Genomic DNA, 72089 nt, shown 5'->3' on the forward strand with positions numbered 1-72089 from the left:
CATCTCCGCCTCAGTAATTCATCCATCCACTCATAATATTCCTTGCCTTGATAGACAGTAGGGGCAAACAAATAAATATTGCTTGTAATCCAAAAAATCTTAAAAAATCCTAAAAATCAAATAAAGTCCTAAAAAAATACTAAAAATTAAATAAAGTCTTGAAAAAAAAATCGTAAAATAAAATAAAGTTTTGAAAAAATCCTAAAAAGTCAAATAAATTCCTTAAAAAAGACCAAAAACATTCACAAAATTTCCTTGAAAAACTTCAAAAACATTCACAAAATGTCCTTCAAAAATCCAAAAACATTCATAAAATTTATTGAAGAAATCGCAAAAAATAAATCAAATAATCCCTAAAACATAAAAATTTAAAAATAATTAAAAACCCAAAACCAAAATCATTTCATTTCATCAATAAATTATGTTGCAAAAACAAACATCAAAGAAAACACACACGAAATATGCAAAACATTGGGCTTAAAATATTGATATTAATATTGATCTCTGCATCAATAATAGAATGGAAAGTCTCAAACAGGTGCTTAGCTGGGTGCAAAAGGAAATTGATGGCATTAAAACCAAGCAAGCTTAGGTTGCGGGGAAAATTGAGACATTACAAGCTTTAGGCTCCGAAAAGTTCAATTCCCTTCTGGAATGTCTTAGTGAGCTCACCAAGGTGATTGGTAACATTGAGGAGATTATCAATGCTAACCACAAAAGCTTTCTTGACGTGGAAAATAGAGCAGGAGAAACTTAAAAGAGACTTGATGGTATTGAGAAAACACTCAAGAAAATAGGGGAACAAAGCCACAAGATTCTGAAGGCAGCCTCGGCCAACATGAAAACTCTTATTTGCAAACTGGAGAACTACCATGGGAATAAGGTCACGGTGGGTATTATTGATGTTAAGGATGACACCCCAGAGGATAGGGACACAGGGCTAGGGAGAAGAATAAGAGAAAGAACTAAAAGGATGCAAAGCCACAGTAAGGAGACATTTTGATCTTTAGTTTGTGGGAAATTTTCAGGATATTTTGGGGCAGGTATGTCTTAGGTGTTTGTGTTGGCACATCCACTTTGTGATTGTTGCACATACTTAAACCTTTAACATACAAATATTTTAGGATGGATTGAAACATTCATTGTTTCTAATGTGACCATTTTCTACAAAGGGATCACATTATTGCTCTGGATTTACATGTCATGGTGTGTCACATTCATTCGCTATATTAAATAAATCTATCTAAAGATAAAGTGCACTTGTGAAAGCAAGGTTTCCTAATTGCTAATTGTTCTCCATCTAATTTCTACCTCTTACTAACACTTATTCAATTAGTCCTCTTGGTCTTGTGCTCTGGAACACCAATTGTACATACAAGACTTGTATCTTGCTATTTTGACCTCCAATTTCAATTCTGTTCATGACAAATTGGTCCGTTGTTCCAATTTTTCGTCCATTTTTTTTAGGAGGCACCCTTGTAACCCATTTTGGCTAGGGTATATTTTAATGCAACTTTTCTTGATTTGTTTTCTTTGAAACAACACTCAAAATTGCATTGTCTCAAAGAGGGGCGAAATGTGGACACTTAAAAATGGTCAACACCTATGACTCCCCTTAATTTTAACATGTCTCCTTAACACATGTTTAATCTTTATCATTTTTTGATACTATGTCATTCTTCGTTTAGTTAATTATGTCCTCTAATTTGATCATCTCCTGTCAATTTGACTTAAATATCTCTTCTTGTCTACCTAATTAAATAATTCTATCAATTATTCAATCTCTATCCCTTTGGCATTAATTTGACCTAATCAATCTCTAGGGTTAATCAATCATTTAATTATTGACCCCCTTTTATTATAACATGTCCTTCTTAGTATAAATAAATTCATTATTTATTTATCCTCTAATTCATTTGTCATAATTAAATAAATATTAAATTGGCTAATTACTAATATGAAGTGAATTAATAAATGAATATTTATTTTCTAATCCATTTTCATTTGCACTTCTAACTGCACGGTCTCACTCTTCCACTTTCCTCATTTCGCTCCACTTAAATCTACAAACCTTCCATTTCTCTTTCCACTTGCAAATGCCACCATTCCCATTTGGTTTCAATTAACTCATCCTCTCATCTAATCTTGTTTATTGATTGATCTTTGATCTCGTCTATTCAATCAACCTTCAAAATCTATAAATTGAGGTTTTATTTCTCATTTCCATAACCATGATCTTTCAATTATCCTCATTATCACGCTATCGAATCACACTTGCTTTTGTCATATTTGTCCACTCACCTATTTTGAGAGCCACATCCAATTAGAAAATAAAGAAAAACAATGGAATGGAATGAAGGAGATGCATAGCGTTGGTTTGCATAGTGTTTGATATTTCATTTTATGCATTCTATTTTCATAGTTTCACTGATGTGATTAGGTTATTTGCATGATATTTAGCTTTCGTGGTTGGCTTTCAATATCATGTTTGTTCTAACCCATTTTCCTAGTTGACAAGTAATATAATCATAGATGTTATTTAGTATAATTTTATTTACAATAAACATAAATTCTTACTATAACACACCACATGAACTAAATTAATTTTGTGTTGAAGTAAAAAAAATTAAATAAGGGTTTGATCACTTTGGTAGGATTCTATATAATTTTCTCCTTTCTCTTTGTCTTAGACACAAGTTGCTTGTCTGTTATCTCCTGCATTCAATGCTTTTTTATTTGGTCTTGTATATGGAACCATCCTAGTGATTTTCATTATTTCTTTCATTTACACCTTTTTAGTATATCTTGTTACTTTTCTTCTTATTTTATGTTTATTTTGTAGGACTCAATATTGTAGACACCTAAAAATGGTCAACGCTTGCGGGATCATACTTTAACATTTGCGCATTGCCTCATTTTAGGTTTTTGCGTCGCATTAACATTTCTCCTATGTCACGCACTTGGTTTTTATCATTTGCGAGCATCGAGTCATTCTTCTACATTCTTCCTTTATCTCGCTCTCGAATTTGGTCTTGTCGACAACACTATCTAGTCATGATTTTAATCGATTCTATCTTATTGCATCAATGTGCATGCTCATTTGTCATTATTTTGGACATCGTCAATCCTAATTAGGGTTTTGTCCTCCTGTCAATCTTGCGATCGATTTGTCATCGATCGTTGTCCTCTTATCAATCTTGTCGATTTATTATCAATCCTTCAATCTTGTCGTTTAACGATCGATTTGTCATCGGTCGTTGTCATGTTCGATCTTGTCATTTTGCGATTGATTTGTCATCAATCATGGTCATTTTCAATCCTGTCGTCTTGCAATTTATTTTGTCATCTTGCGATAAATTTATCATCGATCGTTGTCTGTCTCAATTATGTCAATTTGGATCAATTAGTCATTGTTCCTCGTCAATTGGCACATTTTCTCAATCAAATCATTTATCACATTGGTCATTTATCAATCCAAAATCAAATCGAATCGAGTCAATTATCTTTCAAGACCTAATTCATCTTCTAGGGTTTCGTGATTTCATCATTTAACCTTGTGTGTCATTTCTTCCTTTAGGATTAATAAATTATTTATTTATCCTAAGTCTTCTCATTACAATTAAATGTTCATTCAATTGGCTAATTATTCCTCTTTGTGAATTAATTAATAAATGACAAATTATTAATTAATTTACCTAATTTCTAATTTCATTATTTCTTAATTCCTAATTTCATTATTTCCTAATTCCTAATTTCCACCTATTTTCTAATCTCCTAATTTTAATTTTCCTCTTTGTGAATTAATTAATAAATGACAAATTATTAATTAATTTACCTAATTTCTAATTTCATTATTTCTTAATTCCTAATTTCATTATTTCCTAATTCCTAATTTCCACCTATTTTCTAATTTCCTAATTTTAATTTCCACCTAATTAACTTGTCTCTAGTTCTCCCTATTTTTGTGCTTCATGCGTCATACTCTTGACATAGCAAGATGTCATAAGGTTTTAGTTCTCTAACCTTTGCATTGGCAATATGTCATAATTCATGACATAGAAGGTGTCATAACCTTCTTCTTTTGACTCAATTGTGCCATTTTTGAAATCAATTGCTTCCAATATCCATTTCATGCTAATTTGTCTTTTCTCCAATTTTTCTATAAATTGGATGATCTTCATCAATCAAGGCTAATTGGTAATCACTTTTGCAATCACATAATCATAGAATCAGATAATGAGAAATAATCACTTCTTCTAGTACTCTTGTGCCAATATCAATCTTGCTTTCACATTAGGTTTGTGCACTTGAAGGTGAGATCCACAAACAAAGGCTATTTGGAGAAGAAAGAAGGACAATGGAGCCACATGAAGAAGCATTCAAATCTACCATTGGTTTGCATATGTCTTTAATTTTGAATGTTTTGATTTCATGTCTCTATTGAGTGTGCTTAGGATAGATTCATTGCATTCTAGCTTTTTGTGATTAGGCTAAATTAGTTTTTATATGTTTTGATGATTTCCAGATTTCCTAACGTACAAATATCATTGCATAAAATAATCTTGAATTTTCTACATAAAAGGACCAATCCACATATTGACAATTTCCTCTACAATCATAAAAATCTCCAAATTCCTTTATTTATGATTATAATTATGACGTCTAATTGAAGTTTCTAGTTCAATCAATTAATATTAAATATTAAAACATTGACTTAAAATTTTCTTTTTAATCATTTGTATGTCTTTTTATAAGTTAAACACATGATTGTATATTATTTTTCTAAGATTTTAAATTAATTAGAGAGTGTTTGGAATAAAATTTGTGAACAATAAATTTTTAATCACATTCCATGATCCATGATCAAAATATATTTAGTGTTATTTATGGATAATTTTTGTTTTCTCATTTATTATTATAGATTTACATGTGAGTGTGTGATATTTGATGATCGTGACAATTATATTGATTATTATTTTTTATTTTTGTTTTAATGGACTATATCATTCAGAATATCATTTTTTCTACTCAATACAAGAGCATGAGCCTTAGATTGAAACATCTAAAATAGTCGAGAGCCAGAGATTTAGAGGCATCATTTCCATCAATTTTTTTGTGTGTTATTTTGGCCTGATCCCTTGTGGTGTTGACATTTTAGTTACCAAGCCTTGATTTCTAATGAACTTATTTAGATCCATTTAACTTCATAAATAGATCACGACTCTATTAACGAATATTGAATATTAACGAAATATATTGGTCTCATTCCTTCTGGTGTTGAATCCTTGCATTTAACATGTCCTCATCTCTATTGAACTTGTTGAAATCTATTTAACTTCATCAATAAAACAATAACATATAATCCACTATTAAATATTAATGAAATATAAAGTAATGATTATGTTAGCAAACCAAGTGTTTGAAAGGGTCATACATGAGGCTAAATACAATAGCCATAAAAAGTCAATTTCGGTAAGCTATTAAAACGTGGAATCATTTGATATGCATAAAAAAACCATTTATTGTGGTAGCCATACATGACAACAATCAACTAATTCAAAAATATGCAACTACATACAAACAAATACATCTTGCTTGTAATCCAAAAAGTCCTAAAAATCAAATAAAGTCTTGAAAAAAGATTGAAAACATTTGCAAAATGTCCTTGAAAAAATTCAAAAACATTCACAAAATGTCCTTAAAAATTCCAAAAATACTCATAAATTGTCTTGAAGATTTCATTAAAAAAAATCAAATAATCCCAAAAACATTAAAATCTAGAAATAATCAAATGCCAAAAACAAAAATCATTTCATTTCATCAATAAATTATCTCTTGCAAAGGCAGACGTTAGAGGAAACACAAACAAGAAACACACAAAACACTGTGCTTAAAAAAACATGTAACTACATAGAAACTATCCAACCACGTCGACAATCAAATAGATCAAACTTGTCATGTAAATCAATCAACATTATCAGTCCTCTATCAACTATCATTTGTCTTATACAGGGTGCAGTATACTCAAAACCAGATTGTGTCCATCCTAAACAGGGTACATCATTTTTGAAATCAGACATCATGATTGCCCTATCAAACACAAACTAACAACTTTGACAAAAAGATCAAAATTTCTATTGACTTGCTTGGTCTAGTAAGTCTTATCTTTGATAATTTTTCTATTCTACTCAAGTATATCCACAAGTGATGAGAGTGGTTAGGATGGTTCATGGTCTTTTGTTGTCTTTTATTTGTGGGACGCTTCACGACATTTTGGGGCAAGTATGTCTTTGGTATCTATGTTGGCACATCTACTTTGTGATTGTTCCTCATACCTCAACCTTTAACATACAACTGTTTCACAATGGATTGAAACATTCATTATCTACAATTTGATCATTTTCTGCAAAGGGATCACATTATCACTCTAGATTTATATGTCATGGTGTGACACATTCATTCACTATATTAAATAAAGCTCTCTAAATATAAAGTGCACTTATGAAAACAAGGTTTCCTAATTACTAACTATTCTCCATCTAATTTTTGCCTCTTACTAACACTTCTTCAGTTAATCCTCTTGGTCTTGTGCTCTGGAACATAAACTGTACATCCAGGACCCGTATCTTGTTATTTTGACCTCCAATTTCACTTTTGTTCATGACAAATTGGCTCGTTGTTCCAAATTTTTGCCCAATTTTTTAAGGAGGCACCCTTGTAACCCATTTTGGCTAGGACAGCTTTTAATGCAACTTTTCTTGACTTTTTTCTTTGAAACAATGCTCAGAATTGCATTGTCTCAAACAGGAGCAAAGTGTAGATACTTAAAAATGGTCAACACCTATGACTCCCCTTTTTAACATGTCCCCTTAGCGCATGTTTGGTCTTAATCATTTTTTGATACTATGTCATTCTTCATTTACTTAATTATTTCCTCTAATTTGATCATATCTTGTTAATTTCACTTAAATCGCTCTTCTTCTCTACCCAATTAAATAATTCTGTCAATTACTCAATCTATATCCCTTTGGCATTAATTTGACCTAATCTATCTCTAGGGTTAATTAATCATTTAATTATTGACCCCCCTTTATTCTGACATGTTCTTTTTAGGATAAATATATTCACTATTTATTTATCCTCCAATTATTTTATCACAATTAAATAAATATTTAATTGGCTAATTACTAATATGGAGTGATTTAATAAATGAATATTTGTTAATTCTAATCTATTTTCATTTGCACTTCTAACTCCACCTCAATCTTCCACTTTCCTTATTTCTCTCCACTTATCTCTACTAACCTTCCATTTCTCTTTCCTCTTGTAAATGCCACCTTTCCCATTCGGTTTCACTTAACTCATCCTCTCACCCGATCTTGTTCGCCGATTGATCTTTGATCCTGTCTATCCAATCAATCTTCAAAATCTATAAATTGAGCTTTCATTTCTCATTGTTATAACCATGATCATTCGATTATCCTCATGATCACAATGTCGAATCACCCTTGCTTTTGTCACATTTGTGCACTCACCTATTTTGAGAGCCACATCCAATTAGATGAAAAAGAAAAACAATAGAATGGAATGAAGGAGATGCATATCATTGATTTGCATAGCATTTGATATTTTATTTTATGCATTTTATTTTCATAGTTTCATTGATGAGATTAGGTTATTGGCATCATAGCTTTCATGGTTAGCTTTTGATATCATGTTTGTTCGAACCCATTTTCCTAGTCGAAAAGTAATCTAATCATAGATTTTATTTATTATATTTTTTCTTACAGTACACATAAATTCTTACTAGAACACACTACATGAACTATTCATTGTTTGTTGAAGTAAAAAAAATTAAATAAGGGTTTGATCACTTTGGTAGGATTCTATGTAATTTTCTCCTTTCTCTTTTTCCTAGACACAAGTTGCTTGTATGTTACCTCCTCCATTCGATAATTTTTTATTTGGTCTTGTATATGGAACCCTCCCAGTGATTTTAATTATATCTTTCATTTACACTTTTTTAGTATATCTTATTACTTTTCTTCTTATTGTATGTTTATTTTGTAGGACTCAATATCATTGCACAAAATAATCTTGAATTTGCTACATAAAAAGACCAATCCACATATTGACAATTTCCTGTACAATCATAAAAAATGTCCAAATTCCTTTCTTTACGATTATAATTATGACGTCTAATTGAAGTTTCTACTTCAATCAATAAATATTAAAATATTAAAACATTTACTTATAATTTTATTTTTAATCATTCATATGTATTTTTATAAGTTAAACACATCACTACATATTATTTTTCTAAGATTTTAAATTAATTAGAGAGTTTTTGGAGGAAAATTTGTGCAAGACCTTTTTAATCACACACCATGATCCATGATCAAAATAGATTTAGTGTTATTTATGATAATTTTTGTTTTCTCATTTATTATTATAGATTTAATGTGAGTGTGTGATATTTGATGATTGTGACAATTATATTGATTATTATTTTTTATTTTTGTTTTGATGGACTATATCATTCAGAATATCATATTTGCTACTCAATACAAGAGCATGAACCTTAAGTTGAAATCTCTTAAATAGTCGAAGGCTAGAGATTTATAGGCATCCTTTCCATCAATTTTTTTGTAAGTGTTATTTTCACCTCATTTCCCGTGGTGTTGACATTGCAGTTACCAAGCCTTGATCTCTAACGAACTTATTCAAATCCATTTAACTTCATAAATAGATCATGAATCTATTAACGACTATTAAATATTAATAAAATATCTTAGTCTCATCCCTTATGATGTTGGAGCCTTGCATTTAACAAGTCCTCATCTCTATTGAACTTGTTGAAATCTATTTAACTTCATCAATAAACTAAGAACATATAACCGACTATTAAATATTTATGTAATGTAGAGTAATGATTATGTTAGCAAACCAAGTGTTTGAAAGGGTCGTATGAGGCTAAATACGATAGCCATAAAAAGTCGAATTCGGTAAGCTGTTAATGTGGAATCATTTGATATGCATAAAAAAACCATTTATTGTGTAGCCATGCACGACAGAAATCAACCAAATTCAACAATACTCAAAACCAAAACACAAGAAAGCTCCTACAAACATGCAATTTTCGTTGTTTCTGTGCAAGAATTCTCATCAAAATTAAAATTTATTAATTAGATAATTCCAATAAACAGTTGAAAGCTCCTCAAAATTAAACAAAGACTAGAGAATACCCTTTAACGCGTAGGATTTCACAGTCCGTTGAATTTGTAAGAAGACAGAGAAAGTTCTTATGTAGAGTTTGCTTACGCTACGTAGGGAGAGCGGTTGAACAATGCAACTCACCATACATTCTTAATTCTGAATCTTCATTTTCAATCTGAAATCCTCACCGTTCATCTTACTACAATTTCATATCTACCCAAACCAACTTGCAGGCCACCCAACCCTACTTATATCAATTATAGTCCTTGCAATCTCCTCAACTTTCTCTCCTGTTTTCTAATCGTTCCTTTAAGGAATCTGAATTCTCGTTGGAGGATATTTCACTTCAAAGGAGTTGCACAGATTTCGAGAGATTTTATCTGACTTACAAAGCTCAGGAATTCTCAATTCGGTGAGCAGAGGCCGGAATGGCACTGACATACCTGAGGCTCTACTTATGCTTGAGCTTTATGTTTGCCACTGGACTTGCAGAATTAGTCAGCCACTCTTTTATTGTAAGCGTTTCATTGCAATTTCTTTCCTTTTTCTTTAGAATACTTGTGATGTATGTGATGTTTCATTCAATGCAAAAGAACTAATGAAATCTTGATATTTGATCTGCACTGCAGGTTAAGTCTCTAACTGTGACAAAACTCTGCGGGACGCGTGATATTATCACAGTGAACGACCAATTTCCAGGCCCAACTCTTTATGTTCACGAAGGGGACACTGTAGAAGTCAAAGTTTTTAATTACGCTCAGTATAATTTGACCATTCACTGGTGTGTCATGTCTCTATTTCTCTTTCATGTGAAGAAGCGTTAAGAGTTGTTAGTCCAGTTAATTATATATTAGTTTGAGATTTGTTGTGCAGGCATGGAATTCGGCAAATGCGCACAGCGTGGGCTGATGGGCCGGAGTTTATAACCCAATGCCCCATTCGACCTGGAGGAAGTTACACCTACAGATTCACCATTACTGACCAAGAAGGGACCCTCTGGTGGCATGCTCACAGCTCATGGCTCAGGGCCACTGTTTATGGAGCCCTAATCATTTATCCAAAGGAGGGCATAAAGTATCCCTTTCTTGAACCGTGCCATGAAGCACCGCCCATCATTCTAGGTATGCTGTGACAGAATTTCTCAGACTATAATTCTACATCTAGTCTTTGCACTTATTCGGAGAATGAATCATGAAATATAATTCTATATTTTTATCTAAAAAAATACACAAACAAATTCAGAAACAACTAATAATATACTAAATAGATTAGAAATCTGATAAAATTTATCTATCCAGTTTTGAACTGGGAGAAATTGATAATTTGTGTGTGTATTATCAGGGGAATGGTGGAACAGAAATCCCATCGATGTTGTGAATGATGCAACGCGGACAGGAGCTGCACCAAATGTATCGGACGCTTTTACCATCAACGGGCAACCGGGAGATCTATATCAGTGCTCAAGCTTAGGTATACTCTAACGTTGTTTTTAACGAATTTTTATAGTTCACCAACATATTGTGTCGTTTTCTTGCGACGTTCAACTACTGATAATATTAATGGTAGATCAAGATGTAATTTTAATGTGTGTCAAAAATAAAAGCAGACCAAAGTTGGTAATGTCGTAAGGTTAAATCCTTTTGTATAACCTACACTGAAACGCAAATAACTAAATATATAAATAATAAATTGTCTTTTTGACAACTTTTTTAAGTTTGAATTCAACATAATTGAACAAAGTGGGTTGGAAAATAGAAATTTGTTAAATGAAGTGGTATATATGGGAAATGTCTGTTTTTAGATGTATCGATGCATAAATTAATTTTATGTATTGGTTATTCTAAAGATTGACTAGATAATGAAAATAACATACCTTTGATTGGTTTATAATTGTTATATAATAAATGAAAATTTTTAATTCAAGTTTATTTCATTTAGCTTCTAATTGGATGTAAGATTTATTTTTTTATTGTAGTTTCCTTTTTTAATAAACCCACACTTTTTATTCTTGTCATTAAGTTTACTTTAACAAATTAAAAAGAGACAAGAAATAGGAATGTTTCACAAGTAATAAATTCACCTAACATTAGGAAGATTGTGCTTACCCTTTCAAGAGGCTTTGGATTATGTGACAAGTTCTATGATTTATTTTATTTTATTTTATTTGATAAGAGCTGATAGTTTGTTTTGACTGAAAAGAGTAGTAGATCTAATAATTGAACATATATCAATAGTTGAGATAGTATATATTGACTTAATGTCTAACTATATTAATAGTATAATGTTAGTAGCTTTGATTTTAAAATTGCTAGTGTTGAGCATGAATATTCAAATTAAAGAAAAAATATTCTTAAGATCTAAAAAGAAACAAATCATGTGATACCACATCAGTAAACCAAAAAATGATGATTTAGTTCACAATCATTATAATTTAATGCACAGTTATTGGTTTCTCTTATTTTTTGTCTTATTAAAACTCCAACAATAAACATATTGACGTGGCATCATATTTCATGATGTGGATTCGAAACCTTTACTATCTGAGAAGCTTTAGAACTCAACTGCTAGATCCTCTCTCCTAATCCAAATCTCATTAATTACTTGTGACAATTTAAATTTTCAAATTCCAAATAAATTTATAAGTAAAATTTTTATTTAGAACTAAAATTGATCTCTACTGTCAACCTATTGTCTTTGTTTGGCTATTCATCAGTTCTTTCCTTTTATTCCTATAAAAACTACAATTACTTTTAATTGCATTAGACCATCTCTTAAACAAAAAATATCATTTCCTTTTGCTGTGATCCGGCTCATCAAAGCATGGGAACTCATGATTTGTTATGGCATGCATGCAGAGACTTATACTCTTTCAGTGAAGCAAGGAAATTCATATCTACTCCGCATAATCAACGCTGGACTGAATACAGAACTCTTCGTGTCAATAGCAAATCATGTAATGTTAGTGGTGGCAGTGGATGCTTCTTACACAAAACCCTTTGAAACATGCGTCATAATGATTGGTCCAGGCCAAACTACTGACGTTATCCTGCTTGCAAACCAGCCCGTAGGAAAATACTACATCGCTGCCCAAGCATATGCAAGTGCACAGGGAGTTCCCTTCGATAACACCACAACAACAGCCATTATTGAGTACGAAACACTAGATCCCTTAATCTTCTTCAAATCTCCTGCAATGCCTAATCTCCCAGCTTTTAATGATACAGCAACTGCAACCAAATTTTCAGTTGCGTTAAGAAGCTTGGCCTCTCTAGACCACCCTATCAATGTTCCTCAAAATATTGATGAAAACCTCTTTTACACGGTAGGCGTGGGATTGCTCAACTGCCCACCTTCTCAAACTTGTGGAGGCCCCAATAATACCAGATTTGCAGCAAGTTTTAACAACATTTCATTTGTTCCCCCACAGACAGTATCCCTGTTACAAGCTCACTATTATGGCCTCTTTGGAGTTTTCTCAAGAGACTTCCCAGATAACCCACCTGTACAGTTTGATTATACTGCACAGAATGTGAGTAGGAGCCTTTGGTCCCCAGTGAAAGACACTAAAGTTAAAGTTTTTAAATATAACACTGCAGTGCAGATAATTCTCCAGGGTACAAATATCTTTGCAGGGGAGAATCATCCTATTCATCTCCATGGATATGATTTTTACATTGTGGGACAAGGTTTTGGGAACTATAACCCTGTATTAGACCCTCTCCACTTCAATCTGATTGATCCTCCAATGAGAAATACTGTTTCTGTGCCAGTGAATGGTTGGGCTGCGATAAGATTTGTGGCTGATAATCCAGGTAAGAAAATCTACATAGTTGTTTTCATGTGGGTCTTTTTTCTTGTTTGGCCAAACATTAGTTTTTTCTTTAATAAAATGTCTAATGAGAATTCTTGATTGTTTGATGAAGGGATGTGGTTGTTTCACTGTCATCTAGACGTCCATATAACATGGGGACTGGCCATGGCTTTTCTGGTAGAAAATGGGCCCCATTATTTATCAAGTTTGGAGGCTCCTCCTGTTGACCTTCCATTATGTTAACTAAAGCAAATAACATGGAAAGTATACAACGTTCTTGCTGAAGGTTGCTCACAAACTTTCTTCTTTCCATACAACTCGTTAGATTTGCTTTGAATAAGATCTTTTTATCTTTGATATATTGGGGGATTTAGCTTTAATTCACATATTGAGAATTACTATTTGGAGACACATATACTTTACCTTTTTCTATAAAAATATTCGCAGTTTGTATTTAGTTTGAGACATTTTATCTAATTTCTTACCTCGTGAGGAGACCAGTGTAATGCTCCTGATACTAATATGTAACCGGAGTTGTTTCCTAATGCGGACTTAATATGAAATATCATTCCTATGTGTGTTATTTGGGAGTAGTTTCCACAGAATTACCAATTTTATATTGTATCATAGCTTTGTTTATTTCTTTTTTTCTATTATATTATATCAATGTGTTAATTTTATACATGATAGAAAGTCAAAATTAAAGAATTCATTGTAAATCTATGTTTAATATTACTGATTTTATATTAGATACATTTATAAAAATAAAAAAATATATTTCATAATGATCTTATATTTCTTATATAGAATATATTTTAATGAACTAACAAGAACTCAAAAAAATTTGGATAGATATATTTGAAAACTTTTAAAATGTATGACTAAATAACATGATTATATTTATAAACAAAAAAATAAATACAAAAATAAAAGTAATACAAGAACCATATTAAATACATAGAATAATACATGGATATGCCAAATAATTTTACACAAGCACCACCAAATAAGTAACCATGGGTTTAAAAAGAAGCACCTAATGTGCAACCAAGTGATAATGTGGAAAAACACAAGTAATGAGGTACAAAATGCAAAGAAAATGACAAATGTTATAATAATTGTTTAGATGCATCATTATAGACTATATATCTATATACCTATATTTTTATTTTTTCACTATCTTTTTGTTTATTCATTTACATTGGTCTTTTTAACTTTTGCGTTCACTTATATATTATGTTTTATATTTTTGTTTTATATTTTTGTTGCTCGAATTGGAGTACATTTCTTATATCACTACAAATTTTCTTCTATGTTTTCTTTCTTATTATCATGTTCTTGTATTAATTTTGTCTTGTATGGACTCATATTTATCATCTTAATTATTCTTATTTTTATGGTTACTATTACAATATACATCCTAATGTTTGTATATAATATTATTTAACCTATGATTATTTTCTTTATGATTTAATATTTTCTTTACACTATAACTTTTGATTATATGCATATAATATTTATTTATCATGCTTTGTTTCCATACCTAGCACCCTGCTTATAAGTCTTATGTTTGATCACCCTATCTTATGATTTTATGTTTATTTGCATCAAGGAATTTATTAGGATTGAATCTTCACCAATTGGTGAATAGTTCATTTCCTATTGATTCTAATTTGGTGGATATATTGCAATCGGTGGTGGTCAAAACCACTAGCATTTTATGAATTATTAGTCAAGTGCATGTTAATTTGCCACCAATTTATTTATAAGGCATTTGTAGTCAATATTATTACCATGGTATTTTGTGCACTTGTAATAGGGAATCTCCTAGAATTTTATAGGAATATTTTAATTTATTGATATAATCATTTAGACCATTAAAAGTTCACTGCATGAGTACCAATTTTACCACTATGAATAAAAATACTGTGATAATTATAGGGCCATAATAGCATTTAGAATTATAACATATATTTCGATGATGGTCTAACTCACCTAACATTTACATGGACTATTTTATGGCTATGCATAATTCACCAAATTTTTACTCCATTTTAACTATAATTGGACCTTGAGACTCACTAAATATAAATTTATATAAATATCATTAAAATTTTAATTTTTTTTTTACATATATATCGTTCTCAATTCTACTCTTGATTAAAATTATAGACAAGTTACATCTATAAGCATTAACAAGATAGTAAAAGTTGAAAGACAAGTGACAATTTTTTTTATTTTATACTATAAGATTCCTCGTGGTTATTTGTCTCTATTTCAATTTTATTTCATTTTATTTAAGTAAAAATGAGTAGGGACACATCTAAGCTCTAAATATCTATATTCAATTATTCTTATTATTTATTTTTCCTATTTACTATTTAGTTTCATTGTTACATTAGGGTTCTTATGTTTGGTGTCTAGATTTGCCTCCTAGCATACATGAGAGAGCATTTATTGTCTAGATTATATTTTGTTGTAGTTATCTTAGGTGCTTATTTTTATCCCATAGAATTTCAAAGAATTGAATTATTATCCCTTGAATGTATCTAGGGTATGGGGTTAATATTGGATAATGTGAAAGCTTTTGGAGTGGTCTAGCTCCTTTGTATGCATGTACATTGTGGTGGTTGTGGAGTTGGTCTATTTGGTTGCCTACAATATTTTTTCAAGTCTTTTGATAGGTTTAATTATATTTTCTATATTCATCTTGACTATGTTTGTGTGTTATATAATTTTTTAATTTTATGCCTATTTGTAATAATCCACTATTAATGTTTAACCATTTTAGTTTTTTGAACTTATGGATATTTGAGATGATAAGTGTGTTTTATTTTTCATGCTTGTCTTTAACAATGATGGTTTTATAGATATTGCATGCTGGCCAAAATTTGACTTTTTGTAGATTTGTGAAATTTAATTTTGCTAAATTAGGAATCTTGTGATAATGTTTTTGGATGCAAGGTAGTTGACTATTTTCATGCATGCTTATTGCATAATTGAAAAATGATTTGGTTATCAATTTATTGACATGGAAATGTTTGTGTTTTTTTCAATAAAAGTGGAGAACCACTAATTTTATTAATATTTATAATTTTTATACAACCTAGTTCAAAGAACACCGGTAGGAAAGAACCAGGCAAAGAAAACCTCCAATCTAGCTCAGAAATCCTAATGGGAAAATAGTACAGCCAATTACAATCGAAGATGTGAAGAGAATAACCCAACCAACCCCAAAATATCCCCTAAAAAACCATAAGGGCCAATAGAGCCATTTACATCAGAAAATCCCGGCCCCCTAGAATATGTGAAGCCAATACAAAAACTATAAGAAGGTGAGTCTGAAGCATCATTAGTGCAAAAACCAAGTACTGGAACTTTCCTTAGGAGGAGACAAAGGCTGGGAAGTCCCCTCATTCTGATCCTCTGGAACCATGACCTAAAGAGGCACAACTACACTTGGAAGAGACATTACCACCTTCAACAAGTCAAGAAGGAAGTGAATACCTGAAAACACATTAACAACTACAACCAAGATATCTGGAGAAATGCGATCTAATAAATCTACAAGAGAAAACATCGTGTCATCATAAAGATTAGAAATCAAACCACCTCTTATAACTGAAAGTAGCTCACAGTGCCAACCACTAGATAATAATTCAAAACGAGGTATAAAACCACCATAAGGAAAAGCAATAAGATCAAAATGATAAAGAAACAAAGCATTATCCATATCAGAAGCAAAATAAGGAGAGGGATGAACGTATGCCTCCAATAACGCCCGAACCAGAGAAGTAACCAAGAGCATATCCATACACACAATAATAAAACGAGAAGCAACTTCAGCAAGAAAAATATTGGCATTCTTCACCAACCATCATCTACCCACCACTTTGCGAAAAGCAAAAGATGATTCCAAAGAATGAACTTTAAACAGTCAACCAAGTTTCTCATCATAAAAAATGTGAGGATCCTGAAAATCACACTCCTTAACAGGCAATAAAACTCTATAGCCAACAACCTCCATCACCAAAAAACAACAAAGGAAAATAATGTATTCAACAAAAGGAGAAAGCTTATAAAGAAAAAATAAGCGATCATTAATTAAGAATCCCATCCTTCGAACGAAAAAAAATATCAGATCAAAGATTAGCATGAGCTAATTCACATCAAACCGTACCAACAAGCTTTCACAGGCCACCACCTTTTAGAAAAACAATAAAAATTTCCTCATTAAACCACAAGCATAACTTGCACATAATATCCCATAATGAATGCAAGATATTCACATGAACCAAATCCACAAGGTCGTGTTAATAAGGATACCCAAATCGCCACCTCAAATTGCATGAAATAAAGCAACAAAATTAATCATACGTGCAAGACGCCACTGCAAGTGCAGAGGATAGTCATTTAAAGATCAATTAAAAGAGAAACTGTGTAAACAATAAGTATCAATTGATCAGTACAACATAAAGAAAAATGCAATCAAGAGTAGTACGACGACCAGAGACAACCCGAGCCACCACAATATTTTTAAATTAATAAGCAAAAATGCAGAAACTAAATGGTAATGTAACATGGCCAAGAAGGTCCCATACACCCTCACACAATGCTACATAAGCAATCAAGATCAATACGACAACCCAAAAGCTAGGCACCAGCCAATACCGTGGTTAAGATTACAAGCAAGCATGCAAAATTAATGTGGTGATATAAACAAGACCAAGAAGGCCCCATACACCATCGCACTAAGCTGCATACACACTAGCAATCCCAGAAAAGATGCGAGGTTGAGGCAAAGAAAAAGAGTTTACAACAAGAACATAAAAAATCAAAGCTTTAAAGGATGAGGAGGCAGGAAACTCTCTTCAATATCAGCCAAAGATTGAATATTTTCATGTAAGGCCTTATTTGCCAAGAAATCCACAACATTATTAACTTCTCTATAACAATGAGAAATAGAGAAAGAATTTAAAAAATCAAGCTGCAATAGAACCTTGTCCAACCAATATTTTAAATGCCAAGAGTTAGAAGAGTGATTTGTGATCGCGTAAAAGACAACTAATGAGTCACCTTCTATCACCACATCTAAAATATGTAATGAAAGAAGCAAATCAAGCCCAACAGATAGAGCATGTAACTCTGCCACATTATTTGTCCCATCAAGAATACACTGACATTGTGCTTTGATGACTCTAGACTTATCATCAGAAACCACCACCCCAATGGAAGACTTCCCTGGATTGTCACAAGAAGCCCCATCAAAGATTAATTTATATTTGGGTTTTAGAAGAGGTGTTTTTGATTAAGATAAAATAGGTTTTACAGGGACCCAAAACACAAATCCAAAAATAGAAAAAGAAAAACAGTAATGAAACAGTCCAGAGCCAACAACTAAATAGAGACAGAAACAAGGGAAACGAGCTCAAATTTTTTCACAATAATGTTCTTGTTGATATCTTCTAGCTCCTCCATGATTCTTCTGGTGGTAATTTTCTCTTGATTCCTGCTCCTGGTCCTAGTGGATGGGCCAGTAGACACCCGCAACTTTGATCCCTATGGATTAGTATCCAGGTTTTTCCTTTTAGATTTAGCAGCAGATAGTTGAATAGTGTTGAGTGGATGGGCTTTATAGATTGCAATTTTTGCATTCAACTTTTTAAGGCCTTCAACACTATTATTCATTTCTTCTTTACTGATATCAACCAAAACCCTAAGACTTCCCTTTAACTCTTCCATTCGTTTCTCCAAATTGGCGATTCTAGATTCATGCTCTGTTTTCATGACCCTAACATCTTCATTCAATTTCTAGGCTAATTTAAGGAGATTATTAGTTTCATCAAGAATCAATTTCTTGGTAAAGGTGTTAATAATATCATTTATGCCTTGTTTGATGAAGAGAATTCAAGTGATCACCCAATGAAAGCACTTCTCCTGACTAGAGGTAGAGTTAGACAGTAGCATGTCAATATCCGCCTTATCACTTTTACTATTACCAGGGTCCACCTGGTCTAGGTTAAGGAGGATATCCAATTTAATCTCATTATTCGCTTTCTCTTTTATACTCATAGAATTCCCCACCTTTTTATTTGTAGAGCTATTATGACCCATCCCTTAGGGTTTGGAAAGGGGGGTTTTGTTGTTTTTGGCTTTATTTTTTATGGGGGGTTTACTCTTTCCACTGTTGTTAGTGCCAAGTGTGTTATTTTGGGGGATCCCTCTTCATTAGAGGGCCAATAATTTGGGTCATATTTTGGCACTTAAAGATCATGACAATCCATAGCCATCTCACCCAATCCCTTCTCATAATCAATTTCAGTATCTGACACAACATGCACATCAAGACCAGCCAAGAGATTAAGATTGCTTTAAATTTTTTGGACTGGTGAAGGCTTAACTTCATATATTTTAGCATACTCCATAATGAGAAGGATAAGCCCCTAATGTAAAATAGGGTTTTCACTATTTTTAGCATGACTAGAAATACCATGCTTCAAAGAAGAAAGCAAATAAAATGGAAGAGAAATTTTCCTATCATGTCTAAAGTGGTTCAAAATAGTAAAAAGATAAGAGAAAATATTGTCAAAATGGTCATCCAAGGTAATGTACCTTATAATCACCTCCACCACATCATCCCAAAGGCTCATCAGGTCTTTTCTGTTGTAACCCCTATCAGCCTTTTTCGTAACACTATCTCTTTCTCGGTGCTTATCAAAGAAAATAGAAAGGGCTTCCTCTGTCACCTTGTGCTCTCTATAAAACTTCTTCCCCTCCATCTACAACCTAGTGATTTACACTATAAAATCCTCATTAATTCTGAATTTTGCATCATAGGAACTGAGAACACCTTTGTTTTAACCCTTAACAAACCCCTCAATCACCTTGGGGTCTTGACCATGTAGTTTTTTAAGGAATGGGAGAAGTTCACCATCTGAAAGCTCAATCCACATCTCCTTATTTTTCTCTCACTTCTTGCATGAGGGTGATTCAACTCTATTTTTATCTTTCCCCATGTTCAAATTGCCCTTTCCAATTATAAGATTCACCATCTCATACCCACACCCAAAATAGAAGACACAAAACCAGGAGCTCAAGAATAATCTAAAAGCCCTAATGTTATGTCGATTCCAATTATTGGAAAGAGTTTTTTTAGAAGAGATGTTGGATTGTGATGCTCAATGTAGATGTTGATGAATTATTTGGTATTTTAGATGTAAGGATTTTTATTTTCCAAAATAGGGATGGTAAATGATGAAGTTTGAATTTTAAGTTATGTTTGTGTTTGGAATCAACACTTATATGTCCCTTGCATGATGTGATTAATGACCATTTTAAAGGAGGTTGACACTTTTTATATATAGGAGGCCTTTTTTCTCTCATGATTTCTCAATTTGATTAACTATTAATTAAATTTAAATTAGTATTTTTATTTGATCAAATTTTCTCTTAACCACTCGTACATATAGCTAGTAACCCATGCCATTTCTAAAATTCAACCTAAAATTATCCTCCCATACAAGAATCACTTAACAACATAAGAATTACTTTACACAAGCATCACTCTAGAATCACTTAACAACATAAGAATTACTTTACACAAACATCAATAACCTTTGTTTTGTCAAGGTGATGCTTTCCCCCTTCCAAATGAGGCTTTACAAGTAAATAGGAAGCTCACATAAACATAATTGGTCTCTCCTAGAATTGAAGTGCCTCACCATATATTTATATTTATTTCAAATAGGAATCTAAATGCTCTATTGGTGACACACTAGCCAACATGAGAAATGTGCTAGCCCAAGAAAATAACTCATCATTCCAAGATGTTCTCAACTTTGTACCTATTAATTACCCATATGCTATCCTATTAGTCAAGTTCTTGGTGTGCATATTGGTGCTCTTTCATTGGATTTTTACATTAATTAGTATAGTTCTAGGTTACTAGCTAACTAATTAAAAAAATTATGTTGATTAGTTTCTACGAATTTATTCCAATAGGTAGTTTTGATAAGAAAAAATAAGGCTTAAAAAAGTTACTACACTAGTATCATGTAATACCATCCAATTTAATCTTGTTGAATTTAAATTTAAACAATTTTTTCTTCTGGATTTGCATTCACATATGGTATCAAATCAATGTGCATAGTGGTGAACATGTCAAGGTAATGGTAGAAGTTAATTCTTGCAAGAAATGAATTAGTCTAGCAATGTTCATGCTTTATGATCTAAAATAGAGTTGGATAATGTGTGTACTAGCTCATTTGTCTTAAATTCTTAGATTTCTTTTCCTATTCCTATTCTACATTGTTCCCATGTGCCTACGTTCTTTGTTGAATGACACATATTTTCATGTCTAAATTAGAGAAACTTGAGAAATGCAAATAAAGAGCCTTCCCAATACAATTAGAACTAATGGACGTGTAGTGATAAAGGTGAAAACCAAATTTAAACATCAAACAAATTATAATAGATGACAATCTTTGTGGTGGTTATGGGAGATAGGTACCTGGAATAGATTTGTATTCTACAATCAAAATAAGCATTTTTAGAGTGAGTCGAAGTCTAAAGAGGTAATTTTATCCTTCCAAGGTGTGGAAGAAAATTAAGGGGAAATACTAGTAGAGGAATTATGCACTGACTGAAGCTACATGAATATTATTATTCTACCTTTTATTTATGTCAACATGCTGCAAAGAAGATACATTTCAAAGATTTTTAATTAACCATGGTAGAATATGGAGTGATTATTTAAGATTATTGTGGTTTAAAAAAAAGAATGAGTAGAATAGCTTGGATTAATAAGTCAATAGTTTGACTTACACTAAATCTATCTATATTTTACATTTAGATAAACAAGAAGTTTCAAGGTTCTATTGAATGTTGACGTCCATCTATTCAATTTCATAGTGACAACATTTGAGGTAGATTAGAACACAAATGCACTTTGAATATTGTATTTTAGGAGAAAAAGTGGAAGGTCCAATTTATTAAAAATGAAATTACATAAGGGCAATGTGCTAAAATTTTGTTTTTGATTAGGGGAAAATAGGTTTTGAAGGGCCCCTGAAGCCCTTTATAGCATTAGATCAAAAGATAGCCATTAGAGAACACCGAAAAAGATAGAGGCAAAAAACATAGAAAATATAGCTGACCAGATAACAAAAATCCAATAGTAGAAAGACACAACACATAGGAACTAAAGACAAGACAACATGAAAAGAAGAAAAAAGCCAAGAATAGGTAAAGTTCTTTAGAAACTTGACAGCTTCCAGCTCCAGTTGCTCCATGTTCTCAGCAATCCACTTGATCTCCTCAATATCCCTACTTTGGTTTTGCTTCTTTCTAGTGCTTGCGTGCGGTCTTTTTCCAGGACCCGTCTCCTTATCTTCAGTGGTGTCTTCCTTCACCTCGGTGGTGTCCCCAAACGCCTTTTCCCCTTGGTCACTTTCAAGCTTGTTGATAAGGACCTTAATGCTGTCAGAGGCGACCTTTAAAATCTTGTAACTCTACTCCCCAATCTTTTTGTGAGTCTTCTCAACCCCTTCCATCATCTTTTCAGTAGCCCCAACTATGTATTCCAATGTTTGAAAGCTATTGCCTTGGGAATTTATGATTTCCTCGGCATTGTTGATAGCCTTGGTAAGCTCACTTAAGCAGTCAGGGAGGGAACTGAATCTACCAGTGTCTATACCTTCTAAAGCTTCAATTTTGCTGGCCTCCTGGACCTGTTTGGCTTTTATTCTTGTTATTTCCTTTTGAACCCAGAGGAAGACCTTATTGAATTAGTCCGTGCCATTTTTGAAACACGGGTCAATATCTAGATGGGAGCCATCCTGGACCTTGTCTCCCATGGGATCCAAGTTCACCTCTAGACCTACCTCCTTCCACTCAACATTATTAGCTTCCTTCATGGGGGTTTCCTCCCCATCCAAGCCCTTACTGCGGTCCTTGGAACCAATAGGAAGGGGCGAATAGTTCTTAGCTCCCAAATCCTCACCTCTCAGTATCTTCCCCTTTTTCTTCTGGCTAGAAATAATTTGAACCTCATCGCTATCTATCTCCATATCATCTTTAGTCTCGTCTTCTTCCTCATACCAATTTTCATCATCCTCCCCCTTCTGTTATCCATATCATGTGCTACAATTTTGTTGTTACAATGATTTATTTTGATTAAATTATGTTATCACATCTTTTTTCTTTTCAAGTCATCATTGTTATAGTTGACAAGGCCTATCAAGATTCACATGCAACATAAAATGGATAGACCATAAAGAGTATCCTATTGGAGGTTAAAGGCATGAGGTTTTTTTATCTTCCCAAGATAACTTCTCGCTTATGGACAATTCATTGCATGTGAAGCACCTTTATGTGCCTGAAGAAAAGAGGGGGCTTTCTATTATATGTCCCTTCAAGGATCAAGGGGAAGAAATATTTCTTGTGGGTGCACTTCAAGTGTATTCATATTTGGTTGGTGATTTGTACAACACTTGAGGAGGCATTATACAAACTTGGAGGAAGTGTGAACTTTTAGAGGAAAGGTGTATCATGTGTAGGATGTTTGGTTGGTGATTTACATAGCAGGGGAGAGATTTTTTCCATAATACTTGAGGAGGCATTATAAACATTCAAAGGAGATGTGGAATTTCAAAGAAAATGTGTTTCATGTGCATCACTAGATAAAGCATTAGACACAATTGGAGGAGATGTAGAGTTTTTGTGGAAATCTATCTCATTGTGCATGAAAGTTGTGAACACTTTTATGTTCTCTCATGTTGTGAAGATGGTTGCTAGTTCTATAATTAGGATATACTCTAATGTAGTAAGTTCAGTGTTTCTTGGGTGAGTGGAGAGGATTGGCGAATGTGCTTCATCAAAGTCTCCAAGTGGGTTATGTTCAACCCTTGAAATGTTCCATTCTTGTTCGAATTAGTGTAATAAGGGGAAATGTTGGAGTTTAATATTTATTATTGTATATTTAGGTTAATTATTAAATAATTAATTGTAGCATTGTAAATTGTAACCAATACAATTCACACCTCATATATGTGCTCCTTCATTAGTGTGTCCTATCTTCATCCCCCCTAGGCATGTTTTGGCCACTTTTTGTACCTTTCAATTTGATTTCACTTGTATACATGAATTAGTGGACCCCATCCTAGGGCTATGTCCACTATGTTTAATGGCTTCGGGTGAACTCACAATAATGGTTCCCACTTTTTTGCCACTTTTGACACTGAGATGTACATTTTTAAAATAATCTTCAACTTCCGAGAACTATAACTTTTAAACTATTAAAAATTTGAAGATGATGTAAATTAGTGATTTCTAGCATTTTGTTTGTAGATTCTATATACATTTTTTTCAAATTTTTTTGAAGGACTTTTAAAAAAAATTTCCATCTCCCTCGAAAAGTAGTTTTTTACAACAAACTACATTTTTTAAGAGTGAAGTGCCTCCCGAAACGCATAACTTTTTTTCTATAAATGATAAAAACTCAATTCTTTTGAATTTTGGTTTGTAACATCAATATCCAGGGCTTGCATTTGGTTTTATAGTGATATGTTCAATATTTTTCATTTTATAAAGTTTTGAAGTCCGACTAGTCATAATTCAAACATAGGTTTACGTTTGAACACATAACTTGTTCTATATAAATCGAAATTCAATTTTATTTTTTTTGTTAGAAAGAAGACATCAATACCAGGGGCTTAGATATTTTTTAGAATTTTTTTGAATTAGTTTCTTATTTTTCCCAAGGTGTTGAACAGAGAAGTTCATATTCGATGAAAAACCAATTTTCCATAAAATTAAAAAAACAAGAACATAATAAATTCAAAATATAACAAAATTATACTCGTTAGAAAGCTTGCTTCGAGTACTACTATCTAATATTTTTGGGTTATCAAGATTATTTCATTCATGTATTGATCTAGAGCTCCAAAGTCATTAATTCTTCAGAACTCTGAAATTTTTTGGGAGAAACCCCTAGTTTGCGGTTTCGAACAAACATAAGTTCGAGCGAATTGGGTTCGCTCAAACCCAAAATGGTTCGAGCGAACCCCCATTCGCTCGAACCAATGAGCTTGATTTTGGCACGCACATTTTTGTAACTGCCATGTTCGAGCGAACCCAACAATTTTTAACTGTCGGCTTTTGTTCGAACTCTGGCCGATGCATTTTTCATTTTTTTTTTCATTTGTGGAATTGTATAAATATCCATAAATTTTTTTCGTTTTTTATTACTCAAATGATTAAAATAATTCGCATTTTTGGATGAAAGAAGACATTTGAAAATTATTGTGAAGGCAATAATTTGAAGGTTTTTTGTAAAAGCATGGGAAACAAGAAGAGAAGGCAAAATAAGACTTCAAGGAATTATTCTCTCGAAATGGAAGAAAGATATCGAGAAGAAAGAAGACAAAGATATCATGATGCAAGTATGTATTTTTAATTTAATATGTATTACGTATCATTTAATTAGAATTCAATATTTTTTATCTAATATTTTAATAGGATTAAAAATAATTTTGTTTTAATTGGAAAGCATAATTAATTTGAGATAATACATGTGTATTTGCAAATTTCAAATTCCATCAACTTTCTTGTTGTGTAATTGTATTTTTCTCCTATATAATTAAGTTCATTTATAATAGATAAGACCTATTAAGTCATAAAATTCATAAGACAGGTATTATGTCATAATTTCTAGGTTCTAAATTATATATATTGAATATTTAATCTACATGTACAAGTAATTTCATCTGATAGGTCCTTTAATATCACATAATATATATCTGTCTTAAGGGTAGTTAAGTATATTAATTGTGAAATGTTTTTCAAATGTGGTCATATTGATTTTAATAATAAGGCCTATTAGGACTATTACATTGATTATAGGTCTTAAATGTGACATAACTTTATAACCTATTAAACATGTTGAATAATTTAGGTGAACTATTTATGTTCAACTTCACTTACATGCAAAAACATTTCAGATTAGGAGGTCTATTATGCAATAATAGGTCTTAAATATAAACACATGTGACAAATTATAGTCCACTTACATTATGGTCCATAACAAATTAATATGAGGTCACCTAAGTTATCGTATGCATGCATCAAAATATTTGTACTTTTAATTTTCAAAAATGGAATTTCTAATTTATCAAAATTTTATTTTATGTGTTAAATTAGTGCTCAAAATTAGAGATTGAACTTTAATCCTAACCTGAGAACAAATTGAACTTTAAACCTAAACATGTAATTTAATTAGAGTTATAAGTTCAATAAGGTCCTGAAAGTAATTAAATTTAATAAACCAAATTGAATGGGCTAATTTTAACATGTAAAGCTTTAAGCCAAATTCATCCCTATTCTTAATCCTAATTGAATAATCTCTGATTAATTCAAGAACCTTACACAAACTCTTAAATTATGTCCAAAACGGGCAAACGAACCTGTTGAAGAACACAATATAGTTGATGAACATAGGGAGGAGATTGTCCAAGTTGAACCAATGGAGACCTTTGAAGGAGAGGGGTCAGGCTCCTTACCTCCTACCACTGATATGGATGAGCATATTGTGGATCTAGCTAAATAGGTGAAGAGAAATATTTCTTATAAAAATTTAGATCATTTACTTGAAATGGATGTGGATGAGTTGAAACGTCTCAGTGAAGAACCTAGACATACTAAAAGGAGGTCAATGAATAAAAGTGGAAAAGAAATAATGTCGCATTTCAACAATCTTGATACTACACTAGAAAAAGCTCAATTGTTATCAATTGTACTTACTCATAAAGACTTAATAGATCTAATGAAATTGTTGGGTATAGATACAACAAGTCAAAAGAGGAAATCTTCTCAGCTACAAAAATCTATTGTTGATAATGTTAAGAAAGGTTTGGTGAACATTGGTAAAAAATCTCAAAAACTAGATAAGACCATTTCAAGAAGAGTGATGTTGACATCTTTAGTAAATGAAAGATTGCCTCAAAAAAGACAAATCTCTTCACTGTCATCTGAGTTTGGTTTTAGTAGAAGGACAATATCTAAATATGTTAAAAGGAGAAAGATTTTGGATGATACTACCTCAGAAGGGAATTGGGCAATTATGTGTAGAGCTCCTCGTTCTGATAGAATTGAAGATGTTGTTAGGAACTTTGTGACAAGTTTTTGGAATGATAATACTCGCCCTTCATCAAATAGTAGATATGTTATCAAGCAAAGGATTGGTCCTGATCGTTATGATCTCCATGTAAAACATTGGATAGACACAACAAAACATGAATTGTATGTATTGTTTACTAAAACAAACCCTCATATAAAGATTGGACAAACCATGTTTGAACGGTTAAGGCCATATTATGTGAAGTTAAACAAAGTTTTCGAAACTTGTTGTTGTCATTATCACATCGAATTTGACTTGTACTATCAAGTGTTTCGAAAGATTAGAGAAGATAATGATGGTTATGAAAATGCTCCTCCTAAACGAACAAGTCAATTCATAGCATCCATCTTATGTGATAAATCAGATGATAATGCAACTGATCAAATAAATTGCATAAGAGGAATTTGTGGAACATGCGGGGACTTGGCTAAATTGCCTTTGAGAGATGAAGATACTGACATGAGGAAGATGGTAAATTGCAAGAGTTACAAGTACCAAAAATTTGAAACAAAATTTGGAAAGGAATCTACAAGACTAGATTATGTAGAAGAGGAAATACCTATTGGAACATTTATGGAAAATTTTCGTAAGTTGATAAAACCATACATATGCCATGGTTTTTTTTCCAAGTGGCAAGAAGAACAATTTAAAAGATTAAGAGACACTTTCCCACTTGGAACTATTCTATCTGTAGTTGACTTCGCAGAGAATTACTCTTTTGCACATCAAAAAGAGATTCAATCAGAGTATTACTTTTCAAAGAAAATCACTATTTTCGTGCATGTGTGTTATCGACATGCACAGATGAATTTGGATGGTGTTGATAGTACATTTGAAAATCGTGTCATTAAGAAAGAGTACCACTTCTATATCAGTGATGATAAGGAGCATGACACACTTTTTGTACAACACTGCTTTAAGAAGTTTTTTGAATATTTGAAAGATAGAGGCATAACAATAGTTAAACATTTTGTTTGGTCTGATGGATGTGCGGCACAATTTAAATCTTCGAGGCCATTTTATGCACTATGTAGATATCATCGAAATGACAAAATACCACATGTTTGGAGTTTTTTTGAGAGTGGTCATGGAAAGGGTGAACATGATGGTGCAGGAGCTTGTATCAAACGTGCTCTAAGAAAGCATCAAATAAATTACACAGGAGAACCTATAGAAAATGCACATGATGTTGTTGAATGGTGTAATAAACACTTTGAGCAACCGAATTATCCTGGGGAATCATCATCGAGAACATATAAGCCCATTCCATATAGAGTGTTTTGGGAGATAACTGGTACATGTTCTCTTTTAGTATTTTATTTAATTTTTTTTAATTTAACAACTTGATCTACATGTACATTCTTGTACACATGTACATTTTGTAGATGTAGATAGAAAATCAATGCATGGATGCAAGAGTGTGGAGAGGACAAGATCTTTGCATTGTGTCATGAGTATAGATAATCGCCCATGGACATTAGACACTAGGGATTATTCATGTTTTTGTTCTGAATGCATTTTCGAAAACTATGTTGATTGCAAGAACCAAGAGCTTGGATATGTTAGTGAATGGAAAATGGTGCCACTAGATGTTTCTGACACATACGAGGATTCAAATGAGGATGAAAACTTTGAAGACATTCCTTTGATTTCTGTTGATTATGATCATATTTCAGGATTGATTAAAAAAGGTACATACATGACGTACACATGTAAACATTTCCTTAAAAATGACATATAACTTAGAATTTATTTAACTTGTGTCAAATTGCAGGAGATATTTTTGCAGTCATAGCAGAAGATGGAAATATAGAAGGTGTTAGTTATTATTTATTGCATTGCACAGAAGAGAGAAAGAAGTTATCAAAATCTAAGATGAGTGATGGAATGTCATTTCCCACAGGTTTGAGTTCTGATTTGAATATGTACATGTACATGTACAAATCGCTTATGTGAAATTTTTTAATTTCTTGAATGTTTCTTATATACATGTACATGCAGGATCAGTTGTAGTGCAAGGGACATATTTCAAACAAGTTAAAATTGTTCAACATGGGATTCATTTCATTGAATACCAAATTGACAACAAGGTATATCAGTATAGTCACTTGGTCATTGCTGTTGGCCTAATTCTTCAAACAGTTCCACATCGAGGGTGGTCTCAAAAGTGGAGACTAGATAGTGAAGATCATGACAAAATATTAAGTGTTATTGAAGAGCGTTGTGAACCACTTGATGTGGTATGAACTATATATACATTTAGTAATCCACATGAATTGAATTTTAATGTGAGTTCAAGATAAATTCTAGATCTCAAGTAACTTGTTTTGAAACTAAAGGATAGCTATTTTTTAAGTTTATTTATACATTATATCAAATTAGGATGTATTTAAATGTGCATGTTTAATTGTATGTAATTGTATTTGTATTTAATTAAAAAATGCATATTATTTAAATTAGAATGTAATATGTACATTTGTAAAATTGATATTTAATATGGAATTAGGACATGCACATGTTGTGAACTATTTAACTACAATATACATACCTAGAAGCTCACATACCTACAATATACATACCTAGATGTAATATACATGTACTGGATGTGAACTATTCAATACATGACCTATTAAGTTTAGTTTGTTCATTTCATACATACTCTTTTGTTTGAAAATCTTGAAACATGTATAATCATACATACTCTTTTACATTTGAATATCATTTCATGTGTAAATTAAATCTAATAGATAATCAAACATGTATAAATCTAATTAATACAATCAAGATAAATTCTAGATCTCAAGTAACTTGAACATTTGAAACTAAAGGATAAATATTTTTTAAGTTTATTTATACATTATATCAAATTAGGATGTATTTAAATGTACACATGTTTAATTGTATGTAATTGTATTTGTATTTAATTAAAAAATGCATATTTAAATTAAAATGTAATATGTACATTTGTAAAATTGATATTTAATATGGAATTAGGACATGCACACGTTGTGAACTATTTAACTACAATATACATACCTAGAAGCTCACATACCTACAATATACATACCTAGATGTAATATACATGTACTGGATGTGAACTATTCAATACATGACCTATTAATTTTAGTTTGTTCATTTCATACATACTCTTTTGTTTGAAAATCTTGAAACATGTATAATCATACATACTCTTTTACATTTGAAAATCATTTCATGTATAAATTAAATCTAATAGATAATCAAACATGTATAAATCTAATTAATACAATCAAGATAAATTCTAGATCTCAAGTAACTTGAACATTTGAAACTAAAGGATAAATATTTTTTAAGTTTATTTATACATTATATCAAATTAGGATGTATTTAAATGTACATACATGTTTAATTGTATGTAATTGTATTTGTATTTAATTAAAAAATGCATATTTAAATTAAAATGTAATATGTACATTTGTAAAATTGATATTTAATATGGAATTAGGACATGTACATGATCTGTGAACTATTTAACTACAATATACATACCTAGAAGCTCACATACCTACAATGTATTGGATGTGAACTATTCAATACATGACCTATTAAGTTTTGTTTGTTCATTTCATGTATAATCTAATATAAACTAATATAATCAAACATGTATAATCTGATCAAACACAAACCAGGTATAAAGTATACTCTAGAGTCTAAACAAGTCGTTGTACATGCATGAAATATACAATCTAATCAAACATGTATTTAAATCTAATTTAATCAAACATCATGTACATAAATCTAGAATATAATCAAACATGTATAAATCTAATATAATCAAACATGTATAAAACTTATAAAGTATAATCTAAAGTCTAAACTCCATGTATAAAGTATAAAGTATAATCTAGAGTCAAACACAAACTAGGTATAAAGTATAATCTAGAGTCTAAACTCCATGTATAAAGTATAAAGTATAATCTAGAGTCAAACACAAACCAGGTATAAAGTATAATCTAGAGTCTAAACTCCATGTACGTGCATGAATATATATAATATGAAAGTATATAAAAAGATAAATGTAAATGAGCTATAAAGTCTGGAGCAAATCAACAGGGATCATGTCGGCTACGAACTGAGCGACCATCTGAGGGGGAGTCCTGCAAAAGTAGAATTTATTTAAATATTAAATATAATATATCTATCTCTCTAGACGTGCATGTACATCAAATATATATACCAAAAACCATAACTAACCTGTACACTAACAACATCTAAAGAATCTCTCCTACGCACATGCTCAGAGCTCAAGGAAGGAGTGACATGAGCTAACTGTCAATTTAAGGATTAGTCCACAATCAATTTAAATGATCTACAAATTAAAACTTAGAACTCTAGATTATTTATTAAACATGAGATCTATATATATAGATTTATCAGGTACAAATTTGCAATGTATGTATACATATCTTCTAAAATTTTAAACGCACATGTACATGTACATACCTGTGTATCACCTGGAGTAGGCTGTATAGTCTGATCCTGTCCCGTGATCATATCAACAACATCACTAGTGCCTGCATATCTCTCTCTAGCTGTACGTATCACTGAGGAGTGCAAGGGGCTAACTAGATGAGTGGGCATCGTGGATGAAGTGTCTGACTGTAGTAGCATGTCCATAGATCCAGTATGGCTCAAATCTCTCAGCTGATCCTCAAATGAGTCCAAACCCTCATCTGTGATATGTACCTAATCAGCTCGTATCTCCTCCTCAAATGAATCCAACTGGCCCTCATCTATGATATGGAGCTGATCAGCTCGTAGCTCCTCCTCTGCAGCAACAGAGTGATTTGTAGGTGGGTCAGTGCCTGGAGCATGCATAGAGTGATGAGAATGTTGTGACTGCCTTGGGGTATGCGTCGATGCCACTGTAGCCTGACCATCTTTGAGAATCTCCTCTCTAACATCACCTAATGGTATCCCAAGTCGAGATGAAATAAAACTATAAGCATGTAGTAGGTCCTCGGCTAAATACTGCGACATCTGTACATGTCTACTACCTCTGACTATAGCTGCTACCTCATCTGGGGAGGGGATGCCAGCAGAAATATATCGATCATCTAAATCTGAAGCCCCCCCATGACTAGAAGATGCATGATCTATGGATGATCGCGAACGTGGTCGACTCATCATATATCTGCCCACCCTGTCAGAAGATATGGTGGCTGCTGCTGATGCAATCTATCCAATCCTATCAATTGCTTCTCTCTGAGAAGCAATCACAATGTGATCCGCTATGGGTGCCATGGCTGGGACTACTGCAGGAAATCTCTGGCCAACAAGGTCCCTGTGTCTAGGCCGAGCTCTATCACGCCTACGATATGCATCTCTATCAGCAATCCTGCCCCTCCCCTGTCCATAATATCCCGGAATATCAAGGTAGTTTGGTTTCATCTGACAATGAACCTCAACAAATACCTGTTGTGCAAAGTATAATGGAATCTGGTCATTATTAGGATAATGACCATGGGCTGCTAAGAATCGTGGGTAAATCAGTGATGCAACCTGTGGGTCGATACATCTGGTAACCTGATATCCCCTCACCTTACTCTTCTCCTGATATTGTGGGAAACATCTCTCCTTGATGGTCTCCTTCGAGACCACCCCCACCACATTAGCAAAAGAATGAGGACCCCTCACCTCACCCCTCAACTGTCTATATATATCCTCTATAACCTCAGGTGAGAATGAGGTATGAGATGCTAAGGGGTCCCTCAATGTCCGCAAACTGTCAAAAATGGACGTGCACGTACTCTTGTACATGCCATCAGTACGAGGGTCATCTAGTATGGCCCTCAACCTATGCAACTCCCGATCACTGTAATGAAAAATAGTAGCAATGTTGGGCAAGGGGGGATCCTGCTGTGGTGGCTCCTGATGTGGAGCCTGTGCAGGTGGATCTTGATATGGAGCCTGGGCAGGTGGATCCTGATCAGGAGCCTGCGTAGGTGGATCCTGATCAGGAGCCTATGAACGTATATCATGGGATGCCATCTATCTAGGTACATGTCATAAAGTTAAAATAAATATGTAAGCAGAGAGAGAGAGATAGATCATTTTCATTTTCAAAAAATACATGTAAAAATTTCAAATATTTCAGTGAGAGAGAGAGAGAACATATATTTCAGATCTAGAGATAACATATATTTCAGAGAGATAGAGAGATCTAACATGTGTATATATTTAAATCTTTGACATACATAAAAAATTCAAAAATAGAGAGATCTAACATGTCATATGTTAGGACACTATATGATCCTAAGGACAACATACGACCCCTTAAGACACTATGTGATGGACTAAGGGGTATGTCATTCACACTAGGATTTTATAAGGGGTCATATGTGGTTCTAACCACATATGACCCCTTAGGACACTATATGATCCTAAGGGGAATGTCATATGTATAGTAGGATGTTATAAGGGGTCATATGTGACCTACTAAGGGGTCACACATGTGTTAATGCATGTGTGACCCCTTAGGACACTATATGATCCTAAGGGGAATGTCATATGTATAGTAGGATGTTATAAGGGGTCATATGTGACCTACTAAGGGGTCACACATGTGTCAATGCATGCGTGACCCCTTAGGACCACATACGACCCCTTAAGACACTATGTGATGAACTAAGGGGTATGTCGTTCACACTAGGATTTTATAAGGGGTCATATGTGGTTCTAACCACATATGATCCCTTAGGACACTATATGATCCTAAGGGGAATGTCATATGTACAACAGGATGTTATAAGGGGTCATATGTGACCTACTAAGGGGTCACGCATGTGTTAATGCATGCGTGACCCCTTAGGACCACATACGACCCCTTAAGACACTATGTGATGGACTAAGGGGTATGTCATTCATAGTAGGATTCTATAAGGGGTCATATGCAGTTTTAAGGGGTCATGCATATGTTATAACACATGCATGACCCCTGAGGGCCACATATGACATGCATGTGTTAATGCATGCATGAGCCCTTAGGACCACATATTCAACCCCTTAGGACACATAGGAAATGTCATATGTACAGTAGGATGTTATAAGGGGTCATATATGACCTACTAAGGGGTCACACGTGTTAATGCATGCGTGACGCCTTAGGACAACATATGACCCCTTAAGACACTATGTGATGGACTAAGGGGTATGTCGTTCACACTAGGAATCTATAAGGGGTCATATGTGGTTCTAACCACATATGACCCCTTAGGACACTATATGATCCTAAGGGGAATGTCATATGTACAGTAGGATGTTATAAGGGGTCATATGTGACCTACTAAGGGGTCATGCATGTGTTAATGCATGCGTGACACCTTAGGACAACATACGACCCCTTAAGACACTATGTGATGGACTAAGGGGTATGTCGTTCACACTAGGATTCTATAAGGGGTCATATGCGGTTCTAAGGGGTCATGCATATGTTATAACACATGCATGACCCCTCAGGACCACATATGACCCCTTATGACACTATGTGATCCTAAGGGTAATGTCATATGTACAGTAGGATGTCATAAGGGGTCATATGTGACCTACTAAGGGGCCATGCATGTGTTAATGCATGCGTGAGCCCTTAGGACCACATATTCAACCCCTTAGGACACATAGGAAATGTCATATGTACAGTAGGATGTTATAAGGGGTCATATGTGACCTACTAAGGGGTCACACATATGTCAATGCATGCGTGACCCCTCAGGACCACATACGAACCCTTAAGACACTATGTGATGAACTAAGGGGTATGTCGTTCATGCTAGGATTTTATGAGGGGTCATATGTGGTTCTAACCACATATGACCCCTTAGGACACTATATGATCCTAAGGGGAATGTCATATGTACAACAAGATGTTATAAGGGGTCATATGTGACCTACTAAGGGGTCACGCATGTGTTAGTGCATGCGTGACCCCTTAGGACCACATACGACCCCTTAAGACACTATGTGATGGACTAAGGGGTATGTCGTTCACACTAGGAATCTATAAGGGGTCATATGTGGTTCTAACCAGATATGACCCCTTAGGACACTATATGATCCTAAGGGGAATGTCATATGTACAGTAGGATGTTATAAGGGGTCATATGTGACCTACTAAGGGGTCACACATGTGTTAATGCATGCATGACCCCTTAGGACAACATACGACCCCTTAAGACACTATGTGATGGACTAAGGGGTATGTCGTTCACACTAGGATTCTATAAGGGGTCATATGTGGTTCTAAGGGGTCATGCATATGTTATAACACATGCATGACCCCTCAGGACCACATATGACCCCTTATGACACTATGTGATCCTAAGGGGAATGTCATATGTATAGTAGGATGTTATAAGGGGTCATGCATGTGTTAATGCATGCATGAGCCCTTAGGACCACATATTCAACCCCTTAGGACACATAGGAAATGTCATATTTATAGTAGGATGTTATAAGGGGTCATATGTGACCTACTAAGAGGTCACACATGTGTCAATGCATGCGTGACCCCTTAGGACCACATACGACCCCTTAAGACACTATGTGATGAACTAAGGGGTATGTCGTTCACACTAGGATTTTATAAGGGGTCATATGTGGTTCTAACCACATATGACCCCTCAGGACACTATATGATCCTAAGGGGAATGTCATATGTACAACAGGATGTTATAAGGGGTCATATGTAACCTACTAAGGGGTCACGCATGTGTTAATGCATGCGTGACCCCTTAGGACCACATACGACCCCTTAAGACACTATGTGATGGACTAAGGGGTATGTCATTCATAGTAGGATTCTATAAGGGGTCATATGCGGTTCTAAGGGGTCATGCATATGTTATAACACATGCATGACCCCTGAGGACTACATATGACATGCATGTGTTAATGCAATTGTGAGCCCTTAGGACCACATATTCAACCCCTTAGGACACATTGGAAATGTCATATGTATAGTAGGATGTTATAAGGGGTCATATATGACCTACTAAGGGGTCACACATGTGTTAATACATGCGTGACCCCTTAGGACAACATATGACCCCTTAAGACACTATGTGATGGACTAAGGGGTATGTCGTTCACACTAGGAATCTATAAGGGGTCATATGTGGTTCTAACCACATATGACCCCTTAGGACACTATATGATCCTAAGGGGAATGTCATATGTACAGTAGGATGTTATAAGGGGTCATATGTGACCTACTAAGGGGTCACGCATGTGTTAATGCATGTGTGACCCTTAGGACAACATACGACCCCTTAAGACACTATGTGATGGACTAAGGGGTATGTCGTTCACACTAGGATTCTATAAGGGGTCCTATGCGGTTCTAAGGGGTCATGCATATGTTATAACACATGCATGACCCCTCAGGACCACATATGACCACTTATGACACTATGTGATCCTAAGGGGAATGTCATATGTACAGTAGGATGTTATAAGGGGTCATATGTGACCTACTAAGGGGCCATGCATGTGTTAATGCATGTGTGAGCCCTTAGGACCACATATTCAACCCCTTAGGACACATAGGAAATGTCATATGTACAGTAGGATGTTATAAGGGGTCATATGTGACCTACTAAGGGGTCACACATATGTCAATGCATGCGTGACCCCTCAGGACCACATACGAACCCTTAAGACACTATGTGATGAACTAAGGGGTATGTCGTTCACACTAGGATTTTATAAGGGGTCATATGTGGTTCTAACCACATATGACCCCTTAGGACACTATATGATCCTAAGGGGAATGTCATATGTACAACAAGATGTTATAAGGGGTCATATGTGACCTACTAAGGGGTCACGCATGTGTTAATGCATGTGTGACCCCTTAGGACCACATACGACCCCTTAAGACACTATGTGATGGACTAAGGGGTATGTCATTCACACTAGGAATCTATAAGGGGTCATATGTGGTTCTAACCACATATGACCCCTTAGGACACTATATGATCCTAAGGGAAATGTCATATGTACAGTAGGATGTTATAAGGGGTCATATGTGACTTACTAAGGGGTCATGCATGTGTTAATGCATGCATGACCCCTTAGAACAACATACGACCCCTTAAGAAACTATGTGATGGACTAAGGGGTATGTCGTTCACACTAGGATTGTATAAGGGGTCATATGTGGTTCTAAGGGGTCATGCATATGTTATAACACATGCATGACCCCTCAGGACCACATATGACCCCTTATGACACTATGTGATCCTAAGGGGAATGTCATATGTACAGTAGGATGTTATAAGGGGTCATATGTGACCTACTAAGGGGTCATGCATGTGTTAATGCATGCATGAGCCCTTAGGACCACATATTCAACCCCTTTAGGATACATAGGAAATGTCATATGTACAGTAGTATGTTATAAGGGGTCATATGTGACCTACTAAGGGGTCACACATGTGTCAATGCATGCGTGACCCCTTAGGACCACATACAACCCCTTAAGACACTATGTGATGAACTAAGGGGTATGTCGTTCACACTAGGATTTTATAAGGGGTTATATGTGGTTCTAACCACATATGACCCTTCAGGACACTATATGATCCTAAGGGGAATGTCATATGTACAACAGGATGTTATAAGGGGTCATATGTGACCTACTAAGGGGTCACGCATGTGTTAATGCATGCGTGACCCCTTAGGACCACATACGACCCCTTAAGACACTATGTGATGGAATAAGGGGTATGTTGTTCACACTAAGAATCTATAAGGGGTCATATGTTGTTCTAACCACCTATGACCCCTTAGGACACTATATGATCCTAAGGGGAATGTCATATGTGTAGTAGGATGTTATAAGGGGTCATATGTGACCTACTAAGGGGTCACGCATGCGTTAATGCATGCGTGACCCCTTAGGACAACATACGACCCCTTAAGACACTATGTGATGGACTAAGGGGTATGTCGGTCACACTAGGATTCTATAAGGGGTCATATGCGGTTCTAAGGGGTCATGAATATGTTATAACACATGCATGACCCCTTAGGACCACATATGACCCCTTATGACACTATGTAATCCTAAGGGGAATGTCATATGTACAGTAGGATGTTATAAGGGGTCATATGTGACCTACTAAGGGGTCATGCATGTGTTAATGCATGTGTGAGCCCTTAGGACCACATATTCAACCCCTTAAGACACATAGGAAATGTCATATGTATAGTAGGATGTTATAAGGGGTCATATGTGACCTACTAAGGGGTCACACATGTGTCAATGCATGCGTGACCCCTTAGGACCACATACGACCCCTTAAGACACTATGTGATGAACTAAGGGGTATGTCGTTCACACTAGGATTTTATAAGGGGTCATATGTGGTTCTAACCACATATGACCCCTTAGGACACTATATGATCCTAAGGGGAATGTCATATGTACAACAGGATGTTATAAGGGGTCATATGTGACCTAGTAAGGGGTCACGCATGTGTTAATGCATGCATGACCCCTTAGGACCACATACGACCCCTTAAGACACTATGTGATGGACTAAGGGGTATGTCGTTCACACTAGGATTCTATAAGGGGTCATATGCGATTCTAAGGGGTCATGCATATGTTATAACACATGCATGACCCCTTAGGACCACATATGACCCCTTATGACACTATGTGATCCTAAGGGGAATGTCATATGTACAGTAGGATGTTATAAGGGGTCATATGTGACCTACTAAGGGGTCATGCATGTGTTAATGCATGCGTGAGCCCTTAGGACCACATATTCAACCCCTTAGGACACATAGGAAATGTCATATGTACAGTAGGATGTTATAAGGGGTCATATGTGACCTACTAAGGGGTCACACATGTGTCAATGCATGCGTGACCCCTTAGGACCACATACGACCCCTTAAGACACTATGTGATGAACTAAGGGGTATGTCGTTCACACTAGGATTTTATAAGGGGTCATATGTGGTTCTAACCACATATGACCCCTTAGGACACTATATGATCCTAAGGGTAATGTCATATGTACAGTAGGATGTTATAAGGGGTCATATGTGACCTACTAAGGGGTCACGCATGTGTTAATGCATGCGTGACCCCTTAGGACAACATACGACCCCTTAAGACACTATGTGATGAATTAAGGGGCATGTCGTTCACACTAGGATTTTATAAGGTGTCATATGCGGTTCTAAGGGTTCATGCATGTGTTATAACACATGCATGACCCCTCAGGACCACATATGACCCCTTATGACACTATGCAATCCTAAGGGGAATGTCATATGTATAGTAGGATGTTATAAGGGGTCCTATGTGACCTACTAAGGGGTCACGCATGTGTTAATGCATGCGTGACCCCTTAGGACCACATACGACCCCTTAAGACGCTATGTGATGGACTAAGGGGTATGTCGTTCATACTAGGATTTTATAAAGGGTCATATGCGGTTGTAATGGGTCACACATGTGTTAAGACACGATTTGATGGACTAAGGTGTATGTCGTTCACACTACAATTTTATATGAGGTCATATGTGGTTCTAAGGGGTCACGCATGTGTTATAACACATGTGTGACCCCCTAGAACCATGTATGACCCCTTAGGACACTAGATGTGATCCTAAAGGGAATGTCATACATGTACACTACTATGTTATATGTGATCTTCTATGACCTCCTAAGGGAACGTATAGTGTCATATGTGGCCTTAAGGGGTCATGTTGTCCATGTAATAGGATGTGAAAATGGGTCACATTGTAGAGGAAATTTAATTTGTTTAAATTTGTTATCTAAATTTTCTAATGTTTATTTAAATTAATTTTTCTAACGTTTTTCTTTTTTTGCTAATGTTTTTCTAAGTTCTGATTTACTACAGGTTAGTTTTCTATGTTTTTCATAACAATTTTTTAAAATGTCGAAAAAAATATACATCTATACAATTATGTAATTTTAAAAACAAATTGACACATTTCAATGAAAACATTAAATTATCAAACATTTTTCTAAAATAATGAAAAACAATAAATTATCAAACATTTTTCTAAAATGTTGAAAAACAATAACTATATACAATTATTTAATTAAAAAAATAATTTAACAAACAAATTATTTACAAATTTAATAAAAAAAACATTATTAAACCAAACAAAGGGTTATTTTGTGCACCTGATATAACAAAGGTCGAAAACTGAAATAGGAAAGATGCTAACTGCTGCAGACAAAGTTTGGTGACGTGATGCTGATGACTGGTTCGATCCAACCCCCACCAGACAGAAAAAGTCAAATTTGATAATGACCTTTTAACTGTCATTTTTGATATTTATAAATTTTTTTAAAAAACCCTAACCGAAAAGGGTTCGAGCGAACCAATTAAAATATTAATATTTTAATGGGTTCGCTCGAACCCAAAAGTTGCGCAATGTTCGAGCGAACCCAAGTCAGAAGGTTGGTTCGCTCAGACTGCCAGGGGTAGTCCGAGCAAACATTCCTATTTCACTCGAACATGGGCAAATCCGAAATTCCCACTTTCGCCAAATTCCTTCGTTGGCAAAAGTGGGAACTAGCTTTGTGAATTCACCCCTTCTTGTCCTAATTTTGAAGGACAAGAGCTTTGTGGCATCCCTATCTAGACCATGGCATCATGGCACCCTAGTCCTCCTTAAATAAGGCCCATTTTAAATATGGGTGGGAACTCCCCATGCCTCAATGGGAACATTGGAAGTTGGCCTAATTGGTAAAATTTACCTAGGGAGCCCTATATAAAGACATCCTATCAATTCATTTTCACCTAGAGGAAATTAACAACACACATTTCCCATCATTCATGCATTCATCAAGCATTCATCATCAAGAATTTAAAGCAACATTTCATCCCCCAACATCCTTCAATCATCATGGCGAAAATTCACATCAATATTCATGCAAGCATGTGTGTTTGACTAGGTCTTTCATGTTCATGTATTTGTTGTTCTATTACATCCAAAATTTGTGATCATATCAAAAGGGTATTGCACCATCAATCTTCTTATCAATTATTGCAGATCAAAGGTATATCTTACAGCATTTACTTTAATAATTACAATATTCAATTAAAGGTTATTCCTAAACTAGGGTTTGACCTAAGGCAAACCCCTATCCACTACCATTTTTATCTCTTTTTGTTTGTAAGAATTTGACTCAAGAGTTGTGATCGAAGATTTTGATAGAGTTGATGATGATGAATAGGTTCATAGTTTGATGAAGTGAAAAGTAGAGGAATAGGGTGACCTAGCATCTTGGTCCTAGAAATGTTTCCTAAACTTCAGATAGTGAATCAAGTGTGTCTCCTTGATTTAGAAAAGATCCCACTTGTTTGTCTTAGATTTATTGGACCGGAGCAACATAGCATCCTAGTCTCGACATTTTATCCCAAATATTTAGGAATAGATTTTGATCTTATTCTTATACTTAGATCCATATCTAGGGCTCTATATGATACCTATGGTAGTCTTTTTTTATTGTTTCACCTTGATTATACATTTCTTTACCCTAATTTCAACTCAAAAAGAGGAGATAAACATCGAAGTGAATTTAATCAGTTTTTCATCCCTTTTCCTAATTGAACTATGGCTAGATCTATTGGATTCACCCCCATTTTAAATGCAATGATTAAATAGGTAAGATTAGTGGTTTTATTATCTTAATTGGTAAAACCCTTATTTTACCACCATCACATTTTGGTGAACTCGACGTGGATTACATTTTTCGTAATTTTTAATTTTCATAATTTCATGGCATACATTGAGTGAACATTTCTTTGGTTATTGCATATCATAAGTATATTTAATAAATGGAGCTGTTATCTTGATTTTCTAATTCAATTTTAAATTTAATGTACAATATCTCCATAATGTTTCCTTTTGTACATATGATGATAGTTCATTTTTTTATTTCATCCATAGCTATGATTTGCCTTTTCCCAAGGATCCTCTTACCCCTGATGACACTTTAGTGCAAGAAGATATTATTAATACTTATTTTAAAGCTCCCTCTCGTAAGAATAAAGTTTTTATGAATGATTTTGATCTTCCTCCTAAAATGTCCCTATCTCCTAAGGATATCCTAGAGTGAGAGGATGATATCATAAACACCTTCCTTGATGTCACCTTACCCTCTATACATGGTATTTCTCCTAAAGATGAAACATTAATGAGATCTTATAACCCTCCTAAAATATATTTTATTCATGTGGAAAGATTAAATAATCCCATTCATGATGTCTCTAATGGAGAGGAAGAATTGAAGAGAAACCTGACATAATAATCTTCTCATAAAGATACTTTAGTGCAAGGGGGACAAGCTAAACATGTTGGTATATCAATCTCTCTCGATCCTTCTTATTCTCCTAGAGCTTATCTTAATCATCAACATATTTGTAGGCAATATGATGTTATGCATTTTATTCATGATATTTCTTCTCACATAAAATTAAGCAAAGATGAAACCGTATATGATAATGACCCTTTTTCTCAACCAACCAAAGAGGATATGAATAATGATGATAGAAAGAAAAATATACCTACAAAGGATATCTCTTCCTCATATATTCCCTTTGTCTCTTTCAAATGTCCCTATGCAATACATTACAAAGACCCTCCTCCATTTTCTAATGCATCTATTCTTGACTTTTCCTCACAACAAGAGAATATTTTTTATGAACTTCTTAAAGCCAACTTAATTACTTTTCCTTTGAAAATTTGAAGAAAGAATTGTAAGAAATATCAAGATAATCCTTATTTTTGAAGCATAATAAAATCCATGGTCATTTTACTAATGAATATCATGACTTAAAAAATAAAATTTAACAACTTATTGCAATTGGTATTATTTAGATACTTTATGACAATAAGTTGGACTCTCATCTTATTCATTCTACATAATGTTTGAGTGTTTATTATGTTGCTCCTCACCCTATGAAATTATTAGTTAACTTTACTAGGGGATCTTTGTCATGTGTGGTGATGCGTCTTCAATTATAATCATACTTGGACAACAACATAATTCTTCATTGTCTCCTCACTTTGGGAGCATGAATGTTATATTGAACTCTATCTTCTTTGAGTTCTATTGTTCATAATTTGATGTCCTTTCTCACATTAAATTGTCCTTCATGTGAGTACATGTGTGTTCCTTGGTCAGGATATATTCTTTTCTTGAAGTGGTGCATCTTTTATGTATAATCTCTCTTTAGAAGGAGTGTAATTATTCTCTTTATCCCTATTCTTTGGGGGGCATTGATTCTATCTTCTATCTCTTTTCCTTTCTAAGGATCCACTTCTATTAGGATGAGTCATTCTTTCTTATGATATGATGCCATTCCTTATGTGAAGTTGTTTGTTTTCTCAAGGATTCTCTCTTATGCAAGAGGTGTGTATCCTTTATTACGATCTCTTCTTCACTTGATGATGTATATCTATTATAAATAAACCCCTTACTTTGGGTCAAAAGTGTGTTATCCTTCATCAATAATCCCTCTATCTAGCAATAGGAGGAAGGTATGCCTTCTTTTTGTCCTTCTTTTCTTTCAGTCAATGATTTTATTTTTGTTCAAAATCTCCTCTCTAAGGTAGATGTCTTTGAGAAAATATATCTTCCTCATCCTCCAAAAGATTCCCTTTACACTTGTTGCAAGATATCTCTTTTAAAATTATCTTTTCCTTTCTTATAAGAATCATGCCTCTCTAGCTTGGATTTATGTACATTGTTTCCTAAAGAATATTTCCTTGGTGATGAAGGTGTGTATCCTTGTTTCTAGCTTCTTTAAGACATCAACATGTACCGCTATGTTGGCATATTAACAAGGGGGGAATATAGAACACCTTCCTTGTACCATTTTTTTGATTTTGCACGTTTTATATGGGTTGTTGCATGCTCAAAACTAGACCTAATTCAATCCTTTTATATATCTTAGAAAAGATGCTTCATTATTGAAACTAAATGCACTCGTTCTATATGTCTTATATAGGGTACACATTCTCAAAACTAGACCCGACTCTTATATGAGATGTTCTTGAAATCAAACATAATATTTTTCAATTGAATATTATACAAGTTGTTGCATTCTCAAAACCATACCTAACTCTTAGACAAAATGCTTAATTCCTAAAATCAGATGGTGGCATATGTAGTAGGGTGAGTTAACTAGCATAATGCAACTTGCTAGACCTTTCGGCTCTTCCTTTCTCAACTTCTTTTAGGTAGATTGTTGAATAGAATAACATAAATTTCTAGACCTATTCAACCCTCCTTGTATGACATTTTTGGATGAGTGGAACTAACATAGCACAACTTACTAGACTACTATGATGAGCTCCTTCTCTACATGAATCACACAATATAACACAATTTGTTGTCTTGTGAGTATTCATGTTCCCAAGGATCACCTAGCATAACATATCTTTCTAGCCTATGGATTCCATGGTCTCTCCTATTTTTCTTCTCATGGATCACCTAGCGTAATGAAACTTGCTAGCTTGTGGCATCCATATTCTCTCCTTTCTCCTTTCCATGAACTCATAGATTTTCTACTTGTTGGATCATGATTCATCACTTGATGCATTCTCTTTCTCTTTTTATGTGACCACTTATGTTCTTGTAATAGTATTTTGAGAATGAGATTAGTGGTTGAGACATTTTGATTATTAAGGTCTCTTCAACTAGTTGACTTCAAGCCCTTTTGTTGTTAGTACTAACCCCTTGTATTGTGTGTCTTTTGTCTTTATTTGTCTTGTTTTCCTTTTTTGTCTTTGTCTTATTTTTTGTATCCTTGCATTTGATTATGTGAGTTAAGATCTTAATATTGGGGGCTTGGTCCCTTGAAATTAGTGATGTCTTATCTCTTTGTGATCTTGCTCCGATTTTCTCCTATCTCTCTTCCTCATCTTTCTACTTTAACATGAGTGTTTACATAAGCTCATACTCTTGTCAAAGTGGGGACTAAATTAGTATTGTAAATTATAACTGGTACAACTCACACCTCATATTCATTCTCATGCTTTAGCATGTCCTATCTCCATTCCTCCTAGGCTCGTTTTTATCCCCTTTTACTCTAAATATCATGTCACTTGTATACTTCGCTGAGTGGACCCCATCCCAGGTCTATGTCCCCTATATTTAATGGATTCTTGTTCTACTTTTGGAGAACAAGAGTACTATGGAACCCCTATCTATACCATGGTGCCATGGAGCCTTGGCCCTCCTTAAATAGGGCCCTTTTTAAATATGGGTAGGCACTCCCCCTCCTCGATGTAGTTTGGTCTCTTTGAATCAATGTGACTGTTGGAGGCCGACCTAATTAGTAATTTATGTAGGTAACCCTATATAAATACATCTTATCAATTCATTTTTACCTAGAGGTAATTAACAACACACATACCCCATCATTCGTGCATCCATTAAGCATTTAAGGAAGAATTTCATCCTTCATATCATTCAAGAATCATGGAGAAAAATCACATCAATCATCATGCAAGAATGTGTGTTTTATTAGGTCTTCCATGTACATGCATTTGTCATTCTATGACATCCAACATTTGTGATCATATCAAAAAGGAATTGCATCATCAATCCTCTTATCAATAATTGTAGATCTGAGGTATATCTTACAATATTTACTTTAGTATTTACATTATTTAATTCAAGTTTAATTCCTAAACTAGTGTTTGACCTAAGGAAAACCCCTATCCATAACCATTTTCCTCTCTTTTTGTGTGTTGGTATTTGATTTGAGTTGTGATTGAAGGTCTTGACAGAATTAACAATGAGAAATAGGTTCAAATTTTGACAAAGAAAAGACAAGAGGAGTAGGATGACCTTGCTTCTTGGTCCTAAAAATTATGCCCAAGCTTCTAATAGTGAATCCAAAGTGTCTCCTTGATTTGGAAAAGGTCTCACTCACCTGTCTTTGATTTATAGGACTTGGGCGACTTAGCATCCTGCTCCTGACAATTCAACTTAAACTATTAGGAACAAGTTCTGATCTTAGTCTTCTATTGATGTCCCTTACTATGACTCTATTTGATACTTGTATAAGTTTTTTATTACTATTTCACCTCAATTATACATTGCCTTACCCTAAACTTCACAATTTACAACCAAATTTCAACTCAAAAAAGGGAGATAAACGTCCAAGTGAATCAAATTAGTATTTTACCCCTTTTCCTAATTTAATTGTGGCTAGATATATTGGATTCACCCCCATTTTTTAATGTAATGAATAACTAGGTAATATTAGTGGTTTTATTATCTTAATTGGTAAAACCCTGATTTTACCACCATTACATTAATAAAATTAGGTTGGCTAGTTTCTGGTAAGTTATTGTCATAGGTAGTTTTCATAAGGGAAAATAATGCTTTAAAAAGCCATTGCACTATAATATAATACATCTTTAGAAAGGTCTAAACCCCAATCTGCCTTCTTGCAAAGTGAAGTTCATTCAAATAATTCTAACTTGATAAGGGAATCTAGAGAAATGATGAAGGCTTTTCTTTTGGAAGTAAAATAACCTTTTTTAGCAGGAGTCTTTGATAATATGGTGGAGGAAATGTTATTGAAGGCTTGTAATTAGAAAGTGGTAGAAATTGCAGATTAGGTGGATGAAGAAGAGGAGGATGACAAAAAGGATTTTGGAGATGTTATGGAAGATTCTTAAGAAAATATTGTCCAAAGTCTATATTCTCAAAACCCCATGTAGATACTAGATGAAGTGTAGATTTAAGTTTGTCTAGAGAATCATAAGTTAGACACCTCACTTAGAGCTGCTATTAATCAATGCCTTTAATCATTATACATGAAAGGACTCATTAAGAAACTTAAAGATAAGGGAAGAACTTTACAAAGTATTAAAACAAAGTAAGAGATCAAAGAAAGATTCAAACAACTTTGAATGATGTAATGAGATCATGGAGAACTTATCGTTCTCCATGAAAATCATGAAAATAATTACATGGAATGTTAGGGGCTTAAATGCCCCTAACAAGAGACATCTCATTAAGATTCAATTGGAGTCTTATGGGGTAGACTAGGTTACACCACATGAGACTAAATTCTCAAAAAGAGAGAGCTCCAAACCATTTATTAGTTGCAAGAAATGAATGCTCATTTCTTCTTCCCCATTAGATTCTTTATGGGGACCAGCTATCTTGTGGAAAGGAAAAAATATTCCTTTGCAAATAATTTAGGCAAAGCTAACTTTATTCAGGTTAAAGTCTCTATCTTTAATTATTCTTTCCATTTGTTAAATATTTATGGTCTAAATTTTTCATTATGTAAACAAATGTTATGGGACTCCCTCTCATTAATTTTGTACACCTACCAAGATGAACCTTTTATTATTGTAGGGGTTTTTAATGCAATTTTGTCCACCATAGATAAATTTGGTAGGATAATCCCTCCTATAAAAAAAATGCAAGATTTTAATGATTTTGTAAATAATAATGGTCTCCTGGATTGGGCTTCTTCAAATTGTAATATGACTTGGACAAACAAGAGAAAAAATTTGACGCATATTTTTGAGTTGTTCAAGGATAGGTTCTTTTCTAATCCAACTTAGATATCTCAATTTGATTCATGTTCATCGATCTTAGATTTTGTTCTTTTCTAGATTTGATCACTATGCTCTCTAATTGGATTTGTATTTTTCTCCCTTCCATTTTAAACCTAGTCCCTCCTTCAACTTTGAGTAAATTTGGTTTGAGGACCCTACCTTTATTCCCCATCTCCAAAACTGGTAGCAAAATGCACCATTTGTTCATGGCTTAGTGATGTTTCAGCTCTTTGAAATGTTGCAATTTTTTAAAATCAAGATCAAAGAATAAAACAAACGAGTGTTTAAAAATATATTTGCTTCAAAACTTGATATTATAGACCAATTGAGTTACATTAATAAAGATATTATCCATAATGGGATAAATAATACCACCTATCATCAACAAAAATAATTTCAAAGACAACAATAAGAGATCTTGAAGAGAGAGGAAATATTTTGGAAGCAGAAGTCAAGGGAATTATGGTTCCGAGAGGGACATAGAAATACAAAGTTTTTTAATTCATTAGCTACAATTGGAACAATATCTAATTCAATCTTCCAAATTAGAAATTCTTTTGGGGAAATTCTTAATTATAGGAAAAACATTCAAGATGAAGCAATTGAATTTTTTTTCCAAACCATTTTCAAATGAGCTCCTGGATCATATTTCCCAAATGATTACAAATCAAGACAATCTTGATCTCCTCAAGTATTTTTCATTAGAATAATTTAAAAAATGGTGTTCTCTATGCCTCCAAATGAAGCTCTAGGCCCATATGGTTTTACTACTATTTTTTTTCAAGAGTATTGGGATTTTGTTGGAGTTGATATTTGGGGAGTAGTGGAGGAGTCTAGGAGAAATGGTAACATTCTTAAGAAATTTAGCACCGGTTTTATTTCTCTTATTCCTAAATCAGCTAGTCCATTAACTTTTATAGATTTCAAACCCATTTCATTATGTAACATAGTGTACAAGATCTTCACAAAAGTAATATCATTGAGCTAGCCATGTTTATTTCAAAATTCATATCTAAGGAAGAAGTTGGATTTATTTTAGGTAAGGAAACAACTAAAGGGGCACTAATTGGCCATGAGGTATTGCACTTGGTAAACCAAGATAAATATGAAGCTATGATCATTAAGTTTAACATGATATTCAAGGTATATGATAGGGGTTAATTGGAATTTTTTTGAAACAAGTATTACCAAGATTTGGTTTTGCTAAAAACTGTAGTAGATGGATTATATCTTATGTCTTAGGGGATAAGTTTTTAGTATTGGTTAATGGTATCTTGTGTGGATTATTTTCTTCTAGTCAAGGGGTGAGACAAGGTGATCCACTATCACCTTTTTCATTCATCATTATGGATGAGGCTCTTAGAAAATCTATTGTTGTGCACCAAAATATGAATTTTTGGAAAGGAATTAATTTGCATGAAACACAAAGGTCTATTACTCACATTTTTTTTGTAGATGCAAGTATATTTTTTAGGGAAGCTTCAATGAGGGAAGTAGAAGTTATAAAGAGAGGTCTAGATCAATATTGTGAATCTCAGGTCAAAAGGTAAATGCTTCTAAATTAATTTTTTTCTTGAATTGTTCTTTTATTCTTTGAGCTAGGCTCTCAAACTATCTTGAATTCAAGCAATATTCTTCACATTGCAAATATTTGGGAATTCTCCTTTCTATGGAAGGAATAAAATTAGTTTTTGGTCTACTATTTCATCTTCCATATAGAATAGAGTTTCTGCATGGAAGAACTCTTGTTTATCATTTTCTAGTAGAATCTTGATGATTAAAATAATTTTGGAATAATTCCTACTTATTTTATGTTAGTTCTACCTATTCCTAAAGGTGTTATATCCATTGTAGAATCCAAATGAAAAAAAATCTCTAGAAAGGAAATAGGGAATCCCAAGAGAAAGCACACTTGTTAGCTTGGGAGAAGGTATGTAGTATCAAGGGGGAAAAAGGAGAAGATATTCATAATCTAGGAATTAGAAATATGGCATAAATAGACAAACTAGTTTGGAAGATGTTTTTCAATAGTAATTCAAAATGAGCCTCTATTTTAAGAGCTAAATATATTGATTTAGAAGAGCCTAAAAGAATATTCACAACCCCTAACCTTCCACTAGGCTCACAAATATGGAACTTTATGATTAAATTTGAAATGTGTTTCTCCCTCATATCTCATGGGTAGTTCATGATGAAAAGAAAGCATACTTCTGGGAAGAATCTTGGAATGGATTTCCTCCTTCAAATAGGCTAGATATGATGGAAGAGTTGTAAATGCTACTAAAAAATTAGTGGGGTGACAAGGTCAACAAAAAATTTATCATTTCCTATCAAAATAGAGTTATCTCAGTATCTTGGAAAGAATTTTCTATAGTGCTAGATCCTAAGGATCAAAAGGTTTATTCACTATAAAGTAGACCAAGACAAACTAATTTGGACACCATCGCAATTAGGCATGTATTTTGTAAAACTAGGGTATGAAATTTTAAACAATTAGATCCAACTCAGAAAATAGATGTTTTTCTTTTTGTTTGACAAATGTAGGTCTTCCAAAGGCTAGCAATAAGACAAAAAAAATTTACTAGCTTGATAGACTAACATCTTTGGGTATAACTCATGTTTTTAATTATGTTCTATGTGAAAATGAGAAAAAATTGAAGAATCATTTGCTTGTCAATTACTGATTTTCTCATGAATTCTAGTTGTGGCTTTGTAGGAAGCTAATTTCATATGCTCCTCTTCATTCTAGGTTAGAAGTGGATTTTGAGTCTTCGCCTAAATTATATTCTGAATTATTTTTTGCATTACTTTGAGAAGTAGCTCCTTTCTTTTTTGGTTTGGAACATATGGTGGGAGAGAAATGAAAGAGATTTTTTGGGGGAAAAGTTGACAGTTTAAGAAGTTTTGCAAAATATTGAAAGTTTAGTTTTAGAAGTGGTGCAGGATTATACTATTAAACATAAAAGTATTGGACCCTTGCTTTACTTCTTGGGATGATATAATTCTTAATATTTGGAAAGGAATCACACTACCATTTAAAGTTAGCCTTCTGAAAAAATGTGTTGTAATAAAGTGAATGGAAAAGGTGATAATGGGAACCTCCAAATATTAATCTTTACATGCTAAATTCTGATGGAGTAGTGAAAGGTAATCCAAGAGTTTCTAGTATTAGTTGTGCAATTATAAATCATAAAGGTTTAGTATTGGTGGCAGGGGTAGCAAGGATCCCAAATTAGACCAAAAATATAGTAGAAGCTAGGGCTTTGGTATTTGGGCTTTTCTTGGCTTGTAGGCTTGGACTCAAAAATTTGATTATTGAGGAGGATTCAATGAATATAGTAGTAGCTATCAAAAAAATTGAAGTCCCCAATTGGAAAATTTTCTCTATTCTTCAAGAGGCATGGTCTTTGCTAGAATAAATTTAATCTATCAAATAAAGCATTATTATAGAGAGGCTAATATGAAAGAAAATGTATTGGAAAACAAAGGGTGCCACATGGGGAAATGAGAAATCATTTTTACTAGGGATGACCTCATGTTGGATGACGAGTTTGCTACACTCAAGGTTAACAATTCCCCCCCTTGATTATTTCCTAACAAGTTTGTGATTTTGAAGATTTGGTGATAGGAATATGACATTATTTGGCGATGCTATCAAGTACAAGGAAATGTGCGAATTTTTTGGATGGCGGTGGTTCTTAATGTGTATTTCATTATGATTTCAAATGTGCAAGCTGGGGAGGTTTTCACAATGTAGTAAAATTGCCTATTTATCCTCTTGTAATCTATTTACATGTGTGATTTATCACATAAGTACTGTCACTATCTCCAATTTTTTGTGCAAAGGATAAGTGTTCCATTATAAACAAGTGAGGTGTTTTATATTCTCGTGCATAGTTGGTAGCTGATATAGTGGATATTGGCTTGAAGGTGATAATATAAATTATAAGTTGATGAATAGGAAGATCTTAATTCCAGTTAATAGGTATGAGTGTCCCACTTATGGTGCATTCACTATAGAGTATTTAAATAATGTCTTCAAATGGGATTGTTTGAAGATGTAAATAACTATTATAATGATGATTGGGGAAGACGTGTCAAGTATCCAAAGGAATCACACATAATTTATCCTTCCTAGGTTGTGTCTGTTTTCCTTTCTATTAGATTTGATCTATTGCAGAATTACGGGTTGTTTCTCTAAATTGTAATGCAATTTATTAAAGATGACTTTATTTTTGGGGTAGAATTAGATAGGGTTGTTAAAACGTACAACCTTTTTGAAGGAAAGGGTTGGGTAGGTGGTATATTTTTTAGAAAATTTATCAAAAGGAAGCTTCATATGTGAAAATTTATTACACTATGAAGACTGGTTTGGAATCAAACAATTGTAAATTGTTTTAAAATGAATTGGAGCTTTTCACAGAGACTATCTCCCCCTTGGATATGGGCCAATTTGTTGATCTTTTCATTTCTCTTCATTGTTTGATTCTCCATAAAGCACATTGGTAGAAGCTGAGACATCAACACTTCAAGGAAGAAGGTAGGGTTGACCACAAAGGGTATTTTATACATTATCACTTCAAAGACAAGATGATGCAAAGCAAGGAGAAAATTGTTAGAAAATTCAAATAACCGGAAGACAATTGAGAGGGGGGGAGGTCAATCAGTTGTCACAAATTATCGAAACTATTAGCAATTTAAAACTTTAATACCATAACCAAAAACATTAATATCAGAATAGCAATTAAACCAATTAAGCATAAACAATAATAATAGAATAAAAACCATCCACATGACACCAATATTTATATGTGGAAAACCCGGTAAAGGGAAAAACCATGGTGGGAAGCCTACCCACAGTCAAATAATACTTCTACAGTAAGTATGTGAATTGCAATTAAGGGGCCTGCACTTGCAGGGAGGCCAATATCCTAGAGCGCACTGCTCATCACAAAAGGAGCCTCACTGACTACATAGAAATCCAGACTACATTCTGGAGAAGTGTTGAACTGCAAAAGATAGCATCTCCTATGCCTGAGTACAGTTCAGGTTAAGCTCAATACCGGAGGAATGAATCCTCTTACATAAACCCAATTCTATCTCTAATGATCGATCAAATCCTTTTCCTGAATGATATTACATTATTCACACATTACATTCCTTGACCATAACCTCTAACATAACCATGATGTTTTACAATGAGATCTTACATCTATATATACAAACCCTCGACCATAAACAATTAGGTCAGCCACCAGATAATAAACCAAATACATAATTACAAACCATGTCAGCCTTAGACCAAACAAATAATATCCAACACATAAGACATCCCAGAAACACATCAAGAGGTCCAATCCACACGTTACATTAAAGTTGGTCCATAACCTAGATCAACTGGGACCTAGTATAGATCCACATGCTACATCAATGATATCCATCTGCCAAGTCTTGAACATGATCACCAACAACATCCTGAAACTCCATCAAAAGTTGCACCAACACCACTTATGCAATTCATCAAAGATCTTCATCAAAAGCTCTGCCAATGAAACCCTTGCCAGAACTAGAAACTAAGCTTCTAAGCAAGAAGGATAGCATCCGATCATCAAACCAAAACCAACTATCTGAATATGAGCATGAGTATCATGAACAAGCCAATTCCATCACCAAACTATACCAAAGCCTACCAAATCATGCGAGATCCAAATCAACCAGAAACCACTCAACCTATCAGGACTAGAAGGGTGTCGATAAAGCATCCAAATAGCTAGTGTTGGAATCAATGACAAAACATCAATGCAACACATAATCAATTCCACCAAATGGCCAACAATCTCCCCCTTTGGCATTGATGGCAACACTAGATGTGAAAAACATCTAGGTACCAAGAAATGCCAAACAAGTCTCCCCAATGGAAGACAACCAACAATCTCTCACATAAAACTCTGAATGTCAATATCTCTCCTCTTTACTTTTATTATCAATATATTTCCCCCTTTGAATTTTTCTTTTTCTTTCTTTGTCTTTTTCATATCAATATCTCTCCCCCTTTGACATCAATGCCAGAAATTTGACAAAAATATCAAAGCAAAAACATAAACCACTGAATCCCAAAGCTGACTACTCCCCTTGAGTAGTAGCATCCCACATCAGTGCCATAATGAATAATATCTCTGATAATGCATGTCGGACTGATGCCAAACTGCATCAATCAAGTCTCTACTAGAGGGGTAGAAACTCCCAATCTGTCTCTCAGGTACTCAAATGATTCCTTGGGCAAAGGTTTAGTGAAAATATCTGCAATTTGCTCTTTAGTGTTCACATAAACCAGTCTAACTTCATTGCTTCCACCTTTTCCTTCAAAAATTTATACTTGATAGATATGTGATTTGTTTTAGAATGAATTATCGGATTCTTTGATATATCAACAGAAACAGAGTTATCACAGTGAATAACTATCGGTGCATCACAATCCACCTTTATATCCTTCAACATTTGCTTCATCCATAAAACTTGTGTACAGTTAGTAGCAGTAGCAACGTACTCAACTTCAGCAGTAGATAAAGAAGTACATGACTGTTTCTTGCTGATCCATGAAACCAACTTCTTTCCAGAAAGAAAGCTCCACCATAAGTACTTTTCTAGTCATCAACATCTCTAGCCCAATCAGCATCTGTATATGCACATAAAGTAAATTTATCATCCTTAGGGTACCACAAGCCATATTCTGATGCACCTTGCAAGTATCTAAAAATCCTTTTCATTGAAATCTCATGATTTTCTCTAGGATCACTCTGAAATCTTGAAACAATACAAACAACATTCATAATGTCAGGCCTAGTCCGAGTCAAATGAAGCAAACCTCCAATCATAGATTTGTATCTTCTAGGATTTACTTGTGCATGAACATCTTTTCTTGTCAATTTCTCACTTGTAACCATAGGAGTACTTACCGGTTTACAATCTCCCATACCAAATTTCTTCAACAATTCCTTAGCATATAGCTCTGAATGTCAATATCTCGCCCCTTTACTTTTCTTAGCCATATCTTTCCGCCTTTGACTTTTTCTTTTTCTTTCTGTCTTTTTCACATTACCAATTCCACCAAATGGCCAACACAAACAATGAAGAAATGGGAGAAAATTCCCCAAGAATTTAATTCTATGAGTAATGCTTTTTTAATCTTGTTGCTTTTGTTTTTTTATTTTCTTTCGAGTTAGGGTGAGATTGGGTTCTTCATGATGGTTGTAGTATGCTATTGTACATTCTCATCCTATAATATATAATCATTATCTTCTATAGGTGTAGGTTTTCTAGATGTTGGTATGAACCATAGTTTTAGGTTGTTTTTGTATGTACTTTCTCATTGTAGTTAATACTTAGAAGTTATATTTTCTTTACTATATTATTATATATAAATATATATTTCAGTCCACATGTGTTGTAATCAAAAAAATTAATATCAACCAACATTTAATGTATTTCTATAGTTAATTTGCAATTGTTCCACTAGCCCTTCTAATTCAGAGTATTTTTTTGTCTACCTAGTAAGTTGTTTTGGCCTTCTACTTACATTTTTATTTATTTCTATCAACCCACTTGCATAGGAATTTTTCAATTAACAACTCTTAAATTCTAGAATATTATATGCCCTCATCATTTCTACCCTACTTAAAGAGTTGACCTCAATTTTAAGAAGTGAATCAAAACCACCTTATTGCTACAATGGTGATGTGAGAGAAAAAAAAATCAAAAGGATCCATACATGGAGATAAAAGATAGATAAAATTCATTATCTATATTGAAGAATATATTTTCATTCAACAGATAGTAGTGTTGTAGCCAAAGGGTTGCATTTTTGGGCATGGAGCTTGATCTTAGGAGTGTTCTTAATTCCTTTTCCATATCTAAATTTCACCAACCTACACATTGTCCAATTGGTTGTACTAAAAGAATACAAGAAGTTACAACTAAGCATACATGATCCATCTATTAGCTCACCTAAACTAAGCTAGCTTGATATCTCCTCTCAGCTTTCACAAGCATCACAAGAGGAAATCCCATGTGTAGGTCAATGAGCACCTAAAGATGTTTAGACATTGATTATTAGTTTTTATTATCTTTCACCTTCACAAATTTGATGACGTGGGTTGCAGATCAGGAATCTCTAACAAAGTTAGGGTTCTCTTAACAAGATGAAGCAAGTCATTTGTGAAGAGTCCAAGTGGAAGGAAAGATACACCTTCAATCTTTCAAGTTCATGTATCGGAAGGAGGTATATTTTTATCAAAGAATGTCTTACCTTGATAGCTTTGCAATATCAATTTCACTTGTCACCATGCAACATGCTCGATAATTAGGATAATTTACCATATTATGATTATGGTTTGAGTTGGATATAAGCTTAGCCTACTATGAAAATTTCTTAAGTTATCATTTATGCACAAGTTCAATTTCTCTAGTCACTTAGAGGTAGGTACTATAATTTTTTTTGGCTTTAACATAAAAGTTTGTGATTTTATAAAGAGAATTAGAAGTTCTGTTGAATTTCATCCAATTTCAATGAGAAAAAAATTGTTAATTAGGCTATTAGGCCATATGGTGATTCAATTTTTTGTATAAATCTTATTTTTGAAATTTTTCATCTCCAAAATAAATATAGTGATAGAAAGGAATAAATTTTTCCCCTGAATTGTGATATAATTTGTCTAAATAACTATAAATATAGGATGCCCATTGAGTATATATTTAGGTGGAGACTATTCAAGAACTGTAAAAAGGCACGGGTAGATTTGATATGGTCTAATTTAATTTAATTTAGTATTTTCTCTAAAAGATGGTCCCATGAAATATATCATTGACTATAACAACTAGAAAAGAAATGAACAAATCTAACCTATTCTAGTAGAAAATTTTGGCAACACAAACAATATGTATAACATGTTTTATGATCTTAGATCTATAAGATTGACAATTTTTTAGTGAGCCATTTATCTTGGAAGTAGAATGTCACATAAAAAATTTTCTCAATAAGTTTGACTCATTGCACCTATTATGTTTATTTGTAAATATATTTTCCTTTCATCAAACACTTGAAGAAATATTTCATCAAACTTGAAAACAACTACATGCCTATAATTAAATTTGACTTCAAAGCAAATCCAATTTTCACTGACTATTGTTACACCATTATTTTTATTGAAATTGGTCATGGGATAGATGTGACAATCTTGATATAGTAAAAAAGGGGTTTGCTCTTGTGGTGGTATCTTCTAACTCTATTGTCACTCACATAGAGGTATATTGTGTATTTTCACTTATTTCTTGAGGTTGGAAAAATTGGCCAAGATTTTTTTTCAATAAGAATTTGAAATTAGAAGGAGGAAACTAAAACAGATTAGTTATGGGTGGAGTTATCCACATTTTGTTTAATTCTAATGGAATTTGCTTGTTTATGATAGGATGGTCCATATTTTATGGTTGAAGAAGCCAAGAAATATGGTTATCAATTTACAAATCTTTATGATGAGGTGAGTAGATGAAAATCCTCCATTAGTCATATTTTTGTTTTATGTCTATGTTAACCATCTATTCTCAAACTTAACCTAGACATTATACTAATGTACCAACATACACCCTTGATTATCAAGAAGGTTATAAGCATGAAGGACACTCATATTTATCAAATAAGTCCATTTATGTTTTCCCAATTGTGGACTTTGGAAATAGGATTATAACTGCACTGCAAATGTTGATAAATAATAGTTTCACAAGATTTTGAATTATCTTTTTTATTAAATTTGTTTCTTTCTGAACAAAAAATATAAGAAATATTTAAAAATCAAACAAGAAATTATCTCTTAAACTACTTTTGAAAATTGTAATAAGATATCATATCTTAACCAACTATAACTATGATGGTGTTGATTCCTTTTCGAGATCTAAAATTGAACAACTTACACATTGTTCAATTAGTTGTCCTGAAAGATCATAAGAAGTTACAAATAAGAATATATGATTTGGTGGTTAGCTTATCTATACTAAGCTATCTTGATCTCTCCTCTCAGCTTTCTCAAGAATCACATAAAGAAATACCTTGTGTAGGTCAATGAGCACCTAAAGATTTTATCTTGAATCCAATCAATGGAACAATGTTTGGTAGTATAATATTTATTGGAGTTGAGGAAAAATCAACTCTACAGCTCCCAAAGATCACCTGCATACAAACTTGTCACAGAAGGAGAGAAGCAAAAAAACTATGGAGGCTAGAATTCGGAGATCCAGAAAAGAGGAGTCATATTGATTGTGCAACAAGAATGCAATTAAATAATTACAATTGTTATGAAAATACAAAGAGAGAATCCTTATAAAAGGATACTCAAAACCCTAAAGGTGAAAACCCTAAAGAATTATAAGATTCCTAAGTTTAGCTTAAGCATATAGTACAGTAGACTAATAATTAAATAAATAATTATTAGCTAATAAAAGATAACTCTAACAATATTCAAGCGAGCAATATCCTTGAAAGGAATTGAACTTGGGAATTAATGTATCTAGTTTTATATGATGTGCATGTTGAGCATACACAAGTTTTTTTGTTAGTTTAGCCACAAGTTATTTTTTATTATTTTTGACATTCATAAATTTGTTGATGTGGGTTCAAGATCACACATCTCTAACAAGGTGAGGGTTCTCTTAAAAAGATGGAGGAAGTTATTTGTGAAGAGTTTGAGTGGAAGGAAAGACACATATTCAAGCTCTCATCATACATAGAAAGGGGGTAGATTTTCATTGAAGCATGTCTTACATTGTTGGTTGCAATCTCAATTTATATGGACACAACTAAAAATTGTGAATTTCTCCAATTTGCATCTCTATGTTTCAAGTCATCAAGGATGGGATGATATTTCTTCCAAGAATAGGTTAATTTTTCACAAACTATATCCTCTTTTAGATCATTAGATATAGGTTGAATTGGGGCACACTCTTGTTACAACCTTTTTCAGATTATCAAGCCTGCACTATTTCAGCATTAACACTGCATAATCCCTATACATATAGTTTCTACTATATAACTACTGACAATTATCTACAAAAGGATATTGTATATGTTTGTAATTTTCTCTATTAAGAATGTACATATGGCCGGTATACAAAAAAGAACCCATTCAATCTTACTATTAGTACGTTTTCTAATTTGGTTATCTTATTCTATACAACATCCAATTTTAAATTGATTCATGCCATGTCTTTGAAGCTGTAATAGAAACCAAATTTATCCCTCACCTAAAGAGTGAACCAAAAAATGAATTGAAGTCTCTAGACGAAACTCTAAGAAAGAGGAATACAACCAATTTAAATCATGGTGATGATTCTTGCAATAGGAGCTAACTTGGTTTTCATGTTTGAGTTGAATTTTCATCAATATTTTACTTTATAAATGGATAAAATATGAAACCCCAACCAGAAGAATACACAGATGCATACTTGAATTACTATGTTGCTTTGGAATTATGTACAAGATCATCTGCTGCACTTTGTGCATATATATTTTCCTTCCAATATGTTAGGGTTTAATATTTGCAAATGTCGATGGCAAAAAATAGAGGATAGCGATCATTGCCAAAAAAAGGAGGTAGGGATAAGTTTTATAGAAGAGAAAACTAAAGATAGGGTCATAGCCAAAAAATAGAGGATAGGGATAGGGTTAATATAAGAGGATAGCATCCTAGGCCAAGACATTTGGATCGTTGGTAGAAAAAAGACAAATAGGGAGGCTATCAACTTTTTGGCATAAAATGCTTTCTCTAGGGAGAAAAGATCCCACTTAAAGCCTATTGACTAAAAACATAAATACTAGTTGACAACTTAAAAAAATGATAAATTGAATAATAATTTAAAACTATAAATTATTTCTCAAAAATTTATATCTTTTTTAAAAAAAAAAAATTTAAGGCAAAGAACGAACACGTAATTTATATTACTAATAAGAAATAAAATATACATAACATAAGATATTAACAAAAAGAGCTAGTTCATCTCGTAGGTTCGACTGGAGACTTCAACAAAAAAAGCATAAAGAAAACTATCCGAGAGAGCATTTCTCAGTCCAAGAAGCTATTTGCAGACCCAAAACCCCCCAAAAAACTAGCTTAGAGAGCATTGCTCAATCACAGAAACTATTTGTAAACCTAGGATGATCTGATTATGGACCTTGTACTAGATACATAGAAAAAGTATATAATTGAAGGGAAAGCTACAGACAATATCAAACTTCTTTATCTAAACAAGCAAAAGCCAAAAAGGAAATACTCCATATGACATACACAGATAACACAAAGAACACTAAGTATCTAGGGAGTTCTCTCCTATCGCCCAATGTCTTGCATTGTTCGCCTGATGAGCATTATTTCCAAACTTGAAGCCCACAAAGTACCCTTTGGGTGCCCCCACTACCCTTTCCACAACAGGAGCCTTCTCAACCCTTTGATGATGAGGTTGGTGAAGCACCAGATGATGCATGGAGTAAAAATGGTATGAGAATGATTTGCCTCTACTGATGAAATCAATTTAAAGAATAACCCTAGCTCATTCTGGAAAATCTTGCAATTATTAGATTCAGGTCCTATTTTCATAACATTATATATACTCACACAGTGAGATTTCTTCTTTAAAAAAATTCTTGGGAAAATCCCACCCACCCATCCCTTGTCATTGAACAGGTTGTATTTTTTCACTACCCTTTCAATCTCATCGACAAAAATGAAACCCTCTTTGACATAGCTTGAACACAAATGCAAAGAAACCCATAATTTTGAAGTAAATAAAAAATTTATGTAACTTATTAAACAATTTTGTTTTCCTACTAAAGAGAAAATTATAAAATTCTTCTACCTATTGTATTGTTGCGTAGTTTCCACTTGTTTAATTGTAATATTGATGGAAAGGGCAATTACTTAGTTTAGTAAAAACAATGGAAATAAATTATAAATTACCCAAATGCACTAACGACCAGACAACGTGTTTCTCAAGAAACAATGGGAGTAACGTTCTCATTCTCCAGAAGTAAAATAGACTGGAAGCTGAGGAATTCGAGAAAATACAGCTGTTTCAAGAATATTTAAAAGAATACTGAGGACTGAATTCTTCTCGACTACAAAGTACAAAACTATTTCAACACGGACGGCAGGACAGAAGATCGAGCATTCTCAATACAAATCAAACTCAAAACTCTATTTTTCAATTTTTCAGCATTTTGGAAGATCTGGAGGAGGCTGCTGGAGAGTGGAGGCGTTGTCAGGTCCATCTTGCACCAAAAACACCATTGCTAAACCCCACCCAATGTGCAAGTCCAAGTGACAGTGGAAGAACCATGCACCTGCATTCCATAGCCCATGGTGTTTGTTAAACACAAATTCGAATGAACAAAAGCATAATTTACGACTGTAATTTTTCGATACAGATGAACATAATGTTTATATCTTACCCGGATTGTCAGCTACAAATCTAATGGCAGCCCATCCATTGACTGGAACATTGACAGTATTGCGCTTGGGAGGATCCACCAAATTGAACTTTCGAGAATCTTTCTCTGCATTATAATTGCCAAATCCTGATCCTACGATGTAAAAGTCATACCCGTGAAGATGAATTGGATGGCTACTGGGGTCTATGATATTGGTGCCCTGGAGAATTACTTGCACTGAAGTGTTATATTTCAGTACTTTTACTTTGGTGCTTGTCACTGTTGACCAAAGGCCACTGCTGATATTCTGAGCAGTATAATCGAACTGCAGCGGAGGGCTATCTGGGAAGTCCTCTGTAAAGACTTCATCGATGCCTAAACGGTAAGCTTGCAGTATTGACAAGGACTTTGGCAGTACAAATGAGTGATTATTCATGCTTGCTGCAGCTCTTGCGCCATTGGGACCTGCGCATGAATGGTTGGGGCAGTTGATTAGTCCCAATCCCACCGTGTACAAAAGATTTTCATCAACTTTCTGGGGAACAGAAACAGGATGGTTTAGAGACGCCAGGCTTCTCAGACTGCTTTCAAATTTTGTTGCAGTCTTGGTGTCGTTGCACATGGGAAGTTTAGGGAGTTTAGGAGTTAGTGAGGTGGATAAACTTTCTTTACTGTACTCGAAGATTGCAGTAGTGGAGTTAGCAAATGAGGGTCCACTACCACTTCCATATGGATGAGCAGCCAAGTAAAATCTGCCTGCAGTTTTACTGAATTTCACAAGAACATCTGTAGTTTGGCCCGGTCCCAACATGATGACTTGTGTTTTGTGGGGCTTTGTATACAATGCATCCACGGCCACCACGGTCATTTTGTGGTTCGCGAGGGAAACAAAGAGGTCGTTGTTCAGTGCAGCGTTTATCAGTCTGAGAAGATTAGTTTGCCCTGTCTTTACAGCAACTCTGAATGTATCTGCATTCATTGATAATAGTTTAGTTAAAAATAAATTGAAAATAAAGTTTTGTTTAGATGGCCTTTTTTTTGAGTTACAAGTATTGCCTGAAGCTGAGCATGGATAGAGGTCTCCTGGTTGGCCATTTATGGTGAAAGCGTCTGAATTGTTAGGGCCACCTCCTGTGCGTTTAGCTTCATTGATGACGTCGATGGGGTTCGCGTTCCACCATTCTCCTGTTGCGAGAATCAAAATCACTCATGAGTTATCGGTGACAACTACGTAAAAACTGTGAATGTGTTAATAAAATTCTATTCTTTTTTAAATCTTAAATTTGATAGTCGTTTATACATCAAAATATTAAATTTAATATTATTAAAAATAATTCCTACCTTTAATTTTGATGGAACAGAAAACCACAACACACTAATCCAAAAGCCAAAAGCGATTCTTACAATCATTGACACTTCAAAATGCTAAACCTAAAGTACATACAATTTATCATACCAAGTAAAATGGGAATTTCTTGGGCGGGCTTGCAAAATGGGTAAGATGTTCCATGTTTGGGAGAAATAATGAGGGCTCCATATACTGTAGCTCTAAGCCAAGAGCTGTGCGCATGCCACCACAGAGTACCCTCTTGGCGGGTAATGGTGAATCTATAAGTATAGTGTCCTCCTGGCTGAATTGGACATTGGGTCACATACTCTGGTCCGTCGGCCCACGCTGTTCGCAACTGCCGCACACCATGCCTGCAAATATAGCATAAATACTCTATAGTTGAGTATGAATTCATAATTTCTTTGAATGCAGATGAGATTGTTCTAGTCACAATATAGAAAGCTATACTCACCAGTGGATGGTAGCGTTATACTGCGCTTTGTTAAGGACTTTAACCACGAGAGTGTCCCCATTACTGACATAGAGCGTCGGACCTGGAAACTGCCCGTTCACTGTAATTATATTATACGTTCCGCACAGCTTCTTTACGGACTTTGATTGTATCTGTGATTGTGAAGAAAATCATGGGACAACAGCCGATCGAATTATTATCCCAACGAGTGTAACTATAATGGCAGCATTAAAGTTATATTAAAAAAATTTATCTAATGTATACTGTAAATTCAATGTAAACACCCGGAAACTAATGTTTTCTAGTTTCTTTCAGATATGAGAAATCTATACTAATTAGTAGTAAACGTGAAGAAAATAAAGTATTAGGAAGAATCGACTTACAACAAAAGTGTGAGTGTGTATGTTGCTTGCCAAGGCCGTAGTAATTATAAAGGCCATGATGACAATCACGAATTGAAGCTTTTTTGGGCATTGCCGGAATGTAGAACAATGCTGGTTAGACTGAAAATCTGCCATTGTTGATAAATTGCAGGGACCAACTACCCACTGGAAGAGAGAGGAAAAACATTCGAATCCCAATGATCAGAGAAAAACTCAACATGCGATGGGTGGTACAAGCTAACTTACAATGCAACACAACGAAACGGTTTATTAACGACGTAATCTCTCACAATGCAACTCAGCAAAACATTTTTTATTTCTAGTGATCACACAACCTTAGATACCTTTCATATTCCCGTGATCTTATTGGCCCCCGTGATTGGTATTTTTCTTTTCCGCGTTCAAATATTTTAGGTATCAAATTTACTTTGCCAGCCTGCAATGAATCTTCTTTTCATGTGCTGAAGATGCGGGCAATCTATCTACAGCTAATCATACAAGAGTTCAGTGAGGCTGCTAAGTCTTTATAAAAAGAGCAAATCTGCACTCTAGATTCTATATTATGTGTGGCTTCTTACACCAGTTAAATATGACGGTCTGTATCGCTACGTTTACGATAAGCAACTCTAGCACCGTTCATCGAAATTAACTTGGAGCGTTATAGTTCTAATAATAGTTCACTCAACCTTTCAATTATTAAGAAATTCAAAAAATATAATCAAAAGTTTATTAATAAATTTTATATGTATTAATAGCGGCTTATTTTTAAATCATTTTGGGATCATAGTTGAGAATCACATTTTTTAATACAATTTTATTAGGATCAAGAAATATAAAGTTAGATGCAATCACAATTTGACATATCAAAATTCTACATTATAAAATTTATCTTTAGTGTCACATATTTGACTTTTCTCATGAATATGATCTGTTAGACATGAATTCGGACTAGCTTTGGGTTGTTACTTATGTTGTCTAAAAGTTTTATGTTATTTATGGAATGAGGACTAGTGATATTGAGTGGGTCCTAATGATATTGAGTGGGCCCTAAAGAGGATATATCACATTTTTCATGAGTTTAAATCACCTATTTTTGAATTGTCACAATTAATTTTTCCATTGGTTGTTCTTGCCTTGCCTCTTTCCCATATATGTATCCACTATTTTGGCTTGTTATTCATTCATAATTGTAATGGATCAAAATGAAACTGGGTAGGATTAAGACCAAGATCCATTTTCATACAAACATTGGAATACGAAATCACTTAAAAGAGTGATTGTATTTGACTAACTCTTGTAAAAGAGAGTCAAATGACATTTCTAGGGTTTCTATTCCTTTGTTGCTATGGAAAGTCATTGAACAATGGAGATATATTGAAGCAATGTGAAACTGTGACTAAAGTATGAATTAAATGAGAACTTGGAATGTTGCAATTGACTAATAAACAAACATAGATTTTGCAACAGACAAAAAAATGGATAGGGAATCTGATTGTGCACTTGTATCTCCAATTGGAGTTGAATCTGTAGGACTAGGATGCCCAAAATGCCTTTGTCTTATGAGTATAAGGCACTGTCCAAAAATTTGCACCTTGAGACTACTTGAAATATGCCTATTAAATTTGGTGAAAAAAACTAAGGACAAGGGAGCCCCGACAACTTTGGTCACGAATAGGGGTGCCCTGACTGCCTTGGTCCTGGATAGGGGCACCCCAACCACTTTGGTCCTGAGAAATTAGGTTCAGATTCTGTGAACGGACCTATACTAGCTTCTTGATGTTGATATGGGCCTCTTGGCTCCACTAGGTACCTATAATTGTACACAAGAGGAATAAAAAGGTGTTGTTGACAGGGGTTTGCCTAGGTCAAACCCTAGGTTTGAAATTAATCCTAATTAAAATTGAAATTGAACCTAAATTGAATTGGAAAGGTTTGCCTTTTGAGGGAAAGGCTAGTCTCCTCAAAGGAAGAATTATCAATGATAATTCTCTTTCATTTCCAAGGAGACTTTCCTTTTTCCTTATAGGAAATGGGTTTCTTATCCTTCTCAACAGAGGGGGAGGGGAAGGTGGGAGGGCTCAGCTTGGTAATAGAAATAGAGGACAAGGGAATCAGAGAGGAAATAAAAGCTTCATTACAAAGCTAAATCAGTCTGGAGGGGTCCAAGCCGCTAGCATAGGCTCTCAGGGGTGAGAGACAAGCAGTGGAGGTTGGATGAGCGTGATATTTCTGGGAGGGTAGAGAGACAAGTGGTAGTGGTAAATCCTTTAAATCAGATTCTAATGGAGGGGGATGGGAAGCTTATCACCATTCTTCGGGTCAAGGGATTCCTTGGTGGAATTTTCCATGGAATGCAAAAGATAAAAGGGAAAACATGGGTAAGTGCACCAAGATAATGAACAAAAAGGTGGGTATAAGTGGCCACTTTTTTTTTTTTTTTTTTTTTTTCTGAAAACAGGTAAACCTGAACTTCAAAGAGATATTTTAAGGTCATGCACTCAGAACTAGGAGTTGAGAAAAGATTAAGAATTGTAGTACTTTGAATCTAGTTTCTAAACTACTAATTTTTTTAAAAATTGGATAAGATTAAGAGGGTCAAACCTCTCACGCACAAAAAATTGTTCCTGATTTTTTCAGAAAAACATAACATAGCTTTTTTCTTGCGCTGCACAAAATATATAATTATATTTAAAATTTTGCAAAACCCTTTGGTAGGATGATAGGTAAGAGTGGGATCTAGAAGTTGTGTATTTTTTTCTAATTTTTCGTTGAGTATTTTTTTTTTATTATTTTTTGAAGTGACCGCATCTTGAAAATTTGGTACCTATTCATGCGTTGGGCATTACTTGCATAAAAATAATAAAAAATGCAAACTTTTTTTTAAATAGTGTATAGAATCTAGTTTAGAACAATAATATGTAATGTATTTTGAATTTGGTCAAGTATATCAAAAGTTATTAAAAAAATGGTAGACATATGTCTGTGAGGTTTGTGCACTGGTAAAGAAAATTAAAGTTTACTATGCTAATGTTGTCCAAAAATAGAAAAAATTATATGGTCAGAAAATTGAGAAGACGTGTGAGATTATGGTTGTAATTTTAGAGATACCCACTTGATCATTTGTAAACCTGATGACGATGAAGATGAGAAATCATGTTGGATGATGAAAAAATGTGTAAAGGGACAAAAATGGGGGGGAAATGGGCTTGCAAGCCTTAGGATCATTTTCCAACCCTCTTACCAAGCCAAAACCCACACGGGTTTTGAAAAACAAAAAGTACTATTTATAGACATACATATATAATATGTGTTTATGTATGTATATATGCATATCTATAGTTATATATACATATATTTATATAGATATATGTATATATGTTTGTATATATGCATGTCTCTCTTCTTTTCCTCTCTCTCTCTTGTCTACCTTCCCCCATCACAGTCTTTGTTTATTCTAAGCCCTAATTTTCCTCCTTGAGTTCTATCTCATCTCTCTCCCCCTCACACTTCTCTCTCTATTGATTCTCTCACCCTTTTCTCCTTCTCGTTCTCTCTCTACCTCATGTCTCTCACCTTCTCCTCCATCTCCTACTCTCTCTCCCTATCCCACTCTCTCTCTCTCTCTCTCACACACACACACATTATCCTATCATATTATCACCCTCTCCCCCTTCTCTCTCTTTCTCTCTCCCTCCCTCTCCTTGTCCCCCCTCTCCCTCCACCTCTCATTATCTTATCCTATTCTATCTCTCCCCCTCCCCCTCTCTTGACCCTATTCTCTCTCTCTCTCTCTCTCTCTCTCTCTCTCTCTCTCTCTCTCTCTCTCTCTCTCTCTGGGTATGTGCAAGATCATGGTGTGCCAAACAGGCCCTTAAGTGGTAATGAAAATCATAAAACAAAGTTAGGCAACTTGACATAAAAATTTGAATAAGTTACCAACATTATTTGAAAAATATGTAAGAATAGAATCTGTAGAAAATTAAATTTAGTTTTTATGCTACTAGTTGTTTTCTGAAAAAAAAAAATCTATTTGATGAAAATTTAAAATTTCAATGTAGTAGTACTAAAATTTTAAGAAAAAAATAAGAAGCGGGATTCTGTCTGACCACCCTAACCATAATCAAATCATAAATTTTTTTAATAAGATTATTATCTATAAGTAGAAGACTCATGTCTGGATGTGACACATATTTTTTTATATTTTTTTATGAAACAAATAATTAATTATGATTTTTTTACTACAACTTTTTAAAATTATTAAAAACTCGTATGTCTAACCACCACAACTTGGTCAAAACTTTATGAAATTGAATTATTTTTCTTCTAATCCTATAGTAAACAAATTATATAATGTGACGCATGTTTTAGATTCAAAAACTATGATACCGTTTGAAAGTTATAGATATTTTTCAGTCAGCCTATCAATCAGGACTTTAGTTAAGATATCACCACTTTTTGGCCCCTCATGATCCTACACATACCCCTCCCTCTCTCTCCCTTATATACTATCTCTCTCCCTCTCCCTCTCTTTATCCTATTCTCCCCATCTCCTCTATCTCTCCCCCTCTCTCCCTCCCCCTCTCTCTCTCTCTCTCTCTCTCTCTCTCTCTCTCTCTCCCTCTCTCTCTCTCTCTCTCTCTCTCCCTCCCTCCCTTTTCCAATCTCCCTCTCTCTCCCTCTCCCCCTCTCCTTTTCCTAATCTCCCTCCCTCCCCCTCTCCTTATCCCCTTCTCTCTTTGTCTCTAACTCTCTCTCCATCCCCCTCTCCTTATCCTATTCTATTACTCTATTCCTATCTCCTATTCCCTATTCTCTCTCTCTCTCTCTCTCTCTCTCTCTCTCTCTCACTCTCTCTCTCTCTCTCTCCTTGTCCCAATCTCCCTCTCTGCCTCTCCTTTTCCTAATCTCCCTCTCTCTCCCCCCCCCCCTCTCTCTCTCTCTCTCTCTCTCTCTCTCTCTCTCTCTCTCTTCCTCTTTGGTTCCTAGTTCTACATAACCCGTACGGGTTATGTAGAACTAAGGCCAAAACTTCTAGTTCTACATAACATGTTCGGGTTATAAAAAATTGTGAACGTTCACATTGGGTTTCCATAACCCATACAGGTTATGGGAAAAACTTAATATATTTTAGTCCCAACAACCTAAAAACTAGCATTGTAAGTCGTTTGAAGGCCCCACTTCTTTTGCACATGATTTTCTGGGATAGTAACAGTTAGGTTTTCATTTTTTTTTTTCACTTTTGCTTTGAAATTATTGTTTTTGAAGTTATTTTATCATTTTTACTTTAGATTATAACAAAATGATGATCATTTGTTGTTTTTTTGCTTTGATCATGATTTATTTGTCTCATATTTTGGTTATTTTTTAAGTTATTTTATTATTGTTACTTTAGATTATAAAATAATGATGATCATTTATTGTTTTTTTGATATTTGACTGTGGATTGTCATCATGATGTTATGTGTAGGACAATGGGAAAGATCAAGAGAGGCAACAAAGGAAAGACAAAGGGAGCGTATGAGGAGATTAGGTGAAGGTATGTTATCTAATGCACCTAATGAAAGTGATGACCTTTCAACAATTGAAATTTATATGATGAATGCACCAAATCAAAATGATCAACATACACCAATTCAATTTCATATGATGAATGCACCTAATGAATGCAATGAACATACACCATTTGAAAATGATTCGGTGAATGCACATGTTAAGGAAATTGAAGAAGATATACCATTTGAATTTGATGTGATCAAGGAACATAATGCACCTAATGAAAATGAAGAGAATGCACCAATCTTAACACCTCTTATAATAATTCGTAGAAAACCAAAGTTCTTAATAGATATTGATTGTGAAGCCAATGCATGATAAAATTTCTGAAAGAACTTGTAGAAGAACAGTTAGAAGAATTTGGAATAACTATTTTGAAAACTTAAATCAAAGTGGAAGATGCCAATTAGTTGTTGAAATGATTAAAAATCTGAAATTTAGAGAGACAATGAAAATTTTGGGTTTAAGAACATCTGAAAATAATAGTGAAAGAATCATTGTGAGAAATCTTTTTGATGCATACCAAGCCATTGGTTTGAAATCACACACTAAAGATTCTAATGTTACTCATCGTGTCCTTACATCAACCATAATAGGAAAGGGAATGAAAAAATCTCATTTAATAAGCAAAATAAGAAAGTCATTAAGGATAAGTAGAACCACATTACACTATGCCTTAGAGAGGCGAGAGAAAATCGAGGATGCTAACAATAATTCTCTTTGGGCATTCTTGAGTAGATTCCCATGCAAGGACAAGGTGGTTGTTGATGCACTAAGAATGTTAATTGAGAAATGTTGTTAGAAGGCAAATTGGAATTAGTAATTGTGAGCTACATCCAAAACACTATTTAGATAGAAATCAAAAACAATTTATGAAAGGTTTCTTCAAAGATTTTTTGAGATGACAAAACCATTTTATGTTAAGATTAATCATGCACGTACTACATGTTGTTGTAGGGTCCATGTTGAATTTTCCATGCATTATGATATTTATCGTTATATATGTTGTACTTTGCATACTAACTATGTTTTGTAGGAATGTGTTCTACAAGCACCTCCTAAGTCACCGAGAGAATTTATTTCAAGTGTACTATGTAGATGAGATGATGGGTGCATTTACTATAAGATGATGTGTTTGAGAGGTTTTGTCCTACATGTGTTGGTTTGCAACAGTTGCATAAATGCCTACATTTGGATAACACACATGAAATTGGTAAGGAACTAGTTTCTATTGGAAAATACAAGTTAGTCACATATGGTGTTAAAGATGGAAAAGAATTAAAGAGGTGTGAGTTAGTGAAAGGGGATATATGCTTAGCTGATTTTATAAAGATGTTTAAAGAGAAACTAGTGTATGAGTACATAGGTCACACACATAGAGCTAGGTGGTTATATGAGCAATTCAAGTTGTGTAAGGACACTTTCTCCCTTGGCACTATTGTCTTTGTCGTTGATTTTTGCTAAGAATTATACACTAAAGTCGCAAAATGAAGTAAAATCTATGTATTACCACTCTACACAAGTTACAATTTTTATACACATAGCATTCATGCATGCACATGATAGCACCAAGGAGGACATAAAGGTTATAAGAGAATATCACTTCTATATCAGCGATGATCGTAGTCATTTCTCAGAGTTTGTGCAAGGATTATTTACGGTCTTCTATGATAGTTTAAGGGAAAGAGATATAAGATACAACCAACACTTAATATGGTTAGATAATTGCACCGCACAATTCAAGAATGCAAGGATGTTCTACTGGTTGACTAGGATGCATGTGACAAGTGGTGTGCAACATTTTTGGAATTTTATTGAGGCGGGGCATGGAAAGGGAGAGCATGATGTTGTGGGAGAATGTGTGAAAGGAGATATTACTAGAGAGGAATTGAAGTACAAAGGTGGTGCAATGTTAATAGATGAACAAACATTTATGCAATGGTGTAACTCTACGATGGGGCCAGGTAATGCAGGTAAGTCTATGGTTTCTAGATATTTTTGGTTAATACATGAATCTAATATTGAAAACTATCTAGATTGTTGTACACTTACAGGATCAAGTGACATGCATTCATTCAGAAGTTCAAATGCAGCGTCAGTAGTTATTTATACTAGACAAATTGCATGCTTTTTCTCTTCATGTATACATTTTGTGTGGGATGAATGTGAATCAAAAGAGTGTCTTGACTAATTGTCTTGTATACCTTTACAAACTCTAGATACATATCAACTTCCTAGAGCACAACAAATGAACCAGATTGAAGCATTAGTGGATTGTCACTAAGTATCAGACATAGTTCAACCAGGTAAAGGGTTACAATTTGTTACTTGGGTAAAATCAATTTTAAGCTCAATTTATTAGTATTAACTTATGCTAATTTTGGTATTAACTTATATCCTTCTATTAAATGTAGGTCATGTATATGTGGTTATTGTGGATAAGAACAATGAAGAAGGAACAAATTAATTTTTGTGTCATTGTATTGAGGCCAAAAAGAAATTGACTTCTACAGTGGTTGATGGAGAGGGTATTGAGTACCCAATAGGATACGTGGTTGTGACAAGGACATGGCTTAGAAGGTATCATTGTTGTCTCAAGTTGTATTGAGACCTCTTAAACTCATTTATTTATTAGTCATTGTATTGATTTTGGAATTAACTTATCCTTCTATAAAATGCAGGTACCCTATCAAAAATTTGAGGACTTTGAGACACATAGACATATTCTTCATTACTCAAACCTTCTTGTTGCAACAAATATTCATTTGATTAAATATCATGGTAGACCTCTTAACAAGGATTTGTGGAAAGTTCGTGAATCTGACCACGAGGTAATACTTGAGAGACTAAAGGTTAGAGCTGATCTAGAAGGTTCACTTGATTGATTTTGGTCCATCTAGAAGATTAATTCTACAATATGGTAGAATAATTTTGACAATTTTGTATATATAAATAGTAATGAGCTTGATCATTTATATTAGATGCCAAATTATATATATATATATATATATATATATATATATATATATATATATATATCTATCTATCTATCTAT

At 33.9% G+C, this 72089-nt stretch overlaps 2 protein-coding genes across 2 annotated transcripts; one reads left to right on the forward strand and one right to left on the reverse strand.

Moving 5' to 3' along the window:
- Positions 1–9495: 9495 nt before the first annotated feature.
- Positions 9496–13610, forward strand: LOC131034466 (laccase-3). The gene is made up of 6 exons (XM_057965973.1): positions 9496–9731; positions 9846–9997; positions 10090–10337; positions 10558–10686; positions 12072–13028; positions 13140–13610. The coding sequence occupies exons 1-6, from the start codon at positions 9645–9647 to the stop codon at positions 13268–13270; spliced, it is 1704 nt and encodes a 567-aa protein (XP_057821956.1). The 5' UTR covers positions 9496–9644; the 3' UTR covers positions 13271–13610.
- A 47468-nt stretch (positions 13611–61078) lies between these two features.
- Positions 61079–63616, reverse strand: LOC131035891 (laccase-3-like). The gene is made up of 6 exons (XM_057967657.1): positions 63482–63616; positions 63099–63250; positions 62753–62997; positions 62353–62481; positions 61318–62265; positions 61079–61209 (listed from the first exon to the last, which is right to left on the reverse strand). Exons 1-6 carry the CDS (start codon positions 63614–63616, stop codon positions 61079–61081), a joined length of 1740 nt encoding a protein of 579 aa, XP_057823640.1.
- Positions 63617–72089: the final 8473 nt, after the last annotated feature.

The sequence above is a fragment of the Cryptomeria japonica genome, chromosome 5 (assembly GCF_030272615.1).
Source record: "Cryptomeria japonica chromosome 5, Sugi_1.0, whole genome shotgun sequence".
NCBI classification, from domain to species: domain Eukaryota; kingdom Viridiplantae; phylum Streptophyta; class Pinopsida; order Cupressales; family Cupressaceae; genus Cryptomeria; species Cryptomeria japonica.

Coding starts and splice junctions, on each gene's coding strand:
- LOC131035891 (XM_057967657.1), bottom strand. CDS start 63,616: ATGGCAGATTTTCAGTCTAACCAGCATTGTTCTACATTCCGGCAATGC. Junction 62,266..62,352: donor CTATCCATGCTCAGCTTCAG/GCAATACTTGTA, acceptor CAATGAATGCAG/ATACATTCAGAGTTGCTGTA. Junction 61,210..61,317: donor ATTTGTAGCTGACAATCCGG/GTAAGATATAAA, acceptor TATGGAATGCAG/GTGCATGGTTCTTCCACTGT.
- LOC131034466 (XM_057965973.1), top strand. CDS start 9,645: ATGGCACTGACATACCTGAGGCTCTACTTATGCTTGAGCTTTATGTTT. Junction 10,687..12,071: donor ATATCAGTGCTCAAGCTTAG/GTATACTCTAAC, acceptor GCATGCATGCAG/AGACTTATACTCTTTCAGTG. Junction 13,029..13,139: donor ATTTGTGGCTGATAATCCAG/GTAAGAAAATCT, acceptor TGTTTGATGAAG/GGATGTGGTTGTTTCACTGT.